The 70,904-nt window shown below is 50.2% G+C and overlaps 1 protein-coding gene across 3 annotated transcripts; it reads right to left on the bottom strand.

Annotated features, from left to right (window-relative positions):
- Positions 1-2,832: 2,832 nt before the first annotated feature.
- PMEPA1 (prostate transmembrane protein, androgen induced 1) lies at positions 2,833-50,354 on the bottom strand. 3 transcript variants are annotated; one of them, XM_066199211.1, is made up of 5 exons: positions 50,226-50,354; positions 32,532-32,570; positions 14,846-15,000; positions 9,024-9,077; positions 2,833-8,928 (listed from the first exon to the last, which is right to left on the bottom strand). In XM_066199211.1, the coding sequence occupies exons 1-5, from the start codon at positions 50,326-50,328 to the stop codon at positions 8,362-8,364; spliced, it is 918 nt and encodes a 305-aa protein (XP_066055308.1). In that variant the 5' UTR covers positions 50,329-50,354; the 3' UTR covers positions 2,833-8,361. The 3 variants fall into 3 exon arrangements, with proteins under 3 accessions (XP_066055308.1, XP_066055307.1, XP_066055309.1); XM_066199210.1 differs by having other exon boundaries at positions 2,833-8,931; XM_066199212.1 differs by lacking the exon at positions 32,532-32,570 and having other exon boundaries at positions 2,833-8,931; positions 50,226-50,353.
- Positions 50,355-70,904: the final 20,550 nt, after the last annotated feature.

A 70,904-nucleotide genomic window follows, 5' to 3' on the forward strand; every position in this document is an offset into this window, starting at 1 on the left:
CAATCCCAAGGCAACTGTGGGCATTTCAACTGACTCAGGACTGAGCAAGGGGGGAACGAACACCCACCGGGAGCTCACAGCTGATGAACCCTGCAGTCAGTGCTCTCCCCCATTTCTGCATTGCAAACCCCACCGCAGGCTCAGTGCAGGGAGGGCTTCGTGTCACCTCTCCTCTGCCTGGTGCGGAGCCATCAGTCTGGTCAGCCAAAGCTCTAAATTTCATTTATGCACCTTTCAATCTTACCTGACAAGAGGCTCTCCATGGGCAGGAGACGGAGAAAACTCAGAAGTGGTGCAGGTAGCAGCCTGACCTGCTGGGCAGCACGGGGATAATCTCCAGCAGACAGCGATCCCTGCTCACCCAGGGAGCAGGACAGGTTCCCCAGGGGAGCAGCAGACAGGAAGGAGGCCCTGGAGCTGCCATGATCAATGAGCTTTCAGCTACAGAGGAAGAAAAAGTACACCTACAGTTCTGGCAGTGTGTGGCTGCAGGACAGCCTGAACCCATTGTTGGGTACCCTTAAAAATGCCTTCAATCCCAGTCTCACCTCAAAAAAAGGTGGCTGATGTTTTGGAGGGTTTATCTTTTCTTCAGAAACCCGGTCAGGAAAGACTCTGCAAAACCTCCTACAGCTCTGACTCGGCAGAAGCAGAGAGAAACCTCCGGGGCAAGCCACCACCTTCCCTGGAGGTGCTTAAATTTGCCTCGTGGGCCATGGCAAGATCCCCCAGCTGGGCCAGCTGCCCTGCCTGCCTGTCCCTGCCCCTTTCCTGCTCCGTGAGCAAAGCCCTGGGCCTCCCTGCACGGTGTTCCAAGGACAGGGGAGAGTCTGCAGGGCTCCTGAGCAGGGGAAAGCGGGAGGGCAATCAGTTTTGACCCCATCAGACCATAAATGAAGGGACCCCTGGGCAATACTCCTCCAGCCTGGGCATGTCTAGAAGCCCAAGGCAGGAATTATTTCCTCTTCTCTCCTGTCTGGTCCTTTACTTTTCCCACTAATACTGTTACACAGTCCTGTTTTATGCCAAAGCACTGGGAATCTCTACTTTTTTTTTTCTTTTTTTTTTCTTTTTTTTTAGGAGATAGCAGCAAATGTTTGGAGTAAATTCCCATTACAGCTGGGAGAGTCAACAGCAGCATCCCTGTGAGAGCACGTTGCTCTCCTAACAAATCTCAGTGAAACCCATCACTGCAGGGAGAATCTGTTTCCAGCCACATTACTCAGGGTTTCTATCCCTGGTCAAGGCTTCCCCTCTCTCAGTGGTGAGACAGAGGGATTTTGCTTGGTGCCCTCCAGGCACAAACCAGATTAAACACAGGCATGAGCGTGAGCAATGAATCATCTGCCAGGAGAGCAGGATGGACAGGACTCTTGAGGATGGCAGAGAGGCAGCAGCAGAGAGGAGGAGTTGGATCAGGACAAACAGGGAAAATATAGAGACAAAAAAGAAAAAAAAAAAAAAAAGGTGCTCCTATGAAGTTTAAATTCTCTGCAGTTGGAATTTGCACCTTCCAGCCAGCACATTATGGAGCCCCACAAGAGCTGCTCTTCGATGCTGGAAGCGCAGGGAAAAGCTGAACCTGATTTCTTAACTCCCATTCCATTTGCAGCGCAGAAATCTGTTTAAAATCACAGGCTTTGCCACCTGTGGTTTCCGAAAGTCACAAAATTGTTTCTACCATTGAGCTGAAAAAAAAAAAAAAACCCGACCAAACCCCAAAAATTTAAAAATAATCTTTTGCCAATCAGTGGTGCTGCAGTGTCCCCAGATCTCCTCAACAGACATGGAAAGGTAGCTTAGTAACAGCTACCTCTGCCCATTCCCACGCACTGCACTGGTTGAACTTGATTTCTTTTTTTTTTTTTTTGTCATTTTAAAAAAAATTCCCTTTAGGAAAATGTGGTTTCAGCCGAGTTCTCTTTTTCTGTGGGAAGATGTTGGTTTCAGCTGTGATTCCAAAAATGTAATTTCGAAACAGCGACTCAAACCAAACCTTGCCCTTTCCCTGCCTCACCATGCCTGGGGCAAGGTGGATTTATTCCACTTGGGTATTTGTCATCCAGGGGTTGGGGCAGGGGCATTGCCTGCTCTCAGAAATTTGGTGTTTTGGTGTTTCTTTAGGCTTGAGATGGGTAAGAGGGTTTGGAGCTGCTCAAGCCAGCGCTGGGGTCACAGCATTGGCACAGCCTTAAAATCATCCGACTTCCCACCACGGGGAAAAGTGTTCCAACCAAGGCCAGCTGCTTTCCAGCACTGTATCAGCCCGGGTTGTCTCTCCAGCAGCAATGCACAGAGGACACCAGGAATCCCACAAAACAAACCACAGCTGGGAGGTGAGTGGCACGGTTCCAGAATGGGAGCCAGGGGGTGGATTTGGGATTCTCCTCCCTGGGCTGCAATCAGGCTGCTTTCATTCCTTACAGGGATACTCTCCAAACTGACCATCAGCCTGGGGCTGTGTTGCAAATCACTGGGGAGGCAGAGCATCCCAGCATCCTGCTGAAGCCCACAGGAGCTCCTCATGCCCACATCGAAGCCAAGTGTCCACCACTTGCCCACCCAAAGCAGCTGGAGGAGCTGCTTGTCAAAGCCAGGGGCCACTTGGAACAGTGCTGCCACCTGAAACTGAGCTTTGTGTCCAGCCAGAGAGAAGGGCTGGGGAGACAGAGGGCTTGGGCAGAGGTGGCAGCAAAACCCAGGGATTAATGATTACACACCCCTTAGCCCCAGTGGGGAACCCGTGGTCTGGGTGAACCTCCAGGACATCCACCCTTCCGACAAGAGAAACCCAAAAGAAACCCTTCACAAAAGAAAACCCCCTGCAAACAGTCAAGTTTTCAATCGCTTTAATGTGATCACTGCAATTTGACCGTTTCGGAAAGGAAAAAAGGAAAAAAAAAAAAAAAAGTCACACAAATTCTCTGTGCTTAGGATTTGAGTCAATCTGTGCAGTTCTTGTTGACTGACGTAATTCAAGTTAAGACCTTCTGACCATCAGTGACGTTCTCGGCTGAAAGGCAGGACCCACGAGTGTTGGGCAGGGTGGTGCAAACCAGGAATGCTTCTTCTGGGATTAGAGCTGTGCCACCTGATCTAGTCAAAAAGGAAACAGTTGTACATGCGCACACACACACGCACACACAGGGCATGCAAATGCACCAGGAACCAGCTCCAGCTCCACGGGGACAACACGGGTGGCAATAACAGAGGTGGGGCCGGGGTTCAGAACGAGGAAGGGGGGGAACCCACACAAATATCCAAAACTGAGCAGATTCATTTTCCAACATTCCAGAAGAAAATAGGAAAACTGAAATTACATTGTGTTGACAAACTCTGATTTTTCCTTCTTTTCTTTTGGTGTTTTTTTTTGTTGGTTTTTTGTTTTTGGTTTTTTTTTTTGGGTAACAAAGCAAAAGGTGAAGGCAAATTTTCCAAAGTATTGTAAAATTTATTGTATAAGTATTGCAGCTTTTAGAATGACATATAATTGCCACTATCAGTTACTGGTACACAAGAAGCGTTTACAACAGATTTTTGTAAATTGGCATCAGAGTACATATTCATACTAAAACAGCAAAATATAGATAAGTACTGCATTGCATGTGCTGTCAATAGTTTACATAAGTTTAAATTGAACAGAACTCAGGATACAGGACTGCCTATAACAAACTCCAAAGCCAACACAATGCAACTGGAAGTTTAAGAAAATATTAATACAATGAAATGTGTCTATAAGGCAGGCAAATTAGGACTTTAATGTTGTCCTTCATGAGCTTCTATAGTACAGCAAAAATTTGAAGCGCAGTTTCTGGAAAAGTTGTTGTGTTGTTTTTTTTTTTTTCTTTTGTAGCTTTGTGTTGTACACAGAAAATCTCTGAGCAGTACAGAGACAGAAGAGATTAAAATTCATTCTGTTCTGGCCTAGCACTGTTAATGCTACACATCTGATTCAGTCTTTTCCCAATCCTCAGGAAAAAACATCGGGCTTTGATTTATTTTTTTTTTAACACAGCAGTTAGTGCAATTTTATAATTCAATACACATACAAAAGGGTGATTCTCCAGAAAGCAACTGGATTTCCTTAGACCCCCACTTAAGACAGAATGAATTTTGTAACACTTATGGAGACAACACGCTGCATTAGTAAAGCTGAATCTTCAAACCGATGTAACCAAGGGTTGTGAAGGGAACACGTGTTTGACCAGTGTCAGCCCCAAACGAAACTCATCCTTTCTCCCCACCAGAATCAACAAAGCCACGTTCCCATTCCGGGCCCGTGAGGTTTGGGGGGGCACTTTAAGGATGCTGTTTGCCGTACTGTAAGCTAAGAAACTCTGTAGGATGAACAACCCCTTTTAAAGCTAACGCGACACAAAACTCCGAGCAAAAAGGCAGGCTAGGACGTGAGGTTGCTAAGCATTAGCAATGCCTTGGTTCTTCTGCATTTCTTTAAAAATAAATCACTTTTAAGGGGCCTGAATCTGTGTGCTGGCAGCTGCAGGACACTCTAGCACCGCTCTCCACTGAGCTGCACCAAGGCCAGAGGGAACGGGGCATCAGCGAGGGTGTGCAAAGCAAATTCCCTGCCTTGGTGGCAATTCGGGACGTGGGAATGGGGAAGAAATGGACCCCGAGGCGAAAAAGTAACATTAAATAGTAGTAATAATAATAATAACAATAACAACAACAATAATAATAATAATTAAAAAAAAAAAAAAAAAAAAGAACAGACCGTTATTTCTAAACACCCATTCAGAACCTGGAGTTGATCTGGGCCCCAGATCCGGTGTCCGCACTTGAAATACACAGTTCTCAGGACTGCAAAGAGAGGGATGGACAGAAGAAAGACAAAAGATAACAACAACAGAGCTCTGCTGAGGAGCTGCACCCACTGCCTGGGACCTGGGGCTCTCCCCACTGGAGCTGCAGTGGTCCAGGGAAAGGTGGCAGCTTGGGGTTGGTGCATGGATGGGCTGAAAGGCATCGTTTGCAACAGAAATTTGGTGTTGATGAGCCAACCCGTTTCGCACTCATTAAGCTCCCCAAACTAGAGAAAGAGGTAAATGAAACCGGACCCAGGAACTCAACAAACTGATCACTCGACTGCAGAGCTTGGGGTGATGCTAGACAAACAAAAGCTCACGCTGGGAGAAGACCGGGGAGGGAGGAGAAAAAATAGGGGGAAAAGAAAAAGAGAATTGGTTGAAATTTCGAGGACTTTCAAGCATGAGAGCTGGGTTCAATTGCACTGCATCTTCAGACTCTCTCCCACTACCCCTCTGTGCCTATCCAGCCCCTGCCCACTTCCCTGACTTTTCCACGGGGTTTGGTGGCCAGGTGACACCCTGCGACAAGACAACCTCGCTCCTTAACAACCTCTGGTCCCCACACCACCTCTTTACTCACTGCTCAGTTTTAAACATGTGATGCATATTCCACCCAAAATCTGCTGAGGTAACCGTAATTTTTTTTTTTTTTAATAGCAAACAAAACTAGTTCAGATCACTGAACAAACCCCCCTCCACCCCACTCCCCACTCCCCCAAAAAACAAAACAAAACAAAAAAAAACAAACACCCAACCCCAACAACACTATTCACGCATTTTGGCTCAAGAGGGCAGTAGATATTATATTTCGCTTTCTCTTTTGGTTGGTATCTCATTTACAATATCCACCACAGATTCCTACCTCCCCGGGTAGGGTAATGTGCATAAAACGTGTTCAAGTTCCCTAAGAACAGTCGGAGCAGAGCAGCGGCCAAGGGAGCAGCAGGTGTGGCCAGGCACAGGGAGCTGCTCCGGGAAAAGGGGACTGGAAAAGTGAATGCAAGGTCCAAAGGAGCAAGAGACCAGACGCTGGTTACTCGTAACGCTAACGATGATTTTGTGTCCCCCTCTCTAATGAGGGAGGGTTACTTGTTTCTTTAATAAGGCACTAAATAGACATGTTACATAAAGGAAAGATACATTTTAAAAACTCGTACAAATTCATCAGTTTTGTACCTTTCATGACAAACTAGATTTATTCCTTTGCATTACTGGGGGGGGGTGGGGGGGGTGGGTTTTGTGGCTTTTTTTTTCTTTTCTTTTTTTCTTTTTTTTTTTCTTTTAGGTCATCAAAATTTAGGTTACGTGACTGTAAAACTATGAAGATTTCAAGAGCTGTGGAAAAGCAGTTTGAAATATTGAGAAGGTACAGGACTATTTCTAGGCAGAAATAAAAATAAAAGCAAAAAAGCAAAAAAAAAAAAATCAAACTTCAAGTTCAGCTATTCATCATCTTCTTTAAAATATATATAAATATTGTTCAAATGGTCAGAACTTCAAAACCGTTCTCATGGTTATGGTGGTTTTGTTTGTTTTTTTTTTTCTTTTTCTTTTTCAAGTAATAAAAAAGTTGCTTAAAAACAATAGTTATTGCCTTTATATCTTTCATTTATGTCACTCTACTAGATAGCATCCTGCAGGAAATCAAATCACACCCCCTTGTAAAATCCTCGCTGTGCGTGGCTCCCTACCGACCCTTCCTCGTGCTCGGAGAGACGGGACCCACAAGGGGATTTTTTCCCTTTTGCCTTCTCCCCCTGGCTCTCTCAGGTTTCCCACTCACTCACTCACTCGGTCACCTACGAATTCACCGTGAGGGTGAGGCCCCTACCAGACACGGAGGTGACAGAAAATGTAAACAAGAGCAGAGCAAGACGAAACGCTTCCGAAACCGAGATAAATGAACCACGCGCAACGGCCGGCGGCGGGAGGGCAGCGGGACCTGGGGGGGGAGGACGTCCCAGAAGAGGTAAAGGGGGGTTGCTTCTAAAGCCTTAAGCATTATTTTTGTAGCCTTTAATTAATACAACACAGGAGCAGATTCGTTTCCACCTGCTGTACCTGGTGCCTCTTTAGCTGGATAACAAACGTAAAAAACAGCGACAACCAGGGGCGGCGGAGCCGTGGGACACGGCTGCGCCCCGTTTATCCCAAATTGAGGTTCGGGAGGTTGAAACAAAATGAAAATTATGTTCACCACCACCACCACCACCACACTTTTCACCTCTCGTCCTTTCAACGAGGCATTTAAACCCAGCTGAAGGGCGGCCAGTGGGTGCGTTACCAGTTCCTCACATCGGCTTCCACAACCACTGCTTTGGCTCCAACAGGGCCCTTCAGTTGAACATGGAAAGAAATAAACCAAAAAACACTTTTTGTTCCTTCAGACACAGAAGTTTATTCTCGACCCCCACCACCCTCCCCTCCAAAAAAGTTAGAGGTTGTCCAAAAAAAAAAAAAAAAAAAAAAAAAAGGAAAAAAAAAAAAAAAAAAAAAAAAAAAAGAAAAATCAAGTAATTTTTTGCCTGCTTCAGTCATTCCTGACTGCGGGAAGCAGGGAGTTTTCATTTTACCTTGTTACTCCAATATCCTACCGGATGACAAACAGACACACACCAACTCCTCTTGCTTTGTAGGGAATGTATAAAAGCCGTGGCTGTCGGCGGCCACGCGCAGGGACTCTGGAAATTAAGGATTTGCATAAGCTGCAGTCTCGCTCACCGCTCCTCCCAGGGCTGGCATCTCCGCTCCAGCGATCCTCCTCCCCTTCCAGCTACTTTGTTCTTCACTTCCACATAGATCCCTTAACAGGTTCATGGTAGACATGATAGAGGCTTTGACCAACACAAGCACTGACATATTTATATTAAAAAATAGTGCAAAATTTCAACATTTATATAAATAACTCTAAACCCCTGCTTTTGAATTTTTTTTTGTTTTTTGTTTTTTTACAATGTAATACATGCTTTTTGAGTTGGCACTCAAAAAATTGCCATTTTTCTTCTAGTTCAGAAAACAACTTTTTTTTTTTTTGAATAGGCCTCTTCTAATACAAAAATACTCCTGCTCCTTACACATACACTTTCTCTTATTTTTAATATATATTTATATATTTATATTGCAGATCTTTAAACAAAATGGTTTTTGTGCAAATATTTTGTTTTTAAAGATAAGTGAAATAATCAAACAAAAAAAAAAAAAAAAGCATTCACACACAGCCCAACTAGAAACAAACAAAAAAAAAAGACTACAGTTGATTTTTTTTTTTCCTTTTTAAACGTCTAGACACAGCTCAATAAAGAAATGTTTTTGCAAGCTTGGTAGGCTTGTGCATTCAGACCAGACATAACAAGTAAATATTTATACACGGAGAGAAGGGGAAGGGCTTTTTTTTTTTTTCTTTGCTCATCTTCCTCAACTCTCTCTCTCTCTCTCTCCTTTTCCTTTTAACGAGAAGTGCAGAGTGTTTCATTGACTTTCTTGCCTTTTTTTTTTTTCACTTTTTTTCCTTTTTTTTAATTTTTTTTTTTTTTCAAAAGGGGTGCCCTTTTTGCTTCTCTTTCTCTTTGTTCCACGCCGCCGTCGTCGTCGTCGTCGTCGTTGTGCTCTCAAGGCCATTGATCTGTGAGGGATGGAGTCTGCTGCCCTCCAAGATGGGGGGCATCCCGTTGCTGTTCTGCTGGTGCTGGTAGAAGGTGGAGCCGGGGTAGTGGCCGATCACCTCGCTGTAGGTGGGCGGCGGCCCCTCCATCCTGCCGCTGCTGCCGTAGCAGGTGGCGCTGATGCCAGAGTTACTGCTTGGGGGGCACGGCCCCCCGAACACGGAGTTATCTATCAAGTCACTGTCGAAGATGGTTCTGTTTGGGGGGGCCCTCACCGACTCCCTGTTGAGCTCCATCTGCTGCTCGGGGTCGCGCAGCTGCAGCGTGCAGGGTCCCTGGTAGGGCGGGGGCTCCTCGCCGTCCGACAGCGAGATGGTGGGCGGCAGGTCGATCTCGTGCTGCAGGTACGGGTACGTGGGCTGGAACCGGTTGAAGCGGTCCCTCTGCAGGAAGGAGGGCACTGCCAGGCGCTCGCTGGGCCGAGGGGTGTAGATCTGCTGCTGGAAAAGGGAGAGGAGGGAAAAGAGGGTGAGAGGTCGTGTGAGGTGCTGCTGGACGGTGGGACAGCGGGGACGGGCGGAGGGGCCCTCACCTCGGTGATGCCGGTCCCCGACACGGTGCTTTCCGAAGGCCACAGGCTCCCCTCCTGCGTGGGAAAGGAGAAGAGAGGGCAGGGTGAGCCTGATGCTGGAGGGGGGGTTAAGATCCTGCTGCGAACAGCTTGCGCCAAGGTGGCACCCAGAGGGGACACCGCCGCCACCGCGCTCCTGCCCCGCCTGCGCCAGCTCCAACCCGCATCTCCACTCACCATCGTGTGTGCTGGGCACCACGTGCGTGCATGCAAGCCTTACCACACCAGCGCTGAAAACAACACCCCTCCGGATCAAAACTTCCCTCCCCTCGCACCTCCGTCCCCATTTAAGGGATCGTTTGCAGAATGAACGATGAGGACGGCACCAGCAAACAACCCTCTCCCGGTTTGCAGACTTCCCCCCTCTCGCCCCCACACCCCCAGCACGGTTCTTCCCCTGGTTCAAACATGCCACAGGAGTATTTTTCAATTTGTGATCCATGAGCCGTGGGTGATTCACAAGACATCAAAAAAAAAAAAAAAAGCTCTATGAAATAATGACAAGATTTAAAAAAAAAAAAAAAAAGAACAATAAAAAAAAAATCAACAAAATCCAAACCCAAAAAAAAACCCCCCCTCACACCCACATTCTGATGCTCACAACCACGGACATCATGGGAAAATAAAGATAACAAGTGAATAACCAAATGTTAAGCCTAATTTTGATTTGGCTAAAAAAGAAAACACAGGAAAAAACTCTGTAGCAACAGGATGGTTTCAGAGTATTTTTTTCCCAAAGACTAAGTGGTCCTTGGCTTAAATAGACTGAAAGACTGAAGTGTAGAGACTTTCTTGCACTGCAAGCATCATCCTGAGATCCAAACCTCAGTGCCAACAACCCCAGGCAAGGTGAAGCCACAATTTCCCCCAAACCCTGAGACTGGTTTACTATTCATGATCAAAACAAACAAACAAAGGTTCTTCCCATCTGCTGGTGATACTCGGAGCACTCACAGTTCACCCCAGACTTTTTTGCCTTAGGAACTGCAATATTTAAATATTGCTAATATTCACATATAGCAACATCCCTCTGGCAGGCAGAGCTGGAGGAAAACAGCCAGAAGGCTTGTAATTATAACTCGGAACTTCCCAGCTCCTTGCAGGTGAATCTCCAGATCCGGCACTAGTAAGCCAGGCACAGGCAGAAGTATTTAGCACCAGTGGGAAAATAAAAAAAAGCCAGGGGCCAAAGAAATCCCCTTTTTCCCTATAAGTGTTGCACTGAGGCTGGTCTGAGCAAACCACACTCCTTCCTCCTATGAGAACTATTTCTCTACCTGCCCCAAACACAGCACCAGCACCACATTAAAATCTCCAGAGAAAGCACCCACTATATCCCCCATCCTCGTGTTTTCCCATTTTTCCCCAATGCTGGAATGTATTTTCTCCTTTGGCATAGCCTGTGGTACCAGGTACGGAAAGAATCCATTAGGTTCTGGGTTTTGAAGCTCAGCTCTGAACACAAAGCTTGAGGCAGGGCTGGTGCCAGTGCGAGAAAAACGGGGATTTAGATGGAAATGAGAGTACCCAGAGTCTTCCCCCTTCTCCACGGCTTTTTCAGGAGCGTCTCCCTGGAGCAGAGGTGGAGTGCCACAGTGCCAGCCCCTTCCCCGGCCACAGCTGAGGAATGTGCTGGCTGAGCTGCAGCCCCACGGCCCTTCCCAAGCAAGACAACCCTGTTTCATTCCAGACCTCGAGACTCCAACGTGCAACTGTTTACACAGGCACGGACTGTTTAGTCTGGTCCATTTTACATGGATTTCTTGCCCGCAGGGAGAGTCTGCAGTCAAAATCCCCCAACGGCCAAAAGATCCAAGAGGAACTGCATCTGCCACAGGACAAATCCTCGCCTCCCAACTCTGTGCTCAAGGCACTGACACCCAAGGGCCCGGGGAAGGATTTCCAGTGCCACCACAGGCACTGCCAGCCTGTCACCTCATCCCAAAGGACGCCAAAGCGGTGGGCAGCAGCGGGAAGCACTCCCAAAATTGTTTACTTTGCTGTGCCCCCGTGGCAGACTTCCTGAGCAGCGAGTACCCTGCTGCCTTCTGCTAGATGTTTTATATTTAACTTGGCAGTGGGCAGTGCCATGGCAATATCCCATCTGCTCGCCCCTCTCCCGGGAGTGATGTCAGCCAGCTCCCACGAGGGTGGCTGCAGCCTGGTGCTTCCCCAGCCCTGCCAGGCTCAGCTGGGACATCCCGCAGTGGCAGGGGACGGGCAGGGGCTGCTCCACCCAAAACATGCCCGACCCCTCAGTGCGCGCTCACCCAGAGCCTGCCCCAAAGATCCCGCCCGTGTGTTTGGAATCAAAGCTCTGGCTCACACAGCTCCGGCTCTGTTTGTACAGATGAGGGCCAGGAATGATGCCCCTGGGCAACACGTGGATGCAAGAGTAGCAAACCAGCAAAAACAGCATTAAAATGGGATGTGCAGAGAGAGGAGGGAGGAGCAGGCAGGAGACCCATTTTCTGGAGGAGCTGATTTCTGCAGCCACTCTGAACCACCTCTCCCAGGACTCCAGGGCCTGGCCACGCTCCTGGCCACGGCTGATCGCCCACGGGCACCCAGTGCTCCCCACCACCGACCCCTGCCTCACACACTACCGGGAAACCCACCAGGGGAGCAGCTCAGCTCCCCTAAAAACCCCAGGGCAAGATTAAAACTGCTGGCAATCAATAGTTAGAGGAGGGCAAAGCCTCAGGGACAGAGAACATCCCTGCTTTTAGCCTTCAGTGTGGCCCTGGGATGGCTCCAGGGCCCCTCTCAGCCAAGCAAAACTGCAGGAGCAACATCACTGCAAACCCTCAGCCTCTCCTCACCCACCTCTGATTTTCAGAATATTTAGGACTCGAATCCATCTCAACAACGAACAGTCTAGAAAGCCACAGGCCTCTGAAATGAAAGATGAGATTCTGCCGTCCGGTGAGCAAAACAGCTGTAAAAGCCTCCACGAGTATTGCAGGACTTGCTGCAGAACCTAAAATTACTTTCAAATTGCTTTTTAGACATCAATATTCCACTTTTTTAGAACTACCTGTTTCAGTGATGTTAGAGAATATTCTCTGTAAAGCTGCATGGCACAGATTAAGTCTCTGAGCCTTCAGGAAGACTCATTTTCTATTTTGGGGGACAAAGGTATGCTTGGAAACTGCACTTACACTGCTTTTTCTCGGGGGAGTGGGCTACCACTCTTCCAAAAGTTCAGGGACAGCGCCATTCTTACAGCAAAAAAAAGTTACCAGTAGAATTTCTTAAATATTCTTAGTTCTGGAAGATAAAAGGTACTTGTCATGAGGAGACAAGAGTTTAAGTGCAGCGAGAACGGTGATGGAGAAACGCATGAAGTAATACAAAAACTGCTTGCCAGCGAAAGCCGCATTAAAAAACCCTTTAGGGAAATTAATTTCTCCTTCAGCTGTAATTTTTGAGCTGCAGCAACAAAAAAAGGACAACTCCAGCAGACCCAGCAGCATCCTGACCATGGGATGAACTGCTTTAATATTTCAGCAGATGAAAAGCGTGAATGCAGCTCCAGTGCCCGTCTGCGGTCACGACACCAAAATGAAGTTTGGGATTTAAAATGCCCAACACCAGTTCAGTGCAAGTTTAATGGATTGCATGAACCAGTATCCGGCCCGGTGTGGCCTCCGTCTGCCAGGCTCCAGCCCTCCTTCAGACTGGAGCTGTTTTCCATGGACAGCCATGCTGGGCTGAGCCTGAAAGGTGCTGCCTTTAAGGTCTTAATTATTCTGGATCCCACTGTAATGAGCTTCCCGCTCATTAGTACCCGAGGGGCTTCTCTGTCCCATCAGGAAGGTGCTGGGACCACAGGGAATCCCTGCTGCCACTCCATCAGTGCTGCACACGCAGCACGGACAGGGCAGGGAGGCGGGGAACAACCATCAAGATGGGAAAAGGTAACAGAAAAACCAAAATTATACATTCCTATTTCTCTCCTTAGCTCCAAAAAAGGTTTTGAAGATTCCACATCCTCCTCACTGGGGTTGAGCAGAGGGCACAGATGTCAAACGCTGCTGAAAAGCCATTTAATCACTGATGTGTCTGAAGGCTGAATTAGTAACAGGGCTGAGCCAAAAAAAGGCTGGAAATTTCGGTCTGGTAGAGTTTAAAATAGAAAAAAATAATAAAGGGGAAAAAGGAATTGTTTTTTACGGAGTCATTTTTTCATTCAACCTGAAATTTTGGGTCAATCACCATGTGATTTTCTCTTTTCTTCCCATGTTAGCCTTCTTAACTCTTTTTAAAGGAAATAAAAAGCAGGCCACTTAAGAAAACAGAAATTACTGTGTTAAAATAAAGAGGGCTTGACCTGAACTTTGCTTTGAAAATGTAAAACGACACATTTGGCATGGTGCAGGTAGAGCATTCTGGACGTGATAATACAGTGAAAGAATCAGAAAATGGGAAAACAATGTTTCTGCTATTTTAAATAACTCACGTGCCCCAATGCCCACACTCTGCTGCTGCTGGAAGTGGGTGCACGGGACCGTAAGAGGAACGTAGGATTTCCGGGTGGAGCTGGGATATGTGTGGGGAGCTGGGCTCTGGTCCCCAAGGCAGGGAGGTGCCTGAGCCATCTCCACCCTCACACCAGCTGCTTCAACGTGGGATCAGGCATGCCGTGGGATCAGGCATTCCCAGCACTCCCATCCTGCTGCAGCACTGACAGGACACCCCGAGCTGGGATCATGCTGTGCCCTCTGGAGAGGAGCTCCACAGCCCACGGGATGAGGAGGGGTTAACGGGGTTGGGGTTCGCAAAAAAAAAAAAAAAAAAAGAGGGAAAGAAAATGGAAAAATAGAAGAAAAAACCCCCGAGCAATCCCCGTATTTGATCTTTTTTTCCTGCAGCAAGTAAGGGTTTGATTCAGAGGAACACAGCCCCACGCAGAGCACCCCACAGCAGCAGCAGTGTGTCCAGCCTGCCCTGGCAGCCTGCAGAGGAGGGGCAGGCAGCAGTGACCTGGAGGGAGCCCTATTTAAAGGCCTATTTAAGACCCTTCAGGGTGAATGCTAGAAAAGAGAAATATCAGTACACGACATCCCTGCACTGAAGACAGAACCACGGAGGCAGCAGTGAACGGTACACGCTCACCCTCCAAGAAAATGTGATGCCTTTTCTCTGTACATCCTTCTGAGTCTCTCTGAGCCACTACATTTGAGGAAACTGCATGAACCGACATCTGCCTCGAGGCTGGCGAGGCATCCCCTCAAATCCCTGTCAGAGGTACAATTCACATGTTTCTCCTCGGGCTTTTATGAAGCGGGGAGCCTGCGTTACAGGCATCTCACACATCCCCTTGGAGAGAGCTCAGCTTGTCTGGCTGACAAGTGTTTTCTGCCCCTTCCACTGCAGTAATGGCAGCAGCACTGGTGAAAACTGGAGCAAGTCAGGCAGGATTTCCTGCTCTCTGCAGGGCAGGCAGGAAGTTTTTATATAGTCACTTCAGACTCCAGCTGGAGCCAAAGTTTGGGACTGCTAAACCGAGGCGTATGAACCCCAACCAGCTGGGGGTGGTGCTTTCAGGAACAGGACATGCCAAGAACAGCCTCGTGCAGTCACTTCACTAATGTAAAATCTGAACTTCAAAGCTCAGGGCAAAGGTAGAGGCTCTGGCTGTCCATACACGAGCACACACAGCACCCTGAAGAGCCAGAGGCGCCCCTAAAATGCCCCCTCACCCCCAGAAACAGAGAGAGATGATGCCAAGGCCAAGGATAAGCTGGCAGGTGTGGCTGGAGGAGCAGGGTGTGACTTACTGAGGAGAGGTTCTCGTCTCGCCGCCTGCCCTGGCTGTGCCGGCTGATGAAGGATCGCGCAGAGAGTTTGTAGTGGTTCAGCAGACACGTGATCACCACCACCATCACCATCATCACCACCACGATTATGATTATCTGTACAAACTCCAACTCCGCTGCAAGAGACAGACAGACAGACAGACAGACTTTGAGCCATCAGGAACAGCAGCAGGTAACTGAGCACAAGAACAAGGTGAAGTGGCTGAGACGTCACTGACAACACTGCGCCCTCCCTGTCACAGCTCTCGCACGTGGGCTCTGTGTGCCCTGAGCCCACAAAAACCTCTTTCATTCCCTTCTTCAGCGTCACAGGAGAGTCTCCAGGAGGGATCTTTGCGGACAATCTATACCGCAGAGTGTTTCCTGGCTACGGCACAGACTGGACTTCCCAAAGACCTCCCGGGCGTCCCCAGCACCGGGCACAAAACCAGGAGCATCCCAGCGTCTCTCTTGGGGCTGCAGAGCCATAATTCATCCTAATGAAACAGTTCAGATAAACGCAAGCTAAACTTCTGCAGTTGCCATCACCACCGCTCGTTCCTCTGGTGAGGACGGCACTGAACCCTCCCGGGCACATCCCTGCCCAAGCCCAGGCGCCCTCTGTCCCAGGGGTCAGACGCTGGTGGCCCGGGGGACGGCAGAGCACAGCAGGCAGTGGCAGCCCCCTGTCTCGGAGGCTGCCCACCCTCCACAGGAAGCAGGCGGGGAGACCTCCTGCTTTTGGGTGAGACGCCAGATGGGTGCGATGCGTCTGCCACGGGGCCACATCCCACAGCTCCAGACAGCCCTCGGCTCGGGGCCGGGCCAGCTGACAGTGGCAGCTTGAGTGGCTTGAACTGGCAGAAAGGAAAACTGCCAAAAACCCCCTCCAAACAAACAAGAGCAAGCAAACAACAGACTATCCGGTTAACTCTGCAGACACTTGGCAGGAGGCGGCGAGAAGCCGCTCCGAAGATTTCCTAAGGAAATAATTCCTCACACCTCTCTCGCTGAGGCTTAGGAAAATTGAGCGCTGGAGGCAAACATTGTGCTGGGTCATTATTTCCATGAATTCGGTGCCCAGGGAGTACATGCCATTCCCAAACTGCTCAGTCACTGCCCTCAGCTCCCTTCACGCCAGCAGTGCCCAGGACTGGGCAGCAGCGGCTCCAGTGCAAAGGGGGGGCCAGGCAGCAAAATTCAATCGTTCCAGGGATTTACACTCTGTTTGCTTCGCAGCGGTGACAGCTATAAATTCCAGTTTGGGAAAGCCGTGCCCTAAGCTATCGTGGGTGCTGCCATCTGTATTTAATCTATACAGACACGCACATATATATCTCAGACACACAGCAAGACCCACCAGACCTCAAAGGGCACCACTCACACCAACTGGGGTGGCTTCTGCTGAGTCAGGCAAATTGATTAGGTTTTTGGTTGGGGGGGTTTTTTTTGGCTTGTTTTGGTTTTGTTGCCCTTTTTTTTTTTTTTTTAATGGAAAGTTTTCTCCTGACAGGTGGCATTTGAGTGCCAGTAAAAGCAAATAAATGTCAAGAAAACAGTCCAGGTGGTGAGCGCTGCCAGTTACCTTGGATCTCTTTCTGCTAAACAGCAGCTATTTCTGCCGCTGCCCAAAATGCTCCACCAGCTCTGCCCACCGCCTGCAGAAAGCAGAATTATGCCTTGAAAGCAGGAGCCTGATCTGGCACTTCGAGCTCAATGGATGAGGGACGTGGAACCCAAATCTTTCCAGCACCCCTAAAACACAGCTCCCTCTACTCTGGAAGGTTGCACGTGGGGTGGGAAGAGAGGGATTAAAAGCCAAACACTGTACACGAGTTTTGCCTTAAAAATGCTTTTTAGCTAGAATAAAAGACAAGCTCTGGGTCTTTCACAGCAACCCCAACAAGTTGCCCAGTGCCACTGTGAGAGGAAGAGAATGGAAGAAAACCACATTCCCAAATATTTGATCCAGCCCCAAAGCAGCACAGCTCATCTGTGGGACCCAAACGCTGCCCCTGGTGCCTTGTGCAGGAGGAACTGGCTGACACAGGAGCTTGTTGCTTCTGAGCAGAGCCCAGACTGACAACAGGCACAAACACACCAAAACCTAAAGGGCTGGGAAAGGGGACAACGCAAAACCATTTAAAAAAAGCCACGGTGACTCTTCCCACGTCACCCCCACGATGCAGGGGTGTCCCTACACGGCCTAAAGACATCTCCTGGTGCCAGCTGTAACCGAGCACTGACGGCAGCTCCCCAGCCTCCAGCAGGGTGAAGCCCCAGCATCCCAGCCAGGCACAGAGCACCCCACACCTCCCCTGGGTGCTCCTCTGGTCACCCACAAAGAGCCAGACCCCAGAGCCCCTGTGCCTGCCCTCCCCGTGGGCAGCACACCAGCCACCCAGCCTGGGTGCAGAGCCCATCTTTTGCACAAATCAGTATGGAAAAGAAAAAAAATAAGCAAAAAAAAAAAAAAAACCAACCCCAAATGTTTTTAAGAAGATGAGTCACTTCAGCCTCAAAACGCAGCATGTGCTTTGGCCATGGTAAGAAAACACAAGAAAAAAAATATAAATGAAGCCGGTGATGGAAAACTTCCTTTTCTGTTAAAAGGGGTTATATTTCTAAAGAAAAACAGGGCCAAGGCAGTAGTAAAGAAAAGTTCCTTCCCTAGGACAAGAGATCCCTTAAATGAACCAAACCTTGCTAAATTGGTCCTGGTGAAGTTTTGGCCATTGGGAAGCGCTGCCCCAACCCCTTCCCAGGAAGGAAGACACCAGATGTGCCACGTACAAGTGACCCAAACCAGGCTTCCTGCACACACACAGACACAGAACCAGCAGAGCCTGAAGCAGAAGAAAGGGTGGGAATTCCATCAGCATCTGGGACAACACATCAGCGTCTCATCCATCCCTCAGAGCCCTGGGCCTGCTCTAACTGGGGATTACACACGGCTCACCCAGAGGTGCAATAGGAAGGCACAGGATGATTACCAGAACAAAGGGGATGCTGCTTTCCAGCAGGGATGCTCCTCCTGCCCCATCTCTACCCCAAGCCCAGGCTCTGAGGAGCAGCCCAGCCTTGCCATGCCCAGGAGCAAACCCATCCTGCATGCAGAGGTGAGCTTTAATCCCAACAACACTCAGGTTGCCCAATCTGGCCTTTGGAAAAAATAAAAGTCAAACCAAACAAAACAACAACAACAACAACAACAACAACAAAACCCCACACACACTCAATTTGTGCTTTTCATGTTCCAAGAGACTCATACCCACTCGAGGCACCAAAGTTTCTGCCAGCTCTCCCTCTGTTTTAACTTGTCTTCCTGGGCTTCTTTTCCACAGAAGGGAAAACAAACCCAACACACTGGAAAGCTGGATGTACTCAGTAAGATTTTTATCCAAGCAGCTCAGTCAAACTAATGAAGAAAGATCATTAAAAACCCAAAGTTTGAGTTAATATGTTATTATACAAGTGCAATTCAGCTGCTATGCTAATAAAAAGCCTTTGGGGAATGAAAAACAAGCCAAACTGCAAAGCACATAATTTATAATTCTACTGGTATTCTTAAAAACACACACACAACAAAACAAGAAAAAAAAATACTCAACACATTTTGTATTTGGCTTCCTAATCATTGTCACTTTTCAATTAGAAGAGACCTCATTCCATTTCTCTCTGTAATTTTCCCCAAGGGAAGTGTTATAAATGCACCAGGCTTTACAAGATGGGCATATTCCGCCTCCAAATGCAAAGCAAGGTCACACTAATTTAATTTTGCATAATTTTTATTCCAGAATACATTTCAAACTAACAGGTTCAGACATCACATTTAAGTGACACAACCTGCTTTTCCGTATTTTCCGTCTAGACGCGGCAGCTCCGGGAGCCGGGCGCTGTGCGTGCCACCGTTTTGCAAGTAAGCAATTTTTCCCCCCCAGATTCTCACCACCCTGAACCGGGGTATTCGTGACCAAGGAGAAACTCTTGTCACGTCCCATTCTTCACCTTCACTGCTCGCTCGCCGCTTCAAACCACGCCTGGCCTTGAGCAAGGGCTTCCCAGTGGATTTTGGAGATGTCTTAATGAGTGATAAAAGATATTCTGCTGCCCGAAGCCTGTGGACTCCACTCTCCTGGATTTAGAAGAAGATCGTGCCCTTGCTGCCCACCCTGCAGCCCAGTCACCCAGACCATAAAGCTCTAAAGAGTCTGAGATTTACGGGTTTATGTGTGGGTCCCACAGTGAGGTGCTGCCACGCGCCTCCCGCTGCAGACCGCACTCACAGCCCCCCAGAAGCTGCTGCAGGAAGGTGCATCTGGGAGTCCTTGTAAACAAAATACTGGCATCCACAGGTTCAAATTAATTAATACGTTTACAAGGAGGGAGAGCGATTTGAGTCAGTGGTGATGCTGGGAGCACCCTCATAGCCGTAGGGGAGGTGAGGCTGTGTTACACCTTAAATGCATTGCCTTGCCTTTTACAGCTACATTTCAGTTCATAAAATGCTTCCTATAAACTTTATTAATGCTCTTCCTTCCACACAGAGTATGTCTGCAGCAGACAAACTCTCCAAACCACCAACAAGTATAAAGGAGAAAGTAAAAAAAGAAAAAAAACAAAAACCAAAACTTGTATTTTGCTGCAATCATTTCAGACACTGCAGCTATCATTTACAGGTGGACAGGAGAGTTTACAGGCAGGGTCTCAGCCAAGATGACCTGTGCTTTCAGCCAGGTATAACACACATCTGCGGGTCAAGCCAGTCATCCCCGAGCTTCAGTTACAATTTCTATACGTACTGGAATTGTGTATCATGTGAGAAGTGATGAGAAGTGAAATTTCTCAGCAGGTAACAGCTAAGATGAAGAAATGTAGCCATAACTCTTAAGGAAAAAAGTTTAAAAAAACCCCCACACTCTTAAGACACTCACACACTCTCTTACACACACACACACTCATACAAACTCACACACACACTCGTACACATTCTTACACACTCACACATACTCTAACTCTCCATAAAGAGTGTTTTCCCTCTCAGAGGCTGTGGACAGCAAAGAAGAGATGAAAGAACAAAGAACTTCAGATGGCAGATTACTCACCCTCGCTCATCTGCTGGGTCATCTTAGAAACAATCAGAGCAGGCAAAGTCATTACTGCACTATTTTTGTATTAGCATCTGCTACATTTATCTTCTAATACCTCCATCAGACCAGATAGGAAGGGCCCATCAGATTGTCAACAACTGTGTTTGTTTACAAGACAGCACAGGAAGTCCTGCAGTGATACAGAATATGATCTCAATATTGATAGTGCTGCTGCTGGCACTGACTGGCAGCACCTTGAAGCTGCAGCAACACCGAGGCATCAAAGGGACCAGGACTGGGCCTGTGACAACAGGGAAGAGATCATTTTGGGCTTGCTTCATGCATCATCAGTACAGTTAAAAGCTGAACTTCATTTCTGGATTCAGCACAGTCAATTCCGACGCAGCGAGCAGGAATGACACCGTGCAAGCCAGTGGCGACAGGCTGAGATGGGGCAGGAGGGCAGGGAGCAAGTGAGACTTAGAAAAGGAGCCAGCTGAAAAAAAAGCCATTGCTGGAAAACAGGGGATAGGACCTCAAGAAGTTCTGTTCATAGTGCCAAGCCTTGGGTCATAACTGTGTTTAACACAGTTCATTTTTTTCAGATGCCACCCCAGGTAACCAAGCATCACATCCTCTGAGTCACTGGCAAATGATGGCCTCATCCCCCCACCCCCATTTTTGTTTGTTTTAAAGGAAACGGCCCCATTTCATGCTTAATAGTCACAGAAATATCAGACTGGTTGGGCCTCAGAACATTTTTTTAGTGCTTAAAAAACACAGCAACTGTCCTGGCTGCAGCGCTGGGCCCGTTCTCAGAAGGTGACCTTCCCGAGCTCGCCCGGCTCGGTGGCAGCTGCGGGGAGTGGGACACGCATCCAAGGGCCACAGAGGCAGGAGCAGCATGGCAGAACTCAGCTCTTACAGGGAAATGGGAATTGTGAGCGCTGGGGTCAGCAGCTCTGGCAGCCAGGACGCTTCCCAGCTCAGAGCAGAGACCTGTCACCCGGACACTCGTTTAGAGAAACTCCTGAAGACATGAAACAGCTCCCTCAGAGCAATGAGAACTAACAAGGCTCTTTGGGACACACAGAGTCTCTGAAATCCTGCATATGCCAACCCCTTCTCTCTATTCTGTGCCTATTTCTCTCATCCTCCCCTTTTCCAGGATTTTTAGACAAGGTATTTCACGCACAGTCAGGCTGATCCCAGCCTACTGAGATGACTGGAAGGAGTACGTGGCTTTTGAAGTTACTCACAAGGGTGAGAACAGCTGAACTGGATTAAAAGAATAAAATCATTTTGATTTTGCACTTAAAAGACAGGTAAATTTGCTTGCTCACTAGAAAATGTTGAGCAGGGCTCATGGCTCCCACCAAGCTGAGAACATCCAAAATATCTCCTGCTTCCTGAGAGGAAGCACAATAGCATCAGGCCTGGATGATATCTGGGCAGGGCTGAGGGCAGAACATCACCCACCCCTTTGAACAAGAGCACCAGGAGAGAGGGACACGAGAACAAGAGTTCACCATCTGCAATCATAGACAGCCTGAACCGGGAAAAAACCAAATCTACCAAATAGTGAGTGAAAAAACACGGCACGCAATATCCGGATCAAACCCCACCAGCTGACCCTGAACGACCAAACAGGTTTTGTTTGTCAGGGGTATTTCTAACAGCCAGTAAAAATAAACACATTAATAAATAAGTATTTTTGTATACCCTGGAAACACTCCTGATCAATATGTGGCTTGCTACTGTAGAGGTTTGTTGTTTTTTTTTTTTTTCCTTCCACCCAGCAGAAACTCATGACAAAGGAAAGCACATCTCATTTATGAACTTAGCTATAAATACTTTTGCTAACTGCCATTTAGGAATTTCATTTCCTGCTTGAGCAAGTCCTGTTGAAAGAGGCAATTACCAAATTTGTTTCTAGTTATAGAAATAGATGTTTGTCGCTGCCCACATCTGTTTCGACAGACAAATTGCCAGACGCGGACGCTCCAAGGAGAGCAAGTGCTCCATGCAGGGAGGGCTTTGCCCCCTCTCCAGAAAGCCAACAGCAATTACAGGGCTTGGGTTTCTGATTCCCGCTTCCTCCCAGCCCTGTCTCCCACTGCAACGGAGCTGCCTGACGCTGACAGGGCACCTGCAGCCTCCCTCAGCTGCATCCACCTGCACTGCATCACGCTGCTGGAGCCTGCTCCCTCCTCCTGCTGCCGCGGGGACACCAGGGAATGTGGGATCCATCTGTCGCCCAGGCCAGCACAACAGGGCGCCTTGAGTCCTGGAGGTGACGAGGACCCGGCAGGCTGTGAGGCTGTGCTCACAGGAGGGCAGGCAGCAGCAGGGCAGGGAGATGGCACAGGCCGTCCTGCTCCGTGTGGGACACTCGGCACTGCCCAGCACTCAGCAGCTGGCGGGGACGCCACGGGGGGTGGAGATGGGGGTTTGTGGATGTCATCAGCATCGAGCACTGCCTCTGCCAGCTGAACAAATGCTCCGTACACCGGCTTTCGTCAGGTGTCTCTCCACCCTGGCTGTGCCCTAGAAAGTTTCCATCTCCGCTTATTCTTGGGGAAACCATCCACTGGCCAATTCCCGCTGTGCTCAGCCATGACCCCGTCAGAGCCCGAAGCAGCTCCGGGTGCCCGGTGCCAGCACCCACCCCCAGCAGGTCCTGTGGGACCAGTGCTCGTGCAGGGGCACCTGGAGGGAGACACACACAGCAGCAGTGCCTGTGCCTCCCTGCCACAAGCGTGACGCCCATCAACTCACACCCAGCACCCGGCTCAGGGACACGACTGAGGTGCGGAAAAGCCACGGAACACCCCGAACTGTGGCTGGGTAACCTGTGCTCCTCCAGCATTTCTGCTCCGTACCAGTATGGCTCCCTCTCACCGCCTCACTTATCAACCAGCACAGCCCCGAGGAGCCCCTGGACATTTGGGAACGGTGCTGGGGACCCTGCCAGGCCCCTGTCCTGAGGCTGCAGCTCCCGCAGGGGCTCCGGGACACGCAGCCCCGGCAGCAGTGCCACAGGGGCTGCCCTGCCTCGCAGACGGGTGTCGAAACCCAGATTGAGCAAGCTGGCCAAAGCCACACAGGTCATGACAGGGCTGGAACTGCGACCGGATTTCCTCAGCACGGTCCAGGGCCAAAAAATGGGAAACGCTCCCTGCTCTGCCTCTTCCCGAGCACCGTTATCATCTGGGCCACTCTGCAGCTCCCGCTCGCCAGAGGAGTGACCTTTCACAAGGCAAGTTACTCCCAGGGAACAAGGACAATCTTAAGTTACAATGCAAAATTATGCATTGCGGGGAAAAAAATATGCAAAATGCATGCAAATGCCCAGACAAGGCACACTGTGTCTGGTCACTGCAGAACTCAAGTTCAGTTCTTGAACTGGTCTGAACTGGTCGCTACCAGCAGATGGGAGCGAATGCATGTGCACACTCTCACAGAGATGTGAAAAAAAAAATTATATTTATATATATATATACATATATATACACACACACCAGAGTGAATGGGGGAGGTGAGTACAACCGCCCCAAATCTGACAAAATTAAAGGTAATAAATTTACTTCCACCTCAGCTGCAGCAACAGCCTGAGAAAGGTTTTAACTCCCACAGCAGATCTGCTGGGAAGTCTGTTTCACTGGGGGGTTCTGCATGTGCAGGTTTTAGGGCGCACACAAAGAGACACCGGGCACAGATGGAATTTAGGGCCAAGAACAGGGCTAGGGTCACCTGCCCTTCCTGAACATCCTCATCCTGGGGTTCCCTGCCCTTCCCAAGCAACCCAATCCCCACCCGGGGTGCTCTGCCCCTTCTCCCAAGCATCCCCATCCCAGGAATCCCTGCCCTGAGCATCCCCATCCCCATCCCCATTCTGGGGTGCTCTGCCCCCTCCCCCGAGCATCCCCATCCCAGGGATCCCTGCCCTGAGCATCCCCATCCCCATCCCCATTCTGGGGTGCTCGGCCCCTTCTCCCAAGCATCCCCATCCCAGGGATCCCTGCCCTGAGCATCCCCATCCCCATCCCCATCCTGGGGTGCTCTGCCCCCTCCCCCGAGCATCCCCATCCCAGGGATCCCTGCCCTGACCATCCCCATCCCCATCCCCATCCTGGGGTGCTCTGCCCCCTCCCCCGAGCATCCCCATCCCAGGGATCCCTGCCCTGACCATCCCCATCCCCATCCCCATCCTGGGGTGCTCTGCCCCCTCCCCCGAGCATCCCCATCCCAGGGATCCCTGCCCTGACCATTCCCATCCCCATCCCCATCCTGGGGTGCTCTGCCCCCTCCCCCGAGCATCCCCATCTCCCGGCCCATCTGCGTCCCTCCTGCCGCCCCATTGTCCCGCTCCCCCGTCCCATCCCCAGCTACAGGGGGCAGGGGGGCTGCGGGGAGCCGACCCCCGGGTCAGCCCCCACAATGGGCCCGGGGGGAGGCGCCGGAGCCCCGGCTGGCCCATCGCGGCCGCTCTGGGGCCGGCCCTGCCCCGCCACCTGCCCGCCGGGATGCGGGATGCGGGCGGCAGCTGCCCCGCACCGGGCGCAGGGCGCTCGGCGGGGCGGGAGAGGGCACAGCACCCGACGGGAGGATTATCCGTGGACACAGCCTGTCCCCTTTTCACTGCGCTTAACAATAAAGCAGTAGCTATAGCAACGGGGTTAATTAATGCATCGATTTGCATAACTAAAACTCCGCACCCATTGAAAGCCCGCCCGACGTGTTCGCTCGTACGGGGACCCACACCCACGGCGGGGACAGCCCCGGTGCAGCGACACCCGAGAGCCGTCCCCTCCTCACACACCTCCATCCCCACGAAGCGTTTGCACACCAGCGTGTGGAAAAGAGCAGGAAAACGGGGGCCGAAGTGTCCTAAAAAAAAAAAAAAAAAACCAAAAAAAAAAAACAACAAACAAACCAAACTGAGGGAAAAAGTGTTTTTCAGGGATGGAGGGAGTAAAGCGCATTCCAAGGCAGAGGGGGTAAGGAGATAGGGAATGTAAAGGTTTCAGACTATCGTATAACCAGAGGGGGAAATGTCTTCTCACCACAAACATGCATCTGCATGATGTCTAGACAGTCATAAAAAGGGCAATTAAAGTACTGCAGGCTGCAGTAAGCCAATGTCTCCTCTCCCAGTCTAAACAGTTGAAACATACTGCACGAACTTCGGGAGGAGAAAAAAAAAAATATAGGACAGAGAGAGAAAAAGACAAGTTTGTAAGGAAAAATGTTTTTAAATTCAGCTTTAAATAAGCCAGTAAATTAATTCAACCTTGTCACATCTCTGCCTTATAACATATCAAATATTCCGCCTGCGTCCTGTCTAGACTGCGATAACAAAGGGCATTTAAAGCCCTGCAAGATGCGCTGACAGAGTAGCCATTTAAAGACGCAGTATTGCTTTCTCCATCTAAAACGATTTGTCAGATGGAGTTAAAATGAAAATGATAAGTAATCACTCTGGTTCACAACCATTTCAAAAGGAAAAAAAAAAAACCCACCACAAAACCCCCAGAGCTCATAGATATAAATCCCACTAAAATCATTGCAATGTATCATTCCAGTGGGATTTGTCTGGCCTCTTTTTTTATGGCATTTGCTTTTTTTTTTTTTAATTTATTTTATTAATCTGAGATGTCAGTAGCTTTCTGCAGCACATGCATTTCTAAATACGAGTGTATTAAGTTCAAAAAAGCCAGCTCCAAGTTTTAACTGATTTATTGGCATAAAATGATGACTCGTGGAGAAACACTATTATAATCCCAAGGGTTAACAACACTGGAAAGGAATTTTTTGTTTTTGTTTACTTAGAAACAAAAGAATAAACTGTATCACATGAGAAAAACTGGGCAGTCCCCATCACTGACACAGCTGAGCCTGCTCAGTTCCAGGCCTCAGGAATGCAAAAAAGAAAAGAAAGACAAAGCAAACTATGCGGGTGTGCAGAGTGTTGTTTGTTTTTTTTTTTTTACTGAGAAAGGACAGTTTTCTGGAAAAAGCAAAACAAAATATAATCCTGTCTAACACAACAAACACTCTCCTTCCTCTCTGAGCTTTATCAATTGTTGAAGAACCAAAAATAATCAAAACGCACAGGTAAAATCTCTGATGTGCTGAACAGGAGGGCGAACACTGCTGTGACAGGGCCAGGCCACAGCCACCCCCGGGCCAACACTTCCACCCCAGTGCCAGACTGGCCTGAGAGGCTGTTTTGCTGTGACATGACACGAGCACACGCCCCTGGCATGACCCAGCCCCGGGTCCAACCTCACTGCCCAGCCCCTTCTCCAGGGGAGGGTCACAGTGGGAGACACCCCTGGAAGTCCAGAACCAACCTGAATTCAGTTCTTCCCTGCTCCTCACCCTATAGCATCCCACCACCACCTCATCTGCGCCTCCCTCTGTCTCCCAACCCTTGTTTCTTAATTATTATTTTAATAAGACTGTTTCCAACTTCATTGTTCATTCCGCAATAGCCCAAGGGCTACAACTGTTCATTAGACAGAATTTCTGCTTTAATTGCACTGACACAGATGTGTAGGTTATCTGGAAGGAATTACTAAAATGAGCAGTAAAGAATGGGGCTGGATGCTTTTCTGCCCTTACGGAGAGTTTAATTTAACATTATTTCCCCCCACGCCCCATACAAGGAGCATCGTTCGCTGCACTGCGGGTTTGCAGAGGAATTAACCCCAAACTGCTCCCACTGCACACAGGTGCATGAGGATTCCCACAGGAGCAAGAGGGACGGGTTTGGGGGCTCTGGGGTCTCCACCACTGCCAGTGGGATGGTCTGTGTCCCTCTCGTGTCCCCGAGGCAGCGCCAATCAGTGACATTCCCCTGAGAGGGGAAGCATCTGGGACCACCGTAAAGATTTGGGGAAGAAGTTGGGCCACCACTGCTCAACATGCCCGTCCCTGCATGTGCCAGGATTGGGGTAGGAAATAGGCTCCCTTGCTCTGCCCTCACCCTCTGAAAAGAAAAAACACCAAAAAATGTCATCACTTCTGCTCAACAGTGCCTGGGCTTTGAACCCACCATGGCTGTGCAGCTGTCAAATCAGCCATGGAGTTCACATGAACTTCCTCTGCAATTCATGTTGGCAAGAGCCAGACACATAATAGCCCTGGATTCAGGGAGAAAGAGCTGCCAGCATTATTTCTATTTAAAACCTCTATTTGAGCTTCATAGACTCATTCTTCACACATGATACACACGCACACACACACACAAAACGCAGAAGTGAGCCAGATCCAGAAGCATTTCACTCCACCAAGAGCAGTGCCTAACGGCAGTTCCAGGTTTTTGGCTCTCTGTGACTATTTAATAGATTTTAATTCAATATTAAGAAGCATGAACCTGCCAATTTTCTGTTACGTCTTTTTGCCAGGAAGAAGAAAAAAGTTGTTCCCAACTTCTTTATCAAACCGTTCCTTCCTCTGCACCTCCAGACAAGGGGCTGCAGCCCAGAGGCACCTCCTGGCCAGGGCAAGGGCAACATCACAGGCTCAAGTCCCATCTCTAAATATGTCTTAAAAGCCCCTAAAAATGTCTCCTTCAGCCAAACTTGTCTTTAAGGGGGAAGGAGAATTTCACAAACGCTTCATGTTAAAAAAGCCTGCATTAAAGGAAAAACCTTCCCTTTGTTGCTAGGGGACTTACTCGCTTTGTATCTGCTGAAAACCTTTAAAATGCCACCATTGTACTTAGGAAAAAAAAAAAAACCAACCCCGAGACTGAAGCACCTCATGTGCTAAAAATCAAGAGACAGAAGACATCAGTTCCATCCCTCGTTAGCAAGTACTTTGCTCAGGCCTGACTTCGTTTTGTGTCTTGGTCCTCGATGCTTTTTGGCAGTTTGCTCCAGACTTACTGGCAAGGGCTAAAAGGTTTTTCTATTTAGCTGGTGTCAGCTGAGCATCTGTGCCGGCAAGAACTGGAGTGGGGGTGATCCCGACTGCCTTTCAGAAGCCCATTTCTTTCTGGGAGCTGCCGCAGTAATTTTCAGTCTGAGTGTGTTCGGGGAGCGGGGTGACTCCCTCCGGAGGGCTGCCCCGGCGCAGCGCTCCGTGCGGGGAGAGATCCCCGAGCAGCGCGGGGAAAAAAGGAGCTGGGAACGCTCCCTAACCTGTGACCCTGACAACAAAAGGCAGGGAAAGCGTCTAGACCTCCAGTCTGACGGCGAGTGAAGGGAGCATTGTGCTCCGGCACACTGGGGCCGCTCAGACAAGGCGGGCACAGAGGCGCTGCGGGGCAGGAGCAGCGAGGCAGCCCCAGCTGCAGCATCGCCCCGAACCGCTGCCGGGGGAGGGGGGCACGCACAGCCCACCCTTCCTCCCCAGCGCAGCCTTTGCAGGGCAGCTTCCACTCCCCAGCGCAGCTGGAACCCGCGGAGGTGAAGGAGCCCGTCGGATTTCCAGCCCCGGGTTTCCCTTTTGCCTCCGTGTATGTGTATTTCACACCCAGCATCCTCACGCTCCTGAACGCAGCGATCCCGCAATTCCAGCCCCGAGCAGACTGCCAACAGGAAAGAGCAAAAAAGAAATACATGCTTCCTTCCACAGGGCCTTTATTTTCTGTTTTCGCTGTCTGGCTCAGTTAAAAGGGGACAAACCAAGACGCTCCCTCTCTGCCAAGCCTAGAGGTCAGCTCAATATTCAGAAAAAGCCGAAGTCCCAGCTTTAACACGTATTTCTTGTGTGACCCTGATCAAACCCCTTGGCTTCCCAGTGTTGAGGTCCCCCACATATAAATATACAAATGCCCTAAATAAATGCTGGAGCTAATGGCAGCTTACTGCCAGGGAACTGCACGAAGAGAAAATAAAGGACCTATTAAAAGCCCTCGTTCGCCTCTGCCAGAAAGAAAACACTATTACCCAGTGCTTAAAAAGATGCATTAAAGGAGAGAGAGCATCCAGGGGGGTTAAGGACACCCCAGGCAGAGCAGTGAGGGGAAGCACTCCCGGCCAACCACCCCCATGTGCCCTCAGGATAAGGTTTAGGGGTGATCCCACGCCCTGACCATTGCCAGCACGGGCAGCAGGAGCAGCAGCTGCCCCGAGCACATCCTGCACAGAATGGGGCCACACACAAACCCACGGGTCAGAACTCCGGGCAAAACAAAACTTTCGTCTCACTGTTCCTGAAGGAAAGGTAAATACCTGGAAGATGTGCTCCAGCCCAGCTGTACAGATGTAAAACCAGTGTGAGCCATGGTGGCACTGGTGTGGTGCCACCCTGGGCATCAGTGACACTCACTGGCCCAGTGGCACTGCTCCACATGGGACCTGCAACCCTGGGCACAGCCAGCAGCCACCTCAGGCAGCTGCAGGGAACCCCCCTCCTTCTGCCAGCTCCAGGCTGCAGCTCTGGACCTACGGCCTGAGACCAAGCAAAACCAGAGCCAGCAACCGAAAGCGTTTAAACAGCTATTAAATCCCCACCTCCTTCTGATGAGAGGTGATTTACCAACAGCTGATGGTGAGCACAGTGAATTCTGAGCAAGAGAGGAGTTTTAGTATCCTGGTAGCCACCAAGGAAACCAATCCTTCACCAGCACACCTCACCACATCCACACCTTACACAACAAAAAGGTGAGGGACAAGGACTTTCTTCTCCCCCTGCCCCTATTCCTTCCTACCCTATCTCCAAACCATCACCAGTCCTGTAGCAACTCCTTCCCCACGTGCTCCAGGTCCCCGGGACAACTGAGGCACCAACAGAGCCAGGAGCTGTGGCAGGACACTGGATGGTGGCACTGGGGCAAGATGCCACACACCTGCAGCCTCAGCAGGGTCCAGTCAGAACTTCCTCACAGCCTGGCACCTGCCATGGCAGCAGCTCCTCTCCTGACAACTGCCTGGGATTTATTTTTGGTGCACATGCACAGGGAGACTGAGAGATCCCACACTGGGATTTTATCAGCAGTGCGCAGCTATGGAAACAAACGCATTTAAGGCTAATATAACAAAAGGCCCAAACCCACAACAATAAAATAAAGAACGGTGCACATTGGCATTTTCAGAGGGGAGCATCGCAGTGAAGGCAGAGCATCACCCAGCTTCTCTCTGAATTCACCCAAACTTTTAAGGAATCACACATTTTCATGTCCTTACATGTTTAGCTATGTGAATTCTGCTTGGTGCAAACCCTCCACCCTGCCCTTTGATTTTACAGAGTTCAAGGAATGCATCTCCTCCTAAATAAGATGAATAGTCATTCGTTGAGGGCATTCTCTCCTTTCCCCTCTGCACCCATTTCCAAGCCATCCTCTGTGAGAAGCAGGACAGCTGACACAAAATCCACCAGAAAATGCAGCACCGCTTCTTTTACTCCCCACGGAGGGGACACAGTGGTGCCTGACCATGCCCCAGTGCACAGATGCGGGCAGAGGCTGCAGCTCAGCCAAACTGTTCCCTCTCAGCAGGCACAAGAAGGATCCACAAGTCATTTCCAGGAATCCAGGAGTCTGACATCCACACCAGACACCCAGGAGTTACCAGGGAGATGGTGGAATACCTTAAAAACCCAGGAAAAAAAAAAAAAAAAGCCCGTGAAAGCCATGTGTCCCTTGTGGGAGCTGCTCCATGCCCGGGTTTGGTGTTCTGACCCACCACGTGCAGGGCTTTATCCCAGGTGGCACAGGGATGGGCACGGGCACCCCTCCGGGATGGGCACGGGCATCTCTCCCTGGGGTTCTGGCTCTGCAGGCAGCACCAGGACGCTCGGGAGGACGCGGCTGGTGCTGGAGGTGGCGATGTCTGGGAATGCCGGCCCAGGCTGGAGCTGCAGACAAGGACCCAGACAACAAAGGCGAGGCAAAAAGCCGTCTGATAGAGGCAGCCCCGTCTGGCAGGCCGGGCTTGCAGAAGCCCGGGCATGCAGTGATGTCTGCAAGCACAGCTCTGCGCAGAGCGCACAATTAACCCCGCAGCAAGATCACTGAAGTGTCCTGCAGCACACTCCAAATAGTATCCATCTGGTAAGATGAAAAAAAAAACCCCAAAGAGTACAGGAGTGCAGCAAAGGAGCAAACAACTGGAGACTGCGGGGAACGACTCTACAACAAACAAAAATTATACTTGATTTTCTGTTATTTATATTCCAAGAAAACCGCATGTTTTCACTTGCATCTCTGCCTCCCTCCCCGAGGCACAAACACACAGACACACAATGGGAAGACCAGGGAAAGCAGGAAGAGCAGCACAGCTCGAACACATCCCCGCTCACACACTTTCCCAAATCACAGCACAAGAAAACGGGTGAGTTTTACACCGCGGAGCAACAGCCAAAACACCTTTTTGCTGGAGCGAAAACACCCCGAGCAGCCGCTCAGAGCACTGGGACACCACAGCTCCTTCTGCCCACCCGACCTGCCGAGATCTTAAGGCATTAATATAAAATAAATGTAAATAAACCATTGACTGCTGCAGGACAGTTTCCCTCCGGGCTGGTGTGAGTGTCCCAGCTCCGGGGCTGATCCCAGCCTCAGGCTCCTGCGTTTCCCCTGCCTGATGTCTGCACCACGATAACGCTGCCGGGGGACCGGTGGTGTCTCACAGCTTTTTTGCATAAGCAAGGACTATCCTGCTGTGCAACCAAATTGTGCCACCAGGCTCGAAATAAAGGAACTGAAATTATTCTTTTTTCTTTTTTTTTTTTCCACTCTTATCTTAGATGATGACTTTTACTAATTGATGCTTGATAAAAGCCTGATGAATGATTTGTAGGCATTATAAGCATGTTAAGGATCTGAGTGTGGTTATAAGCCAAGGTCATAAGCTCTATTGACTTTCCAGGCTCTATAGCAATTGATTTGCCATTTATTAAAATCATTCATCCACCACTTGTTAACAATTTATTTAGCTGGTTCTTCCCCAGCAGGCTTGGGACACCACGTTTGAGCAAAGACACCTTAGTTTTGAGGTACTGTCATAAACTCGATTCTAAACTGAGAGACAGACCCATAAACATATTAACAGTGTCTTTTTAAAGGCTCATTTGTAAACAGGTTAGGCTCAAATCCAGGAGCCTGGTTTAACAGGGCTTCCAACACCTGATTTTGTCTGTGCTGAACATGGGCATCTCTGGCACATTCAGCAGAAGTCCCACATCCCATGACTTTAAAACGGTTCAGGATGTCAACTACTTTCATAAAATAGAGTGAAAGTCTCTTTCCTCAATGTAACACTGCTCATCAGTTTGCCAGAGTAGCAGCAAACCAAAGAGTGCTGGTGCTTAAAATGACACTCAGCTTTTGAACATGTTACTACATTGAATAGCAGAAGAAAAAAAAACAAACAAAAACATCCAGGATTACCAAAGTGCAGCCAGATAGAGATAGACAAAACCCAGCAGGTTTGCACAGTCAGCCTCTGAAGACACCACTGCATCCCCCTGTGCACCAGAGGAGCAGGTACCTGCTGCTCTCGGGGCCAGGCAATGTCCCACCCGTTCCGTGGAGCAGTAACCGGGGTGTTTACGGTACAGCAGCTGCAATCATGCAATCAGCCTTCGCAATTAGATCTTGGCAACTCTTGAAATACTTCACTTACCCAGTTTACCTGGAAAGGTGCGACCTAAACATTCAGTGCCTGGAGACATTTGAAAGAAAAACAGAAAGGATCCGTCAGTGATGGGAGCCACGTCCGAGCGGCTGCACACACACCCCAGCTCCCCTCCTGGGGACTCAGCCTGGCAGAGCTCCCCCGGGCCAGCAGACACCTGCTCCCACCATCTCCAGCAGTACCAGAGGTGCCACCACACCTGGTTACTGACCCCACGTGCTTCTCCCACACCAGCCAGTGCCACAGAAGGTCCTGTTCCTCTCACCCCTGCTTCCCCAGGATCAGCTCTCCTGATCTCGCCTGATGGCAATGCCAAAGCTTCCCAGAGGTTTGTGAAGTTTCTGGGATCACTCAGCCCACCCCAGAGACCTCCCTGCCACATCCAACGGTGCCAGACTGCCCGTCCACGGCCCAGGGGCAGCACTCTGCACTTCAAGGCACTGGTGCACTGTTTATCCCATTTTCTCCTCTGCAAACACACAGAGCTCAGCCCCACATGCTGCTGAGCCCGGTGAGAGCTTGGCGTCTCCTGACACTCCAACGCCCACAGCGAGGGCAGTGGCTGCGGAGCGCTGACGAGAAAGAGCCGCAGCAAAATCTTGCACAACACCCCAGGAGCAATGCCCAGCAGATGTATTTTCAAGTGAGGAGAACAAAGCAGCAAGAAGTTTGCAACAAAAGACAACTCATGGCTTCTCTCTCACCCATCGGTGTGTGACTGCCTGCAACACTGAAGGGATTACGGGACACGGACCCTGCCTGGCAAGCTGAGACATTCAGGGCCGGGTGGGAGCTCTGCATCCCGCAGGAGGCTCGCCAGAGAAACACGTGCACACAGGACTCTTTTATGAAGCCCGTAAGAGCTGTCTGTCACTGATAATGGTTAATTGGTACTAATTAGTACAGTCTGATCGGAAGGAGTCCTACTGGCCTATAAAAGTGGCCTTTAACCCGAGAGCAAGGGAGGCTGCTGCTGCCAGACACAGCACGCTGGGGCCACGGACACACCGCCCGCTCCTCACAGTGCTCCTGCCTCTGCAGCAGGCTCAACAGAACGTACCAGCACATCACTGCTCTCAAAGAAAGCTTCAAAAAGTTACTTTCCATGCATCTGGGAGGACAGAGAAAAGCCACTTTTTAATCCCAGGAAAAGAGTAAGGATCAGAGAGTCGCCGGAAATCACCGCAGCAGCTAAATAACGGCAGGCTGCGCTCACTGATGTGAAGTCAGGCTGATTCAGATGCTTCCCATGCAGGTGTTCAAAAGTGGGCCTGCAAACATCAGGTGTCACCTGAATGCACACGGGCAGCTGGGAGCCTCCAGGCCCATGTGCACCACCAGCACCCTGCTGGAACGGGCACTGACACCGAGCGTGACAGGAAAGGAAAGGAAAGAAAGGAATTCTGCAGAGCCAAACACCAACATGTGGCAACAAGCTTGGACCTCGTCCTCCTCCTCCTCCTGGCTCAGCCAGCTCACTGCACAAAGCCTGAAAAGGGGAGGCAGGCTGGAAAGGAGTGAAAGGCCAAAAGAAGTCTGGAGGCCAAAAAGGGTGGGAGTCCCTAAAGTAAAATGTAGAGTCTGAGAAAAAGCGAATGCCAAAATGGCTTGGGAGGCCCAAAAGGGTGGGAGTCCAAAGGAAATTTAAAGGTTGAGAAAAAGAGACCCTGTGCATGCAGCTGGCTGGACCAGGATCAGCTTTTCTCTGGCTAAATTTCCAAAAGGGTAGAACGCAATGTCTCTCCCCTCCCTGCTCCACGGCCCAGGTGACGCAGTGTGACACCCTGTGCACGTGTGGGCATGTGCTCCCCATCATGTCTCATCCAGGATGTTTGGCCATGGTCTGGGATGTGTGGGAGAAGCCAGCCTGAGCCCTCTGAAGTCAGGCAGACTGGGGATGTTGATTCTCCCTTCTCTTTTAGCTCGCCCGCCTCTCCCATCCTCACATCTGCCCTTTAGGTTCAGCCATGCATTTGCCAACTTTTTAAATGCAAATGAGAATTGGCACATAAAGTCGGTGCTTTAAACCTGACCAGAGCCAGCCTCAGCTCTCCTCCCTCCCTCCCTCCCTCCCTGTATGCATAAACTTTTTTTATGCAATCAGCAGCAGGGAAGAGATCCAGGGAGTGGCTGAGCCGTGCCCGGAGCCCTTCTGCAGCCGCAGTGCTGCCAGACAGCTCCATGGGAAGGGTGGCTCAGGCTCTCTGCCTACCAACAGCAGCATGGAACCAGTAATTACCCTGGCTGGACCAACACCTGCTCGTGGTTTTGTCTTACGCTGTTTGTGCAACCCAACAGGCTGCCAACAAAGCAGGGATGTGCTTTGCCTAAACAGGTGAAAACATGAAACAGGGAACGGAGCTGCCGTGTTGGTCCCACAACGCCTCTGTGCAGCGCATGCTGGAAAATCACTGCTGCTTCAGCCTGCAAGGCTGCAGAGCAGGGACGAGCGTGGCATGCACGGGAAAGGCAAGAACAGAGGGAAAAGGGCTGCCCATCTGCAGAGCCCCGCTTCTGGATCCGGCCCCACGCGGGTGCAGGGCACACGGATGTTCTTTGCTGGGTTGTAACGCCAGCATCAAAGAGCCTGGCTTGCCAGGAGAGCCCCGCTAAACCGAGCATCCCACGTGGGACAGCACAGAGGATGTGACAGCTCTCACCCAGCCAGGGCTACCCGCAGAGCAGAGCTGCTCCAAAACTGCCCAGCGCCTGTTTGGAGCAGAAGTGCCCATTCCCATGGCAGGGATCCAACCTCCACGCTCAGGGAGCAGCAGCTCAGCAGTGGGGTGGGAAGGGCAGCGTGAAGACCAAGAGTGACCAAGGGCAGAGACCCCAAAGGAGCACCTGGGCCAGTCTCTGGCAGAATCAGCTCTAACCCCACCAGGTCACGCACCCAAGAGACGCTCTTCCCCCCATGGGCAGATGGGATTTGTTGCAGATGATTTGTCCTGCAATAAAAACACCAGCCCCACCTCTTGCAGCAAATTTACTGAAAGCCATGAAACACAGGCAAAAAGTGTATCCCAGCAACATCTGGAATTTATTCCTTCTCCCTTCTGGAAAAAAAAAAAAAATCACGCTCTATTCTTTTAGAGAAAGAAAAGTGATTATATAGAATGATAATGCTGGAAGAAGATAGAGAAGAGCAGAGATTTTCTTTGAAACACTGTTTAGACAATTAAAAAGGGGTAGTTTCAAAGAAGCAGCAAATACTATCTCAGCTTTTTCCGCCCTGCCTCGCAGTACCAGGCTTTCTTCCCATGCCTTGGCTAAGAGACTCCAAGGAAAGCAACAGATTTTTTTTCATCCTTTCAAGACCTTAGTAAGCTAGGAAGGAAACCAGCTCTCAGGCCTAACTGGTTGAAGATAGACCAAACTAAAAAATTCATTCTTCCAATTCCTGCCAACAGGATTCGAAGGCACCTGGATTGCCATGAAGAAAACCTGCTTTGGGATGTGAAAGAGGATGTGTCAGTCTTTACCCAGGAGAGCCAATATTCTGCCTCCCCAGACAGAAGAACGGGAAGGCTTCAAATATTAACACAGGAAAAACCATCGGGATTAATATGAGGATGCAAGGTCAGAATGTGATATCCTCCACTTCCTGAGGCTCCTGACCCCAGAATGGCTGGACAACGACCCCACAGTGTCACCTGTGCCCGGATGCAGCTGGGGGAGCCTGGGTTCACAGGGAAACCCTTCCCAGCCTTCCCGAGGGGGGAAGTGAAGCAGTCGCTCCCACGCCAAGCCCACAGAACTGCCTCCAGCTACTAAATTACCCAACGAGTTAAACGAACTGCATTGATCTGGCTGGAAAACAAAGCTGCAGCTCTTGGCACGTGCCCAGCTAGGAGGGTACAGCTGCATTTTTCACCTGCGAGCAGTCACAAGCACAGTCCGAGCTGCCCCTTCCCCTGACACGGGGCGGCTGAGGGGAGAGACCGAACGGCAAACACAGGTGAGAGGGAATCAGCACTGCAGACACCTCTCCGACACGGCAGGGCCTCAGCAAACGACAGGTATGTCCAGTTTTGCAATCGAGGGCAAGGCTGTTCCTAGAACAAGCGCCACTGCTCAAGCTCCTCAACCCCCATCTCTTCGGCTGCACGTGGACTGGATGCAGGATTTCATCAGGACATTAAACTCAGAAGCTGTAAAATCACTGTGCAAAAACCCAATTATACCTATTTTCGTAACAGCCAATTTAAGCTTGTATTTAGGTCCCCTCGCATACCCCCTGCGTTACATAAAGCATTTCTTCCACTTCAAACGTAGCTTTCTAAAGACCATTTTGCTTAATTTAATGGATGCTTTATGTGGGCCTGCAAATCTCTAGAAATGCAACCAAGGAAGACACATGGCCGCAAGATACGGCGTGATCCCTTCCCGAGCGCGCAGCAAGAGCAGGAGAGGATGAAAGGCGTCTCCAGAGCCATGAACCTGCTGTGACTGGAGTGCACTTGTGCTCTGAAGAGCGGCAAAACCCCACGGCCAAGTCAAAAGAGGAATTCCAGAACATCTGCACGCACTGTTAACCCATTCCAGACCGGCCAGCGCCCCGCAGGCCGCGCAACAGGATGGATCCTTCCCTCATTCCACAGCCACCAGCTGAACTGAGCCCACTCAGGCACGCTTCCCTTGGATTTCCAAGAGCTGCTTTCTGCACTTCAAGTAAATAAATGCAGTCATCTCTTTTTCCCTTTTTTTTTTTTTTTTAAAAAAAAAGCTGCACTAATAAAAAGCTCATAGCGAAATCTATTAAATTGAGTCTGTCCATTATGTTTATTGTTCCTTACAATACAGGCCTGGATGGCAACTCAGTGGAGGTTGAGAAGTGTATTTATCAAGAGAACCCATGAGACGATGAGGATTAAAAGCTATCAGCAGGATAAAACATGTCTGTAACCCTGCAGTTTATTCCGCACCTCGCACAGGACCCCCATCAGAGACCTCTGCCCCCTCTCCTTGTTTTTGAGCCCATCTCTGGCTCATCAGCTGGCTGACAGGACAACCAGCACCTGCATTGCCAGAAAAAGCTCAGGAAGGTGCACTGTGTATATACTGCTACGAATAAGTCACACTGGAGAAACATAAACCCTGATTGCATTACACACCAGTGATCAGTATCATTAAGTGTTACACACCTTGAGTGTGTCTGAGCAGTTGGAGAGGGAAACACTGCATTCAAAAACACATCTTCCCATTCAAGCAAAGTCCCATTACAGTAATGTAAGTGTAACAACAAAAATGAGACTCCTGCCTATTACACAGGAAATAATTGCAGTTTAAGATAATTTTTCCCGGAACTGTGTGAAGCAAGTGCCCATCAATCATGTTCCTCGGTGTCCTAAGCAGAGCACCTAGCAGGACAAGGCACTTTCAGAGCTCGGTGATGAACAGCCTAATCTGTATATGCTCTCCTGAGGTATTGAAGCCGAGAGACCACCCTCGGTAAAGTGGAATAATGGTGGAAACAATGAAAGCAACACAGAAAGAGCAGGGCTTGCTCCTGCAGGAAAGACATCCGCCCTCAGCGAGCTCTTGCAGCCGAGCCAGCACAGAGGACACCCACAACCACTGACGCCTGGGGTCTCGCGGCACAAATACCTGCGAAGAGCACAAGGAAACCCAGCCTGGCGTCAGGCCTGGAGCAGGCACCAAGGACAAGCCCAGCTCCGGGTGATTCCGGCTGCCGAGCCGCGGGTTTCACCCCGTGGAGAGAGCGCAGGGCTCCAAGGGTGAGCCCCGGGTACCCTCAGCACCGTGGGAAACAGCGTGGGAGGCGCGGGGCTCCGCTGGGCTTTGGGGGGATCTTTTGTTTTTGTAAGAAACGACGACATTCATCATAACATTCGACAGAAACCACTAAGGGGGAGAATTTCCAAGCTTGCTCAGCACAGAGCCCAGCCCGCAGGGGAGCTGCCAGCCAGCGGCCACAGCCGGCAAATTCCCTGGGACTCGTCCTCGGCAGCCAAAGCCACGGATGGAGAAGGCGAGGAGCAGACTCGGGACTGCTGGAGGACTCGGGCTTGGAAATGTGAGGCTGAACACTCAGCGGTTAGATGTCTCTTGGGAATTCATCCACATGGCACTGCTTCTCTCCCACTTGCCCTGCAGGTAAATCTAGCATGTGCCTTGCACAATCTGTTGACTTAAGTAAAGCAAGGGCAGGAGAAGAAAGCTGCTCAGACATCAGGAGAGGCTCATCAGTCCTTTGGGCAAAAGTCTGGGTCACTTCCCCCTCCACAGAGAACTCCGGGTGTCAGCCAGGCCTTGTCTCCCTTCATGGGAGCATGCGCAGCGAGGGTGCAGCAGAACACAGAGCTCAGAACATCAGGGAAAGGACAACAACAATGTCTTGCCAAATTCTTCCATATTTTTGGCCAGTGCTGATGCTTAAATTCGGCTTACGGAAATTGGAGTCCGCGAACTCTGTGTTGTAGTCAAGCCCTCTGAAATCAAACTGAGCAGTGACTGTACAGGTCTCCCAGGGCTCGGGGAGACAAGGCCACGGCCACTTCCAAACCTCACCACGAGTAACACTCATCCATCCTGCAGACGCTTCCAACACGCCGCGAGACCACTCCATGCCCTGTAAGGGCAAGATCTTGTTGGATCCACATCTCTCAGGTGCAAAAGCAGCTGCAGCATGCAAGGCTGATGAGCAGGCAGGCTCTGGCAGTCAGGGGTCCAGAGGGAGCCCACCAGAGCCCCTCAACCATAGGTCTCTAGGGTGCTCCTTGCCCTGCTGTTCGCTATTGCTGGTCTCAAACTCTCTCTTCCTCACAACCAACTGCAGCCCTGGGCCCAGCTCCTCCACCCCTGAGCAGGGCAGGAGCAAATGGCCTTCCCCAAAGCAAAAGCCTCAAACCTGACCAGAGCAATTCTGACACAGCTGAAGCCAGGGATGTTTTGTTATCGGAGTTACAGAGGGAGAATCAATTCTCACAGAAGTAGAGGAAGGCCACCTTGCATGATGCTGGTCATCTTCCCTCAAGATTTTAAGCCACTGAAGATGCATTTGGAGGGAAAACTGTCCACCTGAGCAGCACTGTGAGATGCTGCACAGCCGTTCTGCCTGGTGTGCCAATGGCAAACCCTACCCTGACCAGCAACACGAGTTAAGTGTAAGGCCAAATTCTGTGTGTGAAGCTTCCAAGGACCAAGGTCTGCAACAGCAGAGATGGACTTTGCCACTACAAATATTCCCAGTGCAAGTTCCTGCTCCCTGTCTGAATCTCAAGGAAGGCAGAAGAGCTGGGAGGATGGCGAGCTCCTCAGGAGGCAGGCTAGACACTCAATCCATCTCTCGTCCCCGACCTGCGTTAACATTTAAACAGGACCTGCTGTTGTGATCCTTAGCAAGGAGCAGATGTGGTTTTGAGTAATGGTGAGCGTTACTTAACCAGTTACAGTCACTAATGTAATTGACACCTATTCCATCATCCTTAATACACCCACTTCTTTCTCTGATACCATAAATAGATTAGAAAAGTTTCTGCAGATGGCCATGACCCCATTTGTTTGTGCACTTAGCCATGTATGAATCACTCTTGGCTTGTAGCAGCACTCTGGAATTACTGAAAGATAACTAGTCGGCACAGACACCAATAAATGAATCATGCTTTCCACAAGGCCAAACCTTTGGGCTTTTACAGACTCCAATTACAAAGTAAGAAGAAAAGAACAAAGAAATTACTCAGTCTATTTGCACAAAGTCATGCAGAGTTGATTCACAGTTTTACAGAATTATTACTGACAATCATTTGTAGGGGGTTAGAGTAACAAACCAGCTACTTTACATATTGGACAGAACGAAGAGACGGGAAAAAATCCCCAAGCCATGTCTTGCACATATTCTTTGAAAAGTGGCCTTGATTTTTGTGCCAGTGACTTTTTTCATCCTTGGTACGCTCCAAGCCTGGGGGTTAATCAGTTTTCCTCCGCCAAGGCTAAATTCTGCTTTGCTGGGTTGCTTGGGCCAAGTTTGCAAATGTGGGAAATCCTGTTGCACCTGCTGAAGAGCACAAACCACCACAGACACAATCCCTCGGCTCTGCAGGCATCAGCAGGGCCTCAGGAATGGTTCAGACAACGGCCATGTGCAAAAGCACTTGCCTTCCTAACTGCACGCTTTTGAATGTGCACTGAAAGAGAAAAATTACCCAGTCTGAGGCATTTTATTAAAGAGATGTGCGAGACTGAAAGCACCGCACACAAATGTGTGAACCACTTGAAAGCACTGCGGACATCCACCAACACTGACAACTTGTGAGGCAAGTTTCCAAAGATGTGCAAGGTGTCTTTACGTAACACCACAGTCTGGGACACGCTAACACACACCACACACAGCGAAAAACACGCCCTCTTCTAAATGGAGCATTAGCCTAGTCCTGCATCAGTGAGAAATGGGAAGTCTGACTACCTGGAGAAAAAGGGGGCACTGAAGCATTCTGGCCTTAGCACTGCTACCTCGCTGTACGCAGTGAAACAGCAGCATTTAGTTAAGAAACAAAGATCTAAAAGTGAAGGTGGACTTGATGCCAACCTGAGCCTGAACAGAGACAGTGCCCTGGTTGCAGCATCTCTGAGTGGGATGGATGATTGACATGTCTCAGGGCCACATGCTCCAAATCAGCACCCTGTACCAGAAAGATCCAAAACCAGGGATAACGCCCCACTGAGCACAGGCCCTGACAGTCTGGGAGGGATGCAAGTCAAATGCACACACGGCACTATTCAGCTAAGGCCTACCAGGACCCTTTGCATGTACTGAAGACCCAACTTCCTGGGCCAATTTACCTTGCAAATGAAATGTGTGCCCTGTTTTACACACCTGCTCCACTAGCAGAGAGCTGCCACACAGCTCATCAGAGCCACAGCTCAGGAGAGGCCAAAACCAGCAGCAGAAGAGCTGCCACACAGCTCTGAACCGATTTAGGAAAACCTGCTTGTTTGTTCTCGTGCTTGAGGCTGCTGATTTCCAACGGGAGGCATAAACCTCTCCCCAAACTGGATTCAAGATGTTATGGAAAATTTAAATTAAAACCGTAGAAAACATTCCCAATTCCTACCCCTCTCCATACTACAAAAATTAACGCATCAAGCTCTCCTGTATAGGAACATGCAGGTACCAACAACCTTCTCCCTCCAACAAGAGTTAATGTGAGGAGGTGCTGTAGGTAGAAGGGAAGGAAAAAGGTTCCCAGCGGGGCTGTCTTTAGAAAGCTCAAGTCATTAGAGCCAAGGTTTCAGGTGCAATGCAAGACTGAAAGGATGCATGTGCTAAACAATAGTGTGTCCTTCAGAAGGAAAAAAAAAAAAGCTAAATCAGGAACCTGCAGCATTAGGTGGATGCTTGGATAAACACTGTTCAACACACCACAGCAGAAATGCTAATGCAAGTTTAGTTTTCACACCGGAGAGATTTCAAAAGATTTGCAAAGCTTTGATAATATTTAACATCTTTACTAATTTCCTTTTTGGTGCAATCATAAATTTACCACGGTAGCCAAAAGATCTGGGATGAACTACAAGTTCTAGCTGGCTCCAAAGCCAACAAGAATAATGTGTGCTGTTACTATTTTCTCTCAAAACATACCTCTGCAAAACTGACTCAAAATGAGAAAAGAAATTGTGAAACTGTCATTACAAAGAAGCATTTAAAACGCAGATCAAAGTGCTGCCTTAGAAGCTGTATTCCTTGCCAAATCATCAAAGCTCTCTTTACTCTCAATAGCTCCCCAAATCCTCTGATTTGAACGATAAATTCTTACAGCTGAAATTTATCTGCTTTAAAAAACAAACAAACAAACAAAAAAAAAAAAAAATAAAAGAAGCCCAAACCCTACAACTCCTTTCTCTGGTTACCAACTACTTCATTAACCAGTTCATTTGGAGCCACTTTCCTGTATTACTAAATTAAGTTTCAGGGATGTGTTTAAGCCTGTGTGCACATACACACAGAGCACCCTGAGACCCCCTCAAGTACTGAAAACTTGTCAGCCCTTGGTGGTGCATGTGTGCAGGGTCTCTCCAGCTCTCACAGAGGTGTGTGTGTGCAGGGTCTCTCCAGCTCTCAGAGGTGTGTGTGCAGGGTCTCTCCAGCTCTCAGAGGTGTGTGTGTGCAGGGTCTCTCCAGCTCTCAGAGGTGTGTGTGCAGGGTCTCTCCAGCTCTCACAGAGGTGTGTGTGTGTGCAGGGTCTCTCCAGCTCTCAGAGGTGTGTGTGTGCAGGGTCTCTCCAGCTCTCAGAGGTGTGTGTGTGCAGGGTCTCTCCAGCTCTCACAGAAGTGTGTGTGCAGGGTCTCTCCAGCTCTCAGAGGTGTGTGTGTGCAGGGTCTCTCCAGCTCTCACAGGTGTGTGTGTGCAGGGTCTCTCCAGCTCTCAGAGGTGTGTGTGTGCAGGGTCTCTCCAGCTCTCCGAGGGGTGTGTGTGTGCAGGGTCTCTCCAGCTCTCAGAGGTGTGTGTGTGTGCAGGGTCTCTCCAGCTCTCAGAGGTGTGTGTGTGTGCAGGGTCTCTCCAACTCTCAGAGGTGTGTGTGCAGGGTCTCTCCAGCTCTCACAGAGGTGTGTGTGTGCAGGGTCTCTCCAGCTCTCACAGGTGTGTGTGTGCAGGGTCTCTCCAGCTCTCACAGAGGTGTGTGTGTGCAGGGTCTCTCCAGCTCTCAGAGGTGTGTGTGCAGGGTCTCTCCAGCTCTCAGAGGTGTGTGTGTGCAGGGTCTCTCCAGCTCTCACAGAGGTGTGTGTGTGTGCAGGGTCTCTCCAGCTCTCAGAGGTGTGTGTGCAGGGTCTCTCCAGCTCTCACAGGGGTGTGTGTGTGCAGGGTCTCTCCAGCTCTCACAGAAGTGTGTGTGCAGGGTCTCTCCAGCTCTCAGAGGTGTGTGTGTGCAGGGTCTCTCCAACTCTCAGAGGTGTGTGTGTGTGCAGGGTCTCTCCAGCTCTCAGAGGTGTGTGTGTGCAGGGTCTCTCCAGCTCTCACAGAGGTGTGTGTGTGTGCAGGGTCTCTCCAGCTCTCAGAGGTGTGTGTGTGTGCAGGGTCTCTCCAGCTCTCACAGAGGTGTGTGTGTGTGCAGGGTCTCTCCAACTCTCAGAGGTGTGTGTGTGTGCAGGGTCTCTCCAGCTCTCACAGAGGTGTGTGTGTGTGCAGGGTCTCTCCAGCTCTCACAGAGGTGTGTGTGCAGGGTCTCTCCAGCTCTCACAGAGGTGTGTGTGCAGGGTCTCTCCAGCTCTCACAGAGGTGTGTGTGTGCAGGGTCCCTCCAACTCTCAGAGGTGTGTGTGTGTGCAGGGTCTCTCCAGCTCTCAGAGGTGTGTGTGTGCAGGGTCTCTCCAGCTCTCACAGAGGTGTGTGTGTGTGCAGGGTCTCTCCAGCTCTCAGAGGTGTGTGTGTGCAGGGTCTCTCCAGCTCTCACAGAGGTGTGTGTGTGTGCAGGGTCTCTCCAGCTCTCACAGACGTGTGTGTGTGCAGGGTCTCTCCAACTCTCAGAGGGGTGTGTGTGTGCAGGGTCTCTCCAGCTCTCACAGGTGTGTGTGTGCAGGGTCTCTCCAGCTCTCAGAGGTGTGTGTGTGCAGGGTCTCTCCAGCTCTCAGAGGGGTGTGTGTGCAGGGTCTCTCCAGCTCTCAGAGGTGTGTGTGTGCAGGGTCTCTCCAGCTCTCACAGAGGTGTGTGTGTGCAGGGTCTCTCCAGCTCTCACAGAGGTGTGTGTGCAGGGTCTCTCCAGCTCTCACAGGTGTGTGTGTGTGCAGGGTCTCTCCAGCTCTCACAGGTGTGTGTGTGTGCAGGGTCTCTCCAGCTCTCACAGAGGTGTGTGTGTGCAGGGTCTCTCCAGCTCTCACAGAGGTGTGTGTGTGCAGGGTCTCTCCAGCTCTCAGAGGTGTGTGTGTGTGCAGGGTCTCTCCAGCTCTCACAGAGGTGTGTGTGTGCAGGGTCTCTCCAGCTCTCAGAGGTGTGTGTGTGCAGGGTCTCTCCAGCTCTCACAGAGGTGTGTGTGTGCAGGGTCTCTCCAGCTCTCACAGGTGTGTGTGTGCAGGGTCTCTCCAGCTCTCACAGAGGTGTGTGTGTGCAGGGTCTCTCCAGCTCTCAGAGGTGTGTGTGTGCAGGGTCTCTCCAGCTCTCACAGAGGTGTGTGTGTGCAGGGTCTCTCCAGCTCTCAGAGGTGTGTGTGTGCAGGGTCTCTCCAGCTCTCACAGGTGTGTGTGTGTGCAGGGTCTCTCCAGCTCTCACAGAGGTGTGTGTGTGCAGGGTCTCTACAGCTCTCACAGAGGTGTGTGTGTGCAGGGTCTCTCCAGCTCTCACAGAGGTGTGTGTGTGCAGGGTCTCTCCAGCTCTCAGAGGTGTGTGTGTGTGCAGGGTCTCTCCAGCTCTCAGAGGTGTGTGTGCAGGGTCTCTCCAGCTCTCAGAGGTGTGTGTGTGCAGGGTCTCTCCAGCTCTCACAGAGGTGTGTGTGTGCAGGGTCTCTCCAGCTCTCAGAGGTGTGTGTGTGCAGGGTCTCTCCAGCTCTCAGAGGTGTGTGTGCAGGGTCTCTCCAGCTCTCAGAGGTGTGTGTGCAGGGTCTCTCCAGCTCTCTCAGAGGTGTGTGTGCAGGGTTTCTCCAGCTCTCAGCACTGTGTCCAGGTTCCAGGTGCTGGCCCTCAGGGAGCTGTTCCCATGCTCAGTGCCAGGATCGCCCTTGCCCCGCTCCCCTGCACCCCACACTCACCCATGGCCCCTGGAGGAGCTCCCAGACCACTACTGCATTCCCTGCAGCAAGGAAGCAGCAACACGGCAGCCACTGATCAGTTGTGGAGGATGGAGATGAGGGGTCAGATCCTGCTACCATAGAATTCCTTCCTGTTCCTCCCTGTGCCGGACTTGGCCGTGCCGCTCGCAGATGGAGCAGGTCTGGGATGGATTTCCTCACCTGGGAGCTGCCCGAGTGACCTACCTCCTGCCACCCCAGATAGTTATAAAATAATCACCCAGCAATCCAGCCACACAGACAGGAAGAACAGTGCATAAAAACATGCCTGTCGACACCAGTGATGCCTGTGCTTTATGGACATCTGGGAGTGTGCTCATGGCGTGAACCAAGTTTCCACTTCATTGCAGCAAAGTGGCCCTTGTACCTCTCTTCTCACCAAAGCTCTCCAGCCAGGCTTTATCACTTTGATAAAACCTGCCAGGAGCAGATGCACCGTGTATCAGAGAATGGGAGGGATCTGATAACACAAACCACACACCAGCACGGGATCTCCCTCCAGGAAACAAACTGCTTGGCAGTTTTCACATGAGACACCATTGCAAATAAATGACCTTTTTCTTTTTCACACTCATTAGGCTTAGCAAATTCTGATGGCTGCTGCTACCTGAATGAAACAATATCGACAGACATGACTGTACACTGAGTTACTCAGGAAAGGAGCTGGATTGTAATTACCCTCTATTAGCGACACCATGTAGTTTGGTACTTCCCTTGGAAAAGTCTCCTCATGCCTCTGCACTTATAATTTAGGTTTACAAATTAATTCTAAAACTGGATTTATCAAACCACCAACTTCAGCCTGAGAAATCTAAAATTGTGAGCATATTTGGTAAGCAACAGCAAACAAAAGTAAGAACGTGTGTTTGTGGGTGCTCTTCTCTCCATTCACAAAGGAAGCGGTGGTAGCAGCTAATGCAATATCCCAAAAATTTAGAGGTAATCCCAGACCCTACCTTGGGAACTCCTGGCTTTAAGGAAAAGAACATGGTTGCTGTTCCCCACACACCCTTCAGTGCTGGTGTTCTCACAACGAGGATCTGAAAACACACTACGGAGACAAACATTCAGGGGGTGGAGGATGTCTCCACGCCAGAAGGCAACAGGACTTACTGCAGCAAACACTCTCCTCTGAAAACACCCTGACACTGACTGAAAAGGAAGAATGAACCGTGTCTTGCCTCCACTTGGCATTACAAATGATCACCTCCAATTACACAGGATCACCTCTGGTGCCGTGTGCCAGCCCCGCTGTGCAGCACAGCACAATCCAGGTGTTCACCCACAGGAAAAAAACAAAGTTGGACAATTTTCCCTGCATTTCCCCTTCTGTGTCTTTTCATTCTCCCATTTGACATCAATTATAAAACAATAAGGTTAAAATCACTACCTGAGGCCATAAAAGAAACTGCAATTTTAACAAAGACCCCTGTGCTGTCCAGGCTGAGGGTATGAGACACGGGGCCCGCAGGGCTGGGACTGCAGAATGTCTGGCTCCCCTGGGATGGCCAAGGGCACACACAGACAGCTCTTGGGCCACCAAATGCAAAAGCCACCCACGCTCTGCTCCTCCAGGATCATACCTGGGGACGCTGACTCGGCAAAAAGCGGAGCTTGTCACGGACACACGGCTCAGAGCCAGGCACAGGGAACTCCCCGGTTTGGCTGAGGTCAAACTGAGCTGCCACAAACTGAACATCCTCTGGGCAAGCACATCCGGGCTTGCTGAAACGCTGGGAGCAGCTCTGGCTTCCCTCCACGAGGAAAACTTTGGGGGGGAATAAAGAAGCACGTGGTTCTTATCCACTCTGCCCTGGAATAAGCCATAACTGCCGATGACAGAGCGTCAGGGAAGAAATGCATTTGCCAGAAAAGCGGCATGAGAGTGGAAAGGAGATGCCATGCCTGGTTGAGCCATATGCATTTGGTTTGTTATTAAACCAAAGAATGTGAAAACCTAGAAGTCTTGGCTTGGACAGGAACCTGCTCTCACGGTTCACTCGGCCCAGCCAGACACAGCGCTGCACTTGGGGGGGGGGATCGGCCTCGACTGCTGGGAGATGCAACGACACCTCCCAAAAAATCCCAAACGCCTCGGATACCACTCCTGCACGGCCCAAGTGTCTGCACGAGCAAAGCCTCTGCCGAGAGCCACCCAGCCGGGACAGAGCTGCCCTCCCACGTCCCGCAGGAATGCCCAGGTGCCCGCGGCATCCCCGCCCGGCATCCCCCGCACCCTCCGGGAGCCGTGTCCCCGGCACGGCCGGGGCGGGCAGGTGCCGGTGCCCGGTGGGGAGGCAGGCACGGCGTTTCGCTCCGCTCCCCGCGCCAAATAATTAGTTATTTACAGCCTCTTCCGCCACGCCGGTCACCCCTGACCTCCTTCACCCAGCCGAGGCGATTAGAGCCCACTGCCGCAGACGTCTGGCTGCTTAGCACCGCCCGGCATATTGGCACTCCAGCCCGGCGGCGGGCGAGACTCGCGCCCCCGCCCCCAAAAAAACCCTTTTATAATCCTAATCTGGGAGCGCCACACACAGAAACCAGCTGCTTCCTCCACCGCAGCGCCGCAGCCGCCATCCGGAATAAAGCCTGCGAGGAAAAGGGGTTTGGGCATCGCTTGGACAGCTAACCTATTTAGAGGGTTGTAAATCAGAGGAGTCGGCGTGTTGCTCCCCGTGCCGCTCTCCCCAGGCATTCCTGCCTGGTAACTGAAAAATTTTGGCTGAAAAATGAAGGAGCGTCTGGTGGTAGCTGCTCTTTGAGGTTCCCTCAAAGTCGTATCAGAAAGATACACAAAATCAAGCGCCTGGAGGAGGAAGAACGCTGCAGAATGGATTTATCTCAAGGGGAGACTCAGCTCTGCCCTTTCCACCGGAGCCAGGTGGAGGAAGCGATCAGGTAACAGCTCCTGTAGGGCCACCAAAGCTCTCCTGTAGCACAGAGGTGAGCGAATGCTGCCCGCCATCAGCAGGAAATAAATAATAACACTGGTGATAAGAAACCTACCCCAACATGAAATAAGGAAGGGCAGCAATGAGGGAGCTCAGTCCAAGGCTCCCCGGAGCTAATGGGAACTCAGCACCTGAGTGTCAGGACCCCAGAGCTGACGGAGGGCAGGGGACAAGTCAGGGAAGGACCTCGGGAGCATCAGGCACGAGGCTCCCACAACACACAGAGCCGAATCCAGGCAAGGTCTCCCCCGGTGTAATTCACTGTTCCCTGTCTCTCACAACCCCCTTCCATAAGCAGCACCTGCCTCTTACCGAGCTTTTCATATGCTGAAAAAAAAAATGGGGGAAAAAATTATAAACTATGCTATTTCTAAAAAGTCAAGGAGTGAAATTAAAAGCCTGAGTTGTTCCAACAAAACCTCATGCCAAGAGTGAGACGGGAATAGAAGCTTTTTCTTCAAAAGGCATTACACATTTTAATTCACAACTTTTATCATAACCATGAGCCTTGATCAGACACAAAGTAAAGTCTCTCATCCTTGGGGTTCTGTGGGACACAGTTTATGTTCAGCAACTGGCTGACACAAAAAAAGAACTGTATCTTCATTATTTATACACTGCTATTGGTATGCACATCTAGCCCGGCCTGTTAAAGTCAGGGAAGAATAATGGTCTATTCAGTACCGGTAGTGTTAATAAAATCAGGCAAATCCAGCTTAGTTTTGTCTGAACACGAATGAGATTAAATCAAGATTAAAAGTGCATACAGTACAAAGGGTATGGTTTATGCTAAAATTCAGAATGAACACATTTTAGTCCCCGGTACACAAACGCCTGCAGACCTTCTCCGGGACTCAGACACGTGAATTAAACAAGGATGAAGCTGGAGAAGGAGAAGGCAGATGACACTGGACAAAAGCCATCCAAAATACCAAGGGACAGATGCTCTGCAGCCCCGCTGGAGGTAACGGGGCAGATCCTGTGCTAGCAGAAACAGGCACAGCTCAGCTGGCGCTCCCTGCACGCACTGAGCGCCAGCCTGCCCCGTCGCAGTGCCAGGAATATATGCAAAATCCAGACTCTTTCCCAAGTTTTCCTTTTGGGCCATTTTGCATTAGTCTGCGCAGGGTTTGGATTTCACGGCACTGAACAAGGTGCTAAGCAGGGCACAATCCTGACAATCCTCCCGGTCTGGGATGCCTTGAAAACCTTCCCTTTACAGAAAATACCATTTACTTAAAACTGCCAAAGTACCCAACTCATTCCTTTCCCCTCAGCAGTAATATTCCTTCTCTCACCTCCATGCACTTCATTTCCAAGAGGGAAAGAGCACATAGAGAAGTGGTGGATATTTAGGTCAGGCACTACCCTCACTGCTACTTCTGCGAGGGTTGAAAAATATTAATGAAAAAACCCAAATCGCCCTTCGGAACAAAATGCCCCGAGGGGCTGGAGACGGGGGGGATCAGGTTCCCAAATACAAACCCTACCCCGGTGTCCGGACCGCGGTGCCCTCCCCCCCCCCCCGGTACCGAGGCGAGGGTGATTTACACGGGGATAAATCGCAGACCCCCGGAGGAGGCTCGGGGGGCCCGCAGCATCACCCCCGCAGGAGGGGAAGGCGCCGGGCAGGGGCACCGCGGGGAAAGGGCGAGACGCGGGCGGTGATGGAGCCGCGATGGGGAAGAGCTCGGATCTCAGCCCCGGTGCCGGCGGGGAGCGGCCCGGCGGAGGCTGATCCCGGGCAGCTCCGCCAGCCCGGCCCGCGCCGTGTCACACCCGCACCGACATCCCAGCGGCAACAGATGAGAGAGCGGGGCTCGCACGGAGGGCGGAGGAAAACCACTCCGGGAAAGCGCATCGCAGCCAAGGGTCCCGGGCGCCGCCGGGAGCCCCCGCGGGAACTTCCCCGCCCGCGGCGGCGCCGCCGGGCACTCCCGCACCCCGGGCACCTCCCGCACCCTCCCCGGGAGCAGCAGCACGGGTACTTACTGATCTCCATGCTCTGGAACAAAGACCTTTTGCAGTTGCATGTGCAGGACACATTGGGCTGAATAGCTACGGCCGTGCTGTTCAGCCCCATGAAGTTATACATTTAAACACACACACACACCAAAAAAAAAAAAAAAAAAAAAAAAAAATTTAAAAAAAAAAAAAAAAAAAAAAAAGGAAGGCGACGGCGACACAAAGAACTTCCCGGCCGCCGAGCGCTCCCCGGGCAGCACCACATAAAGCCGGGGCTCCTCCTCGGCGCGGGGGGGCGGAGGGAGGGAAATGCAGCTGCGATCAGAAATTGGAAATAAAAAACCCGGCGCGGCGCAGCGCCCCCGGCAGCGGCTCCGCTCGGCCCCGCGGCTGCTCCGCGCCCCTCCGGCCCGGGGAAGCGGCAGCGCTGGGCCCGGCCGCGGCAGCCCCGCACTTTTGTGGGGCGCGGCGCGGTGGGAGCGCGGTGGGAGCGCGGCCCGCCCGCTCCCGCTCCGCTCCGCTCCCGCCCCCCGCGCTCATTCACGGCCACGGGGACGCGGCCGCGCCGCCGCCGCCGCGGGCGGGACCGTGACGTCAGCGCCAGACGGGGACTGCCCTTCCCTTCCCTTCCCTTCCCTTCCCTTCCCTTCCCTTCCCTTCCCTTCCCTTCCCTTCCCTTCCCTTCCCTTCCCTTCCCTTCCCTTCCCTTCCCTTCCCTTCCCTTCCCTTCCCTTCCCCGCGCCGCCGCCGCCGCCGGAACCGGGGCCGGGGGAGCTCCCGGTGCGCTCCCCCCGGGACGCGCCCGGCGGGGCGGCGGCAGCTGCCGGGGGGCGCGGGACCCCCGGAACCGCAGAGCGGGTCAGGCTGGAAGGGACCACCGTGGGTCCCTTGGTGTCCCACCGCCCGGCTCAGGCAGGGTCATCCCAGAGCACGGGGCACGGGATTGTGTGCAGACGGCTTCTGGAATATCGCCAGCGAGGGAGACTCCACACCCTGTGCGGCAGATCTGTCCGGTGTTCGTTCACCTGCACAGGAACAAAGTTCTTCCTCATGTTCTGGTGGAAATTCCTGGCCATCCGTTTTGAATCCTCTTGTTCAGCACCACCGAGCAGAGCCTGGTCCATCTTCTTGGCACCCTTCCTTTAGCTATTTACACACATTGCTCAGATCCCCTCTCAGTCATCCCTCCTTGAGTCCGAACAGGCCCCGCTCTCTCAGCCTTTCTGCATCAGGGGTGCTGCGGTCATATTTCTGCACCCACCCACCCACAGTGGCTCTTTAAAGTATCCCCTGCACTGAGCCCACCCAGGTGGCTCCAGTGGCACGGCCAGCTCCCAGCCTCCTGCAGGACCTGGCAGAGGATCTGCAGATCAGCTCCAAAAGCACCTGGATTTGTGCATCCTGCTGGAAAAGCACCCAAAAGTCCGGCTTAATCTGCAACACCCACCCAGCTGTGGGGACCCCCAGCACGGAGCCACAGGGCTTCATCCTCATCTCGCACAGCCAGTCCCCAGTGCAGCATTTCAGACAGAAAAATGGGGAAAACGGGGAAAGAAATGTGGGGGGGGGGAAAACCTGTAAGGGCCAGTCTGCTCATGGCTGAGCTCAGTGAAAATTCCACCATTATTAGCTCCCATGGTGGTGCCAGTGGTGCTCAGAGCTCAGGAACTATTCCTGACACATTCCCACTTTTGTTCCAAACCACACACTCTAAAACAGAGTGACCCCATTCAGGTAAAAGGAAAAAAAAATCATCTCTTCCCTAAGGGCTCAATGTACTAAGCTTTAGCCAAGACAGATTTTTTTTTTTTTCTGGGAAATAAAGCTGTGAAAACAAAGGTTTATAATGAAAATGCTGAAACAAGCTTAACTACAGCGGTGCGAAGTAGCTGCTATAATACTTGGTGAATCCTGTTACTGGGAGATAAAGGCAGCTTCAGTTATCTTCTAAGAAAGCACATTTCCCCGCAACTGTTGATAGCTCTGATTTAGGATTTGCGAGTATCTGAGGCATCCCCAGCTGGGCCTGCATTCCCCGGAGGTGCTGCAGGGAAGATGCACCGAGGTGGGGACAGGCAACCAACCAGCAGAAATCCTATTCCTACAAAGCTGAAGCAATCACAGAGGATGAATGGTCTCAGAATTTGGGTCACAGACAGTGGCACCCATTGGTAAGGTTTAACCTTTATTTCCCCGCCCATAAAAGGAATTTATTTCTACGTGACTGCTACGAACTAATGTGAAATACCCACCTGTACTTTACTCCTGCAGCCCCATCCAGTCCTGTGAAAATGCCTGGAGAGAAGGAACAAGGAATTCCCAGGTTGTTTAATCTTTTACTCTTTGCCACTCCGCAGATGGTAACTCCCAACAATTACTAATCCAAAGGAAACACGGAAGAGGATCGTGTGGCTCGGATAGAAATGAGCTTTGGGAAGTTTGTGCTTCCCAGCACTGGGCAGACATGAATTATCCAACAAGTGCCGTTCCCAAAGGCAGGGGAAGGTGCTGGGGTGGCACCAGAGGTGGGAGTTGGTGTGCAGGGAGATTAGGGACAATTACCTGAAAAAAATCTGTGCTAGAACCGGAGATAAAGCATTTCCAATCCTATTTTATATTTTGTTCCCTGCCTCAGTTTCCTCATCAGTAACACAGGAGGGGTAACCCTGATTCCTTCAGGTTATTTCTGGGGGCTCGATTTACTTTGTGGCAGTCAGATTTTTAGAAATGCTTTGTGCAAATGTGAAGAAACATTACCCCTGTCACAGGGACACTGGGCCCACCAGCCCCAGAAAGGATATCAAGGAAGTTAAATCCAGGCACACACACATGGTCAAAATTCTGAAGACAAATTCCAGTTCAGATATGCTTTATCAATCGACCCACTTTTAGTGTTATTTATCTGGAAATATATCTTTATATCATGTTTAAAACACTTGGTAGTTGAATATTAGCAACACTTTTCCAAAGGACCTTGCTTGACTGGCTGGAAAAGGTGGCTGGAAGCTTATCTGAGCCTACCAGCTTGCAACTAACATCCTTTGCACTCCAAACACGTAGCACTGCCATAAATAAGTTAAGGTGAAGACTGCACGTGTCCCCATGTCATGTGAGATCCCAGCTGGCAGCACCTCTGAGCTCTTTGGCCATGTGGATGTGGCCACAGTTCACGTTTGATTCAGAATTCTTTGATTTTAAGACAGTTGGGACACCCTTGAACAGTCTCAAGAGAGCGAATGCAGCCCTAAGCAAAGGATTATTCTTCTGGGGAAGGTCAGTTCCTTGAGTGGAGGATCCTTCTCTGCAATCTCTGCTGCAAAAGGCCTTTCAAAAGGCATCAGCCCTGGGCACAGGGACAGGAGATGGGGTGGCCTGAGCAATGGCACTGCCAGGAGCCGGTGCCCAGGCTGCACTGGAGCTGTGGCAGAGGCAGCCCCAGCGGGGGAGAGGCGCCCGCCCTCACCCCATGAATCAGCCTGTTCCAAGGGGGAGTTTTTACAAGTTCACAAAGCTTTGGTGGATAAAGGCTCCCGTTTCAGGTGCAGGCTGCTGCAAGTTCACACATCTTCCCAACCTTCTTTAAAAATAAAGAAAAAAATAACTGTTTGCAAGTCGACGCTGGTTTAAAAATGCTGTTTACCACCATCCCCATTTCATCTGAACGACTCATGTGGCTTTAAGAATAACCAGCATTTTTCCACCATGATTTAAGAACAAATAATTAAAGTCATCCCAGATGGGCTTGTAAAAATTAGAAGTACATCAGCTAACTTAAATGCTTCACCCTGTTCTTTGTAATGACACCATCCAGCCTCCAGCCCTATGCATTTGTCAGAGCTTCTGTCCCAGCAGCGAGTGCTGCTCATCGGTGGGACATTTCCAGAACACACTGCTGTTGATTTTGGCTCCTGTATTCTGTCACTGATCAGCTTTTTTCCACTTCTTTTTCATGTTTTCTCTGGAGACACCTCAGACGGCTCCAGGATGAGTCTGGAACTGCGAGATCTCCCTTCGCTTCCTGGGCTTGCCGTAAAACTTCATGGAAAGCCAAGGCTGCTCCCTGGGCCTCCGGCTCTGCAGCCATGGAAAGGGACACACAGGAGCTCTGAGATCATCTGGGATCCTTGGACAAACTGAAGGACATGGGCACACATCAGTCTGCTCTGGCTACTCGGGGATTGTAACGTAATTTCACTCAGTGCCAGACAAGAAGTCAGGCATTTGCCTGCGCAGTCACATTTAAATCTTTCCTTTTATTCCTCGCTGCAACACTCCAGCATCACTTAGATCATTACAGTGCAGCGCTATGGATAAATTCATGAAATGTAATGGAAAAGCAAGAGCCATCTGAGAAACAAGTAACCTTAAGAGTCAAATCGTGCTCAAGACAACCTTAAGGAAAAACAAAACAAAAAAACCTCCCCAACTCCCCAAAGCTTGGTTAACTAAACAGTTGTCCATTAAAGAGTCCAAATATTTCACAGCATTAGTCTTTGGATTAATGTTAAATCGATACGCACTAACGCAATAGGGCAATAGTTACCATGGTGAATAATTCTATATTTATTTTCAAGCAAGTCTTATTTCTAACAAAACCAGACATGGTTTCCACTTTCTGGTGACTAACCTCTCAATTTAAGTGTATTTTTTTTAACTGCTTGGTACCAGAAACTCATGTTTTCTCCCCAACAGTTAGAACAGGATCTCTGCTGCCACAGAGGAGAACAACGCCACGGGGACGTGGATGCTCAGCAGCTTTAGTTAAGGGCCCCACTCAGGAGGTTTTGTTCCCAACTAGAAGGGATAAAAAGTGAGTATTTGGAACGAAAATTCTTCACTGAAGCCACCAGAACGTCATTCCAACCCATTCTGTCTCATTTGGGGCCTGATATAACTCCGGCTGACATCACTGGAAACACTCCACCCTACCTTTACATTTTATTGAGGCACTAGTAGGAAATACATCACGCTGTGAATTCACAGCTCCCCACCTGAGCACACTTCGTTTCCCTGTGCAAGAGCAACCAGGATGGCACATGTAAAATAAAACAGCGCCCAGGGAGGAGTTCTAACTGCATCAACATAAAATAATCCCCGACTTTTCTTAAGGGAACAACAGGCATTTTGGAGAGGGGAGTGGAAAGCAAACAAAGATGACCCTGAGCTCTGCCACAGCCAAGTGGAGACTTCAGGCTCATGCGAGGAAGCACTTGAGTGATGCTGGAAGGCAGCTCGGAACCGCTCCCAGCAGTGTTCTGGAAGCTGAGCAGCTGCGAACAGCTCACGGATTGAACTGTCCTTGTTTGATGCCCATCTACACCCACCCCGTGCACTCACTGCAAGAATACTACACACGCACACGCTCGTGTTTGTCAAAACACATTTGCTGCGCTTTGGTGCTTTTGTTTCTTGCATGAAAGGTGAGCTCAGACAAACGCAGGCTGCGCTCGGCGTTTTTCTGCCTGGACACACACACGGCTGGGCTGGAGCTGCCGGGCAGGGCAGGCCCAACGCCGGCAGCAGCTCGGGACTCATCGCTCCGCGCCTGACACAGGGAACATCTGGGAGGAGGAGGAAGAGGAGGAGGAGGATCTGGAGATGCCTCTGCCTTAAGTCGCCATTCAGCGGCAGTACAGGGCGAACCCCAGCCCTCCTCCCGCCATCACCATCACTCGCGGGGTACCACAAGGGTATCCCCAGGAATGCGCCCTCGGTCTGGCATGGGCCCCCAGAACCGAACTGGCCCGCGGCCCCTTTAAACGCGCGGAGGCCGCGGGGCAGCCCCAGATGGCCCCGGTGTCACGGGCAGGCGCTGCCCCGCCCCCGCCGGGAAAGGCCGCGCGGGATCAGCCAATCAGAAGTGACGGCGGCGGCCGCGGGGCGCGAGGCAGCCAATCAGCGCAGGGGGCGTGGCGCGCGGCCGTGCGGGCGGCGGCGCCACGTGGGGCGGGGCCGTGACCGCGCCGTGACCCGGGGCCGTGACAAAGGCGCCGCGCGCGCCTTCCCGCGCCGCCGCCTTAAAGGGACAGCGCGGGCCCCGCGCCGCCGGAGCGACCGGGGCCGGGTGGGGCCGCCCCGACCCCGGGCGCTGCGGGCTCTGCGTGCCTGGGGTGTGTCGCGGCACCCGCGGCGCTGCCAGCCCTTCCTGCCCCGGTCATGAACCGGCTCAGCCGCCCGTACGCGCAGCAGGCAGGGACATATGGCATCACCTCTGCGGGGTGTTGAGCGGTGACCGTGCCCTGCCCTGAGCTGGGCACAGCCGCCCTGCACAGCCGGACGGACGGACAGACAGCCGAGCCGGGGCTCTGCCTGCACCGGCCGGGCGGGACAGACGGACAGGCAGGCAGGGCTGGGCCATGAAATCCCCCATTCCCTGCGCAGGCCGAGCCTGCCTGGCCCGTGCCCTTACACTCCGCTTTCCTTTAGGCTTTGCTCATGTCACACCATCCCGGAGCGGGGCACGGAGCGATGGAGAGGCCGGGTCGGTGCTGCCGGAGCCCGGGCGGGTGTCCCGGAGCCGAGCCCCCCGTGCGGGGCCCGTCCCCGGGCGGGACGGGCAGCTCGGAGCCCCTCTCCTCGCACAGGGCACGGCTGACACCGGCACCGCTGCCTCGTAACCCTGCGAGAGAGGGGAGGCTGCGACACCGACCAGACAGAAAAGCAAACAAACGGCAGGGCTGGGAAAGAGGGAGGGTCCTGGAACACAAATGCTGCCATAAATGTCTTTTTCGTAAGTCTATTTACTCAGCTGCTGAAATGATTTCAACTGAGCGATTAGTCTGACATGCTAAAACCAAGCCATCCATTCTCTGATGGTCCAAAATCCTACATCTGGTACTTTATCTGCAGTCTGTTTTCCCCCCTTTTGTTTCAAAGAGAGTGATTCTGCAGTATTTGATCCCCAGATGCACTGTATCATCACAGTTTGGGCTCAGAGGTGAATTACCGATATTAAAAGTGGTTGTTTCAGTCCCACTTGGCTGCAGAGAGCCGAATCCTCCCTCCAAAAGAGACAAATTTGATAATTTGAGAGCCTGCTTTTCAAAGAGAATGAAAAGAAAGTGGTTTAAGTTCAGACGAGAACATCTTTAAAATGTACATTTGACCTCCTGGACTGCGTTGGAGTGTTGTGGCCCCAAACCTGACAGGCTGTTTCTGGGGATGAGGCTCTCTGGGGGTCCTCTGGTTCCTAAAATACAATCCAGGAAAAACAGAAGCCTTGAAGACAATTTGTGAGGGCAGACCATCATCATCAGCCTCAGTGATTCCCTGAGCTTGAAACGGTCTGTGCATTGTATACGGTACATCCAGGTGATGTACAATAAAACAACTGAACACAGGACGTATAGAAAACATCTCACCCCTGTCCATTACCAATAATCTCTAGTTTTACTGGAACATTTTAAAAAGCCAAGTTTTTTGCACTTCTTTCTCAAATCACGTGGAGTCTTGCCTGAGCCTGGTACTGTTTGGCACAAAGAGAACTTACAGGCACATCTAATTAAATCGTATGAATCAGGGATATTGAATTGTTGAAGGGTTTTTTTTTTTCTTCTTGTTATTGCAGTTTTGGATTGCTAATGATTCCGATAATCTACAAAATTATAAATTCTAAGGTTTAAGAGAAAACACAAAAAAAGACACCGTTTTGGTACTCCAGGGAGCATGTGTGAATCTGATTTTCCAAATGAAAAGAGTTACAACATCAGTTAAAACCTAAAGGCTTCACTTTCTCAAATCTTTTATGCTAGATTTTATACAGCTAATACATCGCCAATGTTTCCAAGGAAACCAATATGCCCTGTTCTTTCTGAAACAAATCTCACTATTAAAACAATTAAAAACTTAATCTGCGTTCTCCTCCCTCCCTCTCCCTCTCTGCTTTTAGTATTATCGCATGCATTTTAATTAAAAACATGGTTGCAATAAATTTTTTACACATACGTAGGCTGCAGCGTAAATTACCTAAAGGAACCTTGGCTCCAGAGCGTAGTAATCAGGAACGAAATATATCAGAACAATTGAGCAAAGCCCAATTAACAGGAGCCCTGACGAATCAATTACAGCCCCTGCTCATCTCTGAAGGCCACCGGCCGTAGCTGATGGAGGGGAGTTTAAAACTCAGCCTGGCGGTGGGAAGCACAGTTCAGGTGTTGGATGTGGGATACACAAATCCCTGAGTCTCAGCCGGTGGGACAGTCCTGGCTGGAGGAAGCTCCGGCCAGCCAGAGAGGAAAGGCAGCTCCCACAGGGCTCCACACTCCGTTTGGGCAGGAATGCTCCCGATTTTTCCTGCTGGGTGACCGAGCAGTGGGGTTTGAGGTCACGGCGGCTCCGGGATGCATCCGTTTCCCATCCCGCTTCCGCAGAGCCTCCACCACGTATAGGCACGGACGCTGAACTATGGAGAGCGTGGATGCCAGGGGATGGAGCTGCCTGAAAGCTGAACACGGGCCCGGAGCCCTCCTGCCTCCTGCTCGGTGTAAAAGGTGTGTAAATGTGGTGCTTAGGGACAGGGTTTAGCGGTGGCCTTGGCAGCACTGGGGCAGTGGCTGGATTTGATGACCTCCGAGGGTTTTTCCAACATTAACCATTCTGTGATTCTGTGAAATTAATCGCGTGAGAGCCCCCAACACCTCCACCTGCACCTACTCACTGCAATGCGAGAGCGCCTGGAGAAAGAGGGGGCTTGAAAACCCATCACTGATAGCGAGCTTTGAAAATCTGACTTGGTTTAGATTTAGGTTTAGATTTAGATTTAGAGCAGCTGTCAGAGCACCTCCCTCCCAAGCTGGGTGGCTTGGCGTGGATGGGTCGATCGGCCCCCTTCTTTTGAGGAAGTTCTGTGTTCTGCCAGGTTTTTTCGCGTGAGATTTGGGGTGTGCAGGCCTGAGCTGACAGCCCAGGTCAGTGCTGGAGGCACCTTCCATCAGCAGGAGCACAGCCCAGTCCCAGGGATGGCAGCACTCGGATAAGCTCTGCTGCACTGCCTGGAGCCTCTCGTGGTTTGTTTGTATTGACTTCGAGAGCACCACTGCTGTCCCCAGGAGTTGGAAAACAAACAGGAACCCCCGGTGCCAGCGCCAAGGAGCTTAAAGCCTGGCTGCAAACACACAGCTCGGGCTCTGTGTTCCAAGTGTTTTGCTGGTTTGATCTGAAGAGGCATTAGGATCCAGCCGCGGCGCGTTGGGGTCTGTCTGCCGAGGAGAGGGAGCTGCAGGTCAAGAGGCTCCTGAAAAGAGGAAAAGGGGCTCCGAGCAGGAGAAGTGAATGGCCCCGGGAAGGGAAGGCAGCAAACACAGCCCCGCTCTTTGTTTCCCCCGCATTGTGTTCCCGGCCCTGCTGCTGCTCTCGGGCTCGGCCCCTCTGTTCCCCTTGTGTGCGCCACTTCCACTCCCGTGACAAGAGCCCGAGCACGGAGGAAGGGAGCAGTCGGCGCAGGGACGTTTCATGTGGATCCAAGAGCTAAATCTGGCCCTGGCTTGTGTGCTCGCCCGGCTCCCCAGGGAGCAGAAGGGAAATGCAGCCAGAGCTGCTTCCTCCACCATTGTCTGAGCGCTGGGACATCCTTCTGCCCGCGCCGGCCAAGGGCAGGCAGTGGGGACCGGGTGTCTGAGAAGCTTCCAGTTTGCCTCACGCCTCTGCACAGAGCTGGACCGGGAAGCTGGAGTGGGGCCCAGGCTCTGTCCTCCCTCCCTGGGATTCCCTCAGGCATTGGGTTGCCCGGAAGATTTAGGGAAATGAATCCTGCTCACTCTTTCACACACATCTTTTAGGGTACTGCGTGTTGCTGTGTGCTCTTTGCAAATGCAGTTTCCTGTGAAAAAAAATCCCAGCCTTGCTAACATCCCACATGTAATGTGATACATTCCCATTCATACACACTTCCCACCACTCCGACATGCTGCACTGTACAACCAGAGAGACAGAGAGTGTACGGCACGTCTGCACTCAGAAATACCAAATTCTTCTGGCATGCAGGGGGTGACTTGGGGTTATTTGGGTGTGTTCCCCCCACCCCCCCACGCCCCCCCCCCCGTCCTCTTCCAGAAGAGTTTGGATAATTACTTTCCACCATCTGCCCTGCCAGAGCAAGGAAATATTTGGAATACGTTCCATTCTCCTAATGAACACGCAGCAGCAGGGGTGCTGCAAATGAGAGAGACAAAATCTTTCTAATGAACAACAAATGAACTAGAAATCACATCTACATAGCTTCAGCTTTTGTTGCCTATAGCTTTAGAGTGATTCATGGAGACAAAAATCAATGAATGCGCTGTAGACCCAGGTCTAGCACGGCGTGCAGAAGTCTTGTCGTGACCCAAGCCATATTTGTTTTGGATACAAATACAGACTCTCACTAGCTTCCTTTTCCTTTAATTGACAAAAAAGTAGGGGAAGAATTTAAGTATGGTTCCTACAACTCTTGTTAACGCTCTTCGGAACGTGTTGAATTTATAGGATACCATCAAACACAAATTAGTATTCATGACACAAATCACGTTGCTTCCAACTGGTGTATAGAGCTGTATCATGCTCTTTTGTTAAAAAAAAATAATGTGCTCCAACTGAAGAAATTAGTGGTTCTTTCTCAGAGGATAAGGGCCAAAAAGCTCTGCTTGATCCACATTCTTCAGAGACTGGGGGTGGATGTTGCTGAGCATGGACGGGGCGAATTTCCAGATCCACCACAGCAGAAATTAAGGGCTTTTCTCAAGTATGTGCCCCTATGAATATGCAATTAGCTGTTCTTCCTTTAAGAGTTTTGCCTGCTGCCAACCAGCCAGACATAAGCAAGTTTCCACCCAAGGCTTTTGGTGTCAGAAACTTGGACATATCAAGTGGAAAGCTCAGTTCAAGGCTCAGATGCTGCACAAGGGACAGCGTGACCCGTCCCAGCTGTCCTTAGCACAGGAGAAGTGTGAGGAATAAGGCATTCCTAGAGCTGCAACTGATCCCATCCTCAACAGCAAAACCTCTGATCAGATACTGGGACTTTTCTTCAAGCTTCCTCAGAGGCGGATTTATTTTCTTACACCAGACCACAAGCTCTAGCCCAGAATACTCAAGGAATGACAAGTGCCAGCAGAGAACTCAGTCAGCTCCAAAGCTGAGGCACCTCTCAGCTCCTCCCTTAAAGGAAAAGCCATGGGAGCGCAGGGAATGCCTCCAGCCTGCACCGAAATTCATCCCACTGGCCGTGGCAGGGCGAAAGCAGCACTGCCAAGCCAGCAGATGTGAGTGCTGGAGCAGCTTTCTGAAAGTCTGGGCAGAGCTGCACAGAGCAGCCCCATTCCAGGGGATAAAATGATGGCCAGGTAGGTGCTGCGGTGCAGGGACAGCGATACCTGCTCCTCTCCGCAATCCCTGCATCCTTCCTGGGGTGCAGGAAGATCAGGAGAGACAGCCTTGCATGGCTTTCCTCTCTGCACCTGATGTGCTCACCTGGTTGTGTGCTGAGGTGCTGATTTTTCGGTGTGTGCCCTCATTTTCTGGGAGCCTGACTCTGCAATTCCTTCAAGCATTTAACCTGCCAGAAAGTCAGCATTTTCCCCAACAAGACCTTACATGGCCAGGCCTCTTTTATTTAATACCATTTTCCACACCTCTTCACCTTCCTTGTCTCCCATTCCTTGCAGTTTCACCCTCTGAAAGAGCCCTTGGATTCAGCACCTCAGACTCATTAAATGGCCACTTGCTTTCCTCTTCTGCCTGGTCTCTCACATTAAAGGATGTATTAAAAGGAAAAAAAAAAAATTAGGAAAAAGAGAGAAACAGAACGTTCCTACAAAAAAGCAATTTCTTGGCTGGCCATTTTTTTTTTTTAAACTCCCCTCAATATGGCAGGAGATATTTATGTCTGAACAAATCCTTCTCCCTCCCAATCAATCCAGCTTCCCTTGCTTCTGCAGTGCAGTCACACTGTTAGTATCAGTCTGTTACTGTGAAAATTAATGTGACAACACAAAACGCAACATAATGACTAAAGGTGTGTGAAACAGTCCTGGAGAAATACAAAGTGACTTCAAATGCAAGGTATTTCCTCCTTCCCCTTTCTCCCATCCTACAAGCTTCTGCAGTTCTGAAAATGGGACAGTTTTCAAAGAGACTATATTTGCAGAGCAAAGATGGATGCTATTTTTGTTGCAAATTAGCAGATTTTTTAGCAGATCCAACCTCATTTGCAAGTGAAAGTGACTCTACTTACCATGCAGATATAGGTCTTATGTTGGAAACTCATGGAAATTCATGTTTTGAACATACTTAGAGAAGAAAAATATAGACCCTGCCTTTATTTCTGGCTGTGATTTGCTCCAGTGAAGCAACACCAGTGGGGCAGCACATCTTGGCTGAACTACTACATTCTGTGAGCAAGTGGGAATGAACCTGAAACAGTTTTTAGCTGTTCTCTGCGAACTTCTGGGGGCTGGGGACTTCGAGGAGCCCACAGAGGAATGAGGAAAGGTATTCAGCTGTTAGAGAGAGAAATTTGCTATCCAGGGATCCACAATTCCCTTGGAAAGTTTGGAATAGTCTGCATACATATATATATATATATATATGTGTGTGTGTGTGTGTGTGTGTGTATATATATATATATATATATGTGCCCAGCTGGGGTTGTCCATGGTCTGCACTGATGTGAAAAACTACAACGTAGTAAACAGTAACAAGAAAAAACAATCAGTTAACAGTCCTGCAAAAAAAGCCCTTTCAGAATGCCAAAACTTTTCATTAAATTAGGGAAAAAAAAAAATCTGGTAAATCATTAAAGCCAAGAAAAACAGTTAAAAAATTAGGGAAATAAAGCACTGCATTTAAGTGCACTGAATCCAAAAAAATTTTAATGGCTTTGGATTCTAAATGGGATTTTTCAATTAGAAGTCAACCTACAACTTGAGAAAGGTAAGGAAAAGGTTAAACAACTCCCAAATAAACCAGGAGGAAAAGTCATTACATCCCAAATGATGCCATTTGTGTCAGGTCCAAATCCACCTCACAAAAATTAGCAAGAAAAAAAAAAATTGGGGAAGTGAGAGAAAAAACTGTGCACACCTTTAAAACCCTCAGACAACACTGGGGCTGGATTCCCAGAAAGTGCCAGTTTGCATTTGGTTACAGCCCCACCGTTAAAATGAATTAAGAAGATTTTAAAAAAAAAAAAAAAAAAAAAAAAAAAAAGAAGAAAAGTTATAAAAATCTTCATTTTAATATGGGCATTGCAAGAAGAAAGTGAAAAAATAGACCAGCAGGCAGGAAAAGCAGAGAGCTCCTATTTCAAGAAGTGGTTTGAAGAGGGCAATTCCTACCTGCCAAATTCGCACATGCATTCCTTCGAGGCCGAGCTATGCAGCAGGTGTGAACGTGTTTGTACCTCTCCTGACAGCAGCACGGGGAGGGGGGAACCAGCGGTGCAGGTATGCAAGGATGGAACAAATCCTTCTGGCAGACGCCAGTTCTGCAGAGCTCTGCTGTACATGGAAAAGCAGAAGGTGAGTGTCAGCCCTGCTGTTGTGCTGCAGCCTGATGGGCTCAGCTCTTTCTCCTCACGTCCCTGTGTGTTTTGGGGGGATTCAGCTCCCTTTTTCCATCGTGTCCGTTCAAACAGACACGCCACATTCCTGAGCACTGTGACTGTGGACTTCAGCGAGGTTATTTTCACCACAAGCGAGTCCAAAGTCAGGGGTAAAACGTGTTAAAACCACTTAAATTCATCTTACGAAAAGACGCAAATATTTAAAGCTGAAGTTGTAAAAAAGGCAACAAAGAAAAAAAGTCTGAGGGACAGCATCCCAAAGCCCCTCTGTGAATACACATTTCACATCAGGTATTTTAATGCTCCATCTACCTGTCGCAGACACCAACTCATTCTCCTTGGCTTGAGGACACCCTTAGACTGGAATCGTGCTGGTTGTACCTTTACCAACACAGGCTGCGGTGCTTCAACAGAAATTACATTTTGAAAACTGAAAAACACATTCCACTGTTCGTACAGTCCTTATTTTCCTTAAGATGGGTACGGGGGATATATTTCCTTATCCCTGACAGAAAGACCAGACTATTCTTTTGTGAGCACAAGGCAGCTGATCATTTGTAGCAGGCATGAATTATTGCAGTGTCTCCATCCAAACAAGTGAACATCTGTATCCCATTTTCACTGGCACCACGAGATACCTGGCGCAGCCCCAAAAGGGAATGTTTAGCTACAAGGGTTTAAAATATGCATTAATTTGCTGTTGTGTTATCTTCTGGTATTCTCAGCTTTTGAAAAAAAAAAAAGAAAACCCACCAAAAATCTTTATCAGCAAAGTCCTCCCACTGTCTATTTGCCTTGCTCCAGCCCAGAATGAAATGAACTAAGTAAAACAGTTCTGAAAGCCTCATTTGTTTTCCCTCCTGAGGAGCAGTGCTTATGGAAGCCAGTTGGAGCAGGACTCTGGGGAGGATGGGACATTTCATGTCCCTCCCTCTGCTGCTGCTTCTCTGCAGAGGGGGATTGTTAGTTTATTCAGCCCTCCCAAGGACAGTATCACTGGGAGAGCGATTTTCAACGATCCAAGGGTGGGGGGGTCTATGGAAAGGAAGTCTGGGAGCTCTTTTCATCCACTGTTGCATCCTGGGCTTTTGAAAATATGTTTTTGTTGAAAGCAAGGTGTGTTTTCCCAGCAGATCATTATCTACAGCCATCAACCAACTGGCGTAAAACTCGGCAGGAAAGCTCCATTTCTTTCTATGGCTTTCAGCTCAGCCATGGCCTTATATCCAGAATCTGCTTGGGCTGGAAAAACCTTCTGCTAATGAAATTATGTTTTCTAGTCCCTCCTCTCTGCAATCCCAGCTGGGTGTCCCCCACCTCAGACAGAAGCTCTTTCGGGGTGATCCCTATTTCCACGACTGGCACTGGAGGCAAGTGGAGTGGGGATCACCCCAGCAGTGTCCTCTGCTGCTGGTTCCATCTGTCCAGCTCAGAAACCATCCTTCACCCTCCACCCTACCCCAAGCTTCAAAGAAATCACAGATACTTCCTTTAAATCCTTTCTTAGCACTCCCCATTTCTAATGGTTTCTGTTTAAAAGGGAAACACAGCCTCAGCATCAGTGTGTGCAATATTCCTCACATTTTGACTCATATTCCTTGGCTGTTTACACCCACTTGTAGCTTCCCATCAGGGCTCTGGGGAAGGGGATGCCCATTTTCCCTGCATTTGTACAAGCACTGAACAGCAGGGCTTTCCTCCAAGCTGCTGGAGCTCTTAGATGGTTACTACCAGTTGTATTACTACTACGACTTGGTCAGTCACGGTGGCTGCACTACTGACTGCCGTTCTAGAACCAGCAAGAGCTCCGTCACCACCCCATTCACTAGAGGGACTGGTGGAATGAAAGCCACTGTCACCTCAGTGCTCAGTGACAGTTTCATTAACACGTTCTCATAAGTGACTCCATCTCCATTTTAACTCCCTGGGACAGGTGAATTAGGCAGACGGGGACATTTCCCCTGGTAGATTAAAAATGTTCTGGGTCACTTCCCTAATATTTTGCTGCGCATGGAAGTCACTCAATCCTTCAGCTACACCGAGAGTGACAAAACGCGCCTGGCACGGGCTGCAGTGCAGGGGGAGCAGGGTCCCTGCTGGGGCAGCTGCTCCTGCACATCCCTGCTGGGCACTCCCTGTGCTGGCCACGCAGGAGGAGGCTGCAGCAAACTCCTCCAAATGGGAAGATGAGAAAAGTCCTTGAGTAACAACTTGGCCTTTCTCCATAGCTGGGAAACTGAGGCACCCAAGGCAGATGACTGCATCTAAGCCTCAGATGGCCAGAGGCTTTCAGGCAAAGCTGGGCACCGGGTTTTCATCCAAGCTATTTAGACCACACATCATGTCTAAGTGACTAAAATGACGGCTCTGCTTCAAACTCTGCTTGGCTCTGGAATAAGACACAATTAAAACGGTAGGAAATGTCCTGCTATTAAATGTCCACAGGGAAGCTGAAGTGACAAATCAGAAACAATTTCACAAATATCAGTAAACAGCATGTTGAGCTATAGAAATAAAGAGGAAAGAAGCAAACAAGGCCACGTCTCTATAGAAAAATAGAGTTACACCAGTACGGCGAAAACTGCTTGGGAAACCTCTCATCTCAGGGCGAGGAGGCCTTTTGGGCCATGGCTTCAGAAATTAGGTAGTCGGCAAATAGTCTTGCTTTTAAGTGTCTCCACTCAGGAGGCTATTTAAAAAAAAAAAAAAAAAACAAAAAAAACAACAAAACAAACAACGGTATCAATTTCGAGTCACCCCTCACCTAATACTGAGTATTTTCACGAACAAAGGGGAAGCCTTATCACAGCCCCTGTGCAAATAAACTCTCTTCAGTTTTTGGAGGATTCTCCTTGCAGGATCCGTCTCCAGTGCTGCTCCCCGGGTGTTTACTGGTTGTTAACTGTGCTCCCTCACAGCCTCCAATCTCGGAGAGCATCAAAGGGGAAGGAATGCCACTTGCCGAAACGTGATAGACTATTGCTGCAGGCAGGAGTAACTTGTGCTGTCAGTGTTCAATTAGCACCAAGTTAAACTAAATGTCTTGTGAATATTTCATAACGATCTGCCAGCATCGTATCTGAACTCTCTGGCTTTTACCAAGCCATTTCCCTTCCAAAGTGACATGATGTGGAATTAAAGAGGAATGATGAGCCAATCTCGCCTGTTTGAGTATCTGCTCAAGAATTACGCTGTATAACTAAAAAGTAGTAATAATTTTTTTAAAAAAAAAGCACAAAATACCCCAGCAACAACTGTCACCTAAAATTATCCTTTGATAATAAACTGTCTTTGAACAAAGTGAGAGTTTACACACAGTTCTTTTTCTGACTGCAAATTTATTGCAGCTTTCCCATTCACTTCGCGAGTTGCGGGAGCTGATGTAAGCTTTTATATTTCCCATTTGTTTTTCACACAAAGCCGAGGAGTTAAATGGGTTGGAATAGACCTTAAAAGCCAGCGCTAACTTTAACTTGAACTGCTGAATCTGTGGCAAGCACCAGGTGAGCTGCAGGAGCGAGCCAGCCTGGGCCGCGCTGCGTGCGAGAGGCAGCAGCTCCGAGCACAGCTCGCTGTGGGATCTGGGGCAGAAAAAAAACCCCACAGAAATGCAAATAACTCGGTGCTGCAAACCAGCCGCTATGCAGACACGCAAATCCCAGGCTGCGAAGGAGCTGTGGGATCTGCCTCACCTGCCTGGGGGTCCTGGGCACTGCCCCCAGGGAGCCGACTCAGCCTCGCAGCGGGAATTGGAATATCCGCTGAGCCCTGGCACAGCAGGGAAGAGCTGCAGAAAGCAGAGGCAGCAAAATCTCAGGGGTCGCCGTGCTGATCGCTCACAGTCCCCCCTGAAGGACAGAGGACTTCTCCAAAGAGGGAAAGGTGCCACCGGGCGCCAAGAGCCTTCCAGCTGAGGCTGCCAACAAGGAGATCAGTTGGTTCCAACGCTAATGGAGCACAGCCACCAATTCGCATCACCTCATCCATCACAGCCCCAGATGATAAATGATCCCGGGTTTGCACCAGCCTGGGCTGATGGTGCTCTGCAAAACAGCCAAATTGTGCAGCTCTGCTTGCTGAGGAGGTGGTCCCCTCAACTGAGGAAGGGCAGGCTAAACTAGAAACTTCTGCTGGCCCGGCTACACAGGCTGGGGTGAATGTTCCAGGCAGTTCCTAGGCACGAGCAGAACAAGTGCTGAGACAGGTTTTTGAGTTGACTCAGCAGGTAAAGGGCAATGGTGAGTCTGAAATAACCACAGGGACTGAACCATTTCCCTTGGCCAGTGCCAAGTGACCCGTGGCAACTCTCACCCAGCAATGCTGCCTTTGGGTCTGGGGTCTCATCACCCCCAGATTTTACAGGAAAATAGTTACCATCTATTAGCTATCTGCCCATTAAAAAAAGAAAATGGAAGTCACACCTCTTTTGGTAGTGAAGACTTGGTGAGAAAAGCCACATGGGAGCTATTCTACAGCACTGAATGCAATAGTTACCTGTTGCTGCAACTGTGATGATGGAACAGAGAAAACTTGCTCCTGCAGGCAGGATCCGGGCTTTGCCATTTTCAGAATAGCAACATACAGCATAACAAATAAATGTACAGCAGCTCTTCCCCTTGGCGCCCAGTCGTTTCCCAGTTTGGTCACTCACTTTGGTGGCACAGCCCCTGCAGGAACATCAGACCCACACTGCCCATGGCAAGGGGAGCTGCTGCTGGCTCTGCAGGGACACTCCTGTCCCGAAGGGAGACAGGCAGGGGGACCTCAGACACACAGCCAGCCACAGCCTCCCTTCTCCCCGGGGTCCTGCAGGGCTGCACCCCATGGCCCAGCTCCCAGGGACGGGGCCTGGCTCCATCACCACGGCACAGCTGCTAGTGAAGGGTGCCACAGCACGCAAACACACAAAGGTACCCTTGAAAAGAGTGGGGGAGATGGAGGAAAGGAGGGCCAGGGAACTTCAGAGATACCTGGAGAGACAGACCCAGACCTGGGGGAGAAAACCAGACACAGCTCTATCCTCAGGGCTGGGGCATTGCTGTTAAACTCTACACCAAGACATGCTAATTTACCCCCTTTCTTCCCAGATAAGGAGGGAGTTGGCTCTGCTGGAGAGGGGGATTTGCAGGAAGCCCCATTCCCTCCTCTCCACTTGCCTGAGCGATCTGCACGCTGCCTGTGGGGGATGAAGCCCAGTGCAATGATGTTTCAAGGCTCCCATAATTTGTTTAACAGACCTGAAGACCTACCAGCGTTTAACTGCTGCAGACATCGATGTATTACAAACAGCAAACCCAACCCAAGCGTGGCTGGGCTGGAATATTAATCCACCCCTTCAAGGGCAATGGAAACAGGGAAGATCCCACAGACCATGTAGGAAGGGGGGATTGGGCCGTGGACAGGCAGCCTCGTTAACACCCAACACCCCGACCCTCCCCAGCTACAAACACTGACATTTACCCTCCCCAAAAGGCTGAACTAATATCCTGATAGTGCTGCTGGCACCCTTCCAGCAGATGGTTTTGTACATAGACCTGTTGGGGCTTTTGACACAGTCACTTGTCTGAGTGCCAACATCTGAAAAATGACTCAGGAGGCCTTTTATGGCTCTAAATTTGAGGCTTTGGGGACTTTTTCCCCTTTTTTTTTCCTTGTTAGACCATCACAAAGAACGCAAATACGACTAAAATCATGGAATAGATTTCCCTGATTGTGTGTTCAGCTGTACAGCAGTTGCCAGGGTAAATTCAAGGATGTGCTTTAATATGCCAAAATATATTAGTAACACTTGTCTATGAAAATAATGATTATAGGAAAGGGATTTATTTGTAAACCTTACAGAGAAAACACAATTCATCCCATATTTTGCTGTGGAAAAGTCCCACATGAATTGAATCTTCAGCTGGTGAGCTGAAAACTGCAGGAGCTGGAAAAACTCCAGGGGCCGGAACACTCCCAATGTCGCCAGAGCTTTTCCGACCCACCCAGTCCCACTGGCTTTTAGCAGGTTGTTAGAAATAATCAGAAGGCTGTAAAAATAAAATTTCTGCCTTGATTAACGTGATGTTCCAGTCTGCTGTTGGGGTTTGTCCTTGATAATCAGAGGGCAGAGGCAGATGCTGAGTGTGCAATCACCAACCAGCAGCGTGTGTGTCAGCCCCCCAGCATAGACAGAGGGGAAAAAAGACAGGAAAGGGATCCAAGGGGGCAGTCAGAGGAGAAATAATTATGCAGCTTTAAGAGGAAATGGCACTTGTGTGACTCCTGTGAACAAGGGGCCCTGGCAGGACAGGGAGTGAAGAAGGGCTTTGCTGTTCCCTCACCTGTCAGAGGTGCTCATCCACCACCAGGCACAGGGAGGAGTGTGACAGTCACTGAATTAAAGGCCCTCCAAGCCTGAGCCTGTGCCATGGCATGGACACAGCAAAGGTGCCACAGCACCCACGGGGACACAAAAGCATTCAGGACTCCCATTGCCCAGGGAAGACCCCTGACCTTCAGCTGCACTTGGATTTGCACTTGGACTCCAAAGAGGACTGGCCAAGGATCAGCTCCTGCTCTCTGCACAGGGAGGGCTCAGTGTCCCTCGTGTCCCTCACCCACTGCAGAGCAAACCCAGCTTTTCCTGCCAAACACATTCCCCTGGCTCCCTCTGCAGCGAGCACTGCCAGCAGGGTGAGCTGGGCACCCCCGTGCCTCTCCTTGCAGATCTCTGTGGTTGCAACCCATGAAAAATCCCAATTTTTTTTTTTTTAATTTAATAGTTCACCTGGTGCCTCCAGGTTTCTGTGAGATATTTTATTGCATTAGTGTTGTCAAATGGTGACATTTCTGAGTGTAAGTCATAGGGTTGTTGTTAATGCCAATTTAATGGTGCTAAAATGATTAAATATGGCAGGCTTTTAAATAATGAGGTACATAAAAGGTGTTAATAACCTCTTAAGTGCTTTAATAATATTCTGTGCTATCATAAAATGTTAGTAATTGGACCTCTTAACTTTCATCTGCCATAAAGTAATGAAAGAAAAAAAATCTCAACAGAGGCGCTGAATGGCTGAAGATTTTGCTTAAATAAAAGAAAAAAAAATTGAACAATGGTAAAACTGAGCCCTATTTGTTAAAAAAAAAAAAAAAAAAAAAAAAAAGAGAAAGAATTAACTGGAAAGCCC

The sequence above is a fragment of the Chamaea fasciata genome, unplaced genomic scaffold, assembly GCF_029207755.1.
Source record: "Chamaea fasciata isolate MVZ Bird 193981 ecotype frontalis unplaced genomic scaffold, bChaFas1.0.hap1 SCAF_17, whole genome shotgun sequence".
In the NCBI taxonomy this organism is placed as follows: Eukaryota; Metazoa; Chordata; class Aves; order Passeriformes; family Sylviidae; genus Chamaea; species Chamaea fasciata.

What these genes read in the sequence shown, in the direction of transcription:
- PMEPA1 (XM_066199210.1), bottom strand. Translation starts at nt 50,328, where the DNA reads ATGTATAACTTCATGGGGCTGAACAGCACGGCCGTAGCTATTCAGCCC. An exon ending in CACCTTTCCAGGTAAACTGG is followed by an intron (nt 15,001 to 32,531) that starts GTAAGTGAAGTA and finishes TGTCTCTTGCAG; the next exon opens with CGGAGTTGGAGTTTGTACAG. An exon ending in CGGGGACCGGCATCACCGAG is followed by an intron (nt 8,932 to 9,023) that starts GTGAGGGCCCCT and finishes TCCCTTTTCCAG; the next exon opens with CAGCAGATCTACACCCCTCG.